The sequence below is a fragment of the Salmo trutta genome, chromosome 23 (assembly GCF_901001165.1).
Source record: "Salmo trutta chromosome 23, fSalTru1.1, whole genome shotgun sequence".
Classification (NCBI taxonomy): domain Eukaryota; kingdom Metazoa; phylum Chordata; class Actinopteri; order Salmoniformes; family Salmonidae; genus Salmo; species Salmo trutta.
Genome location: NC_042979.1, coordinates 21,987,427 through 22,051,078, shown reverse-complemented (window position 1 = coordinate 22,051,078; position 63,652 = coordinate 21,987,427). Strand labels below are relative to the sequence as shown.

The 63,652-nt window shown below is 43.0% G+C and overlaps 3 protein-coding genes across 10 annotated transcripts; 2 read left to right on the top strand and 1 right to left on the bottom strand.

Annotated features, from left to right (window-relative positions):
* Positions 1-4,383: 4,383 nt before the first annotated feature.
* Positions 4,384-27,505, top strand: sapcd2 (suppressor APC domain containing 2). 2 transcript variants are annotated; one of them, XM_029709449.1, is made up of 6 exons: positions 4,384-5,420; positions 22,143-22,273; positions 25,318-25,464; positions 26,151-26,255; positions 26,554-26,670; positions 26,946-27,505. In XM_029709449.1, exons 1-6 carry the CDS (start codon positions 4,610-4,612, stop codon positions 27,072-27,074), a joined length of 1,440 nt encoding a protein of 479 aa, XP_029565309.1. In that variant the 5' UTR covers positions 4,384-4,609; the 3' UTR covers positions 27,075-27,505. The 2 variants fall into 2 exon arrangements, with proteins under 2 accessions (XP_029565309.1, XP_029565308.1); XM_029709448.1 differs by having other exon boundaries at positions 26,551-26,670.
* Positions 27,506-35,023: 7,518 nt separating this feature from the next.
* Positions 35,024-38,569, bottom strand: LOC115159577 (zinc finger protein 664). 3 transcript variants are annotated; one of them, XM_029709446.1, is made up of 2 exons: positions 38,310-38,569; positions 35,024-37,267 (listed from the first exon to the last, which is right to left on the bottom strand). In XM_029709446.1, exons 1-2 carry the CDS (start codon positions 38,428-38,430, stop codon positions 35,682-35,684), a joined length of 1,707 nt encoding a protein of 568 aa, XP_029565306.1. In that variant the 5' UTR covers positions 38,431-38,569; the 3' UTR covers positions 35,024-35,681. The 3 variants fall into 3 exon arrangements, with proteins under 3 accessions (XP_029565306.1, XP_029565305.1, XP_029565307.1); XM_029709445.1 differs by lacking the exon at positions 38,310-38,569 and adding an exon at positions 37,523-37,846; XM_029709447.1 differs by lacking the exon at positions 38,310-38,569 and adding an exon at positions 37,783-37,830.
* A 135-nt stretch (positions 38,570-38,704) lies between these two features.
* Positions 38,705-60,459, top strand: LOC115159576 (PH and SEC7 domain-containing protein 4). Of its 5 annotated transcripts, none has more exons than XM_029709441.1 (16): positions 38,705-38,798; positions 38,891-39,038; positions 40,046-40,140; positions 42,131-42,688; positions 43,008-43,086; positions 53,737-55,513; positions 55,692-55,772; positions 55,902-56,073; positions 56,206-56,295; positions 56,413-56,456; positions 56,683-56,855; positions 57,054-57,124; positions 57,260-57,405; positions 57,664-57,808; positions 58,086-58,232; positions 58,341-60,459. In XM_029709441.1, exons 4-16 carry the CDS (start codon positions 42,152-42,154, stop codon positions 58,623-58,625), a joined length of 3,747 nt encoding a protein of 1,248 aa, XP_029565301.1. In that variant the 5' UTR covers positions 38,705-38,798; positions 38,891-39,038; positions 40,046-40,140; positions 42,131-42,151; the 3' UTR covers positions 58,626-60,459. The 5 variants fall into 5 exon arrangements, with proteins under 5 accessions (XP_029565301.1, XP_029565300.1, XP_029565304.1 ...); XM_029709440.1 differs by having other exon boundaries at positions 41,997-42,688; XM_029709444.1 differs by having other exon boundaries at positions 38,706-38,798; positions 41,997-42,688; positions 43,026-43,086.
* The last annotated feature ends 3,193 nt before the right edge of the window (positions 60,460-63,652 follow it).

The window sequence follows — 63,652 nt, the reverse complement described above, 5'->3', positions numbered from 1 at the left end:
TTATATTATTTAAAATATATAGGTCCATTATCTTTTCTACATACTTTATATCTGGTTTTAGTCGTTTAAGTTTACACTTAGTTTTATTTATTTTTTACACTGTTTGCACTTAGGTGACCCGAAAAAACGCTTAGGCGTCCCGCCCACTTAGGTGACCCGAAAAAACGCTTAGGCGTCCCGCCCAAGGATTACAATGGCAGAAAAATCCCTGGAGCAGGATATGAGGGCAAATGTTGCATTTTGACAGAGTTCCACAAATTTGTTTTCCCTTTTGGTGGGGGATTCAAATTTTAAGCTCATGATCCTGTATTATTTTTTATGCCTTGGTTGGCATGCTGTACGGCTGAAACGAACCAATAGTTTCCTAAATTGCCACTAGTGGTTAGTATGGATCATTGAGGTTTTGTAGAATTCCTGCGCATTTAACACAGTTTGGGACAGGTTATACTAGCAGCAAAACATACTGTATATCACTAGGTATAATGCTTTGTTTCTCTTTCATTCAGAATTGACTTTATTTAGCAAATCTTCAACTTTACTTTGAGTCAACAGAGGGTATGAGCAGGATGCCTTACAGGATGCGATACTGTTTGACAAAGGTCTTCTAGAATTGCGTTGTAAGGACTGTACCGTCTGTATACATCCACTTGGTGAATGTGTCTCACTTTATGTAGGCTAATACTACATCAATATAGTTTATGATTATAGCTTTTAATCCTTAGTGGATTTTTTTTATTAACACATCTGTGAGTACTTTGCATGATTTGCCTAATTCTGTGCAATATAAAGTCAATGGAATTTGCGTTGATGAGAGATGACAAAGAAGTGATGACCGGAGGGAAGGGAAGTCCACACAGACGAGGGTACGCTAATGTGAAGATGTCTGTAATGATACATGACATAATGTTCAATGAACTGAAGCAGTTTAAAATGAATAGGCTAAAACAGATTAGCACAATGTGTTGATTTCCGGTTAGTGATAAGCGTTAGTGTTAACGACGTACAGGATTTACCTCTGAAACATCCATTAAACAGATCATGTTTGCCTTTGTCACTTACAGTATATATATATATTAAATGCTACGAGTCTGGAGAGGGGGCTTTGGTCACCATTATTTAGACATGCCACCACTAGCTGGCTCACGTATATGTAAAGCCGCTCACATCTCTTGTGCGAATTTGCTCATTTGGTTGAAGAAGAGGCATGAGAGTGTGAAACTGTGACCATTTGACACTTCAAGTCAGTGTATTCTACCTCATGTCCTGTCTCATTGCAGTAACGGCCTATAGTCTTAATCTTCTCATGTCCCAAATGACCATTCTATTGACTCTGAATGACTTTTCAGGACATTCAAGACAATGTGTACGTCCCACACAATGCATTAGCTGATAATCCAAAAACGATAACACCAAGCTGGATCCGGTGTCGTAGTGGCCACGACACCATTTTGCTCCTCCCTTCCTATAGGTATACACTTTTACAAGCACTTTGCTACACCCGCAATAACATCTGCTAAACACGTGTAGGTGACCAATAAAATTGTATTTGATTTGAAGATCGTCAAGGATCTCAGCCAGCCGAGCCACAGCCTGTTCACCCCGCTACCATCTAGAAGGCGGAGACAGTATAGGTGAATCAAAGTTGGGACTGCGAGACAAACATTCTCTATCTCCAGGCCATCAGACTGTTAAATAGTTTCACTAGATGGCCATGGCCCAGTACCCTGCCCTGAACTTTAGTCACTGTTACTAGCCTTCTCTAGAGTAGAGTTTGTAAGGATTCAAAATATACTGATGCTGGGTAAAACATGAAGATGTAGTATGGTTCAAGCTCCTTTTCTCAAGGCCATTAAAAATCATACTTGAACTAGTGCTAACAGGCATATTGGAATTGGTCTGATATTTCTGGCTTCATACATACTAGAGGCACAGTGTGTCATTACTATGTAGTTTGGTATTTGTACTGATTAACAATGCTTCCAAGAACAAGGACACATTCTTCATAAGCCCCCTGTCACATGATGAATTCGATAGATGGCTTAGACTAGAGCAAGACATGCATTACAATCTATAAATACATACTGCATGTATTTATAAGAGTCTGAAGGATTTGGCTAAGATATCAGTCCTTTGCATCATTATAGTTATAAAAAACACAGGATCAGCTTCATGGGTGGTAAAAATCAGTATGTGTGTAAATAGAACACAATGCGATTGTATTGTATCTAAAACCCTACCGTGGCACCATTTGCATAGCTGAACTAGTTTCCTTTTCAAATTTGTGCAAATATGTGTTTTTCTCACTTAATGGAGGCCAGTGAAACAATAGTCTTTTTACACATAACTATCCAGAGAAACTAGGTGACCAAAGTCCATTCCCTTAGGCACCCAGAGAAGTACTTAAATAAACCCTCTTAACAATACTAGGCTCCAGAAACACCAGAAAAGCAGGAACAGAATGAAGGCTTGGAAATGGGGGATACCTAGTCAGTTGTACAACTGAATGTCTTCAACTGAAATGTCTTCCACATTTAACCCAACTCCTCTGAATCAGAGAGGTGCGGGGGGCTGCCTTAATCGACATCCACATCATCGGTGCCCAGGGAACAGTGGGTTGCTTTGCTCAGGGGCAGAACGACAGATTTTTACCTTGTAAGCTCAGGGATTTGATCCAGCAACCTTTCGGGTTACTGGCCCAACGCTCTAACCACTAGGCAATCCTTGTCATAGATGAGGATTGGATTGGTTTCATTATTTGGGAATAGACATTCACAGTCTAATCTGAAGGCTAAATGAGAGAAAGACTTGGCACTATCTGTTCCCTCCTTTAGCCTCCATCGCTTAAATGTACTTCCACTTCCTCTCTGTCTTCCACTGTGACTTAACTTTGAATAAAAGCCTAAGATTTGAAGCACTCCCCGAAAATAATGCGGTGACCCAGCTCTCAAATGGTTTGCCACATGCACAGTGATATTGCTGAAGGGAGAGACAGAGATACAGAGCACAAGTAAAATATATATATAATGTGTGAGCGTGTGAGTTGGCCAGTGGGGTGAGGATAAACCTATGATTCTAATAAGTAAGATAAACAATAGCAGGGTCAGGGATAATTCCCTCAGTGCACTCATGGTTTAGCTTCCACTCATGAACTGTGGGCACTGTAGTGTGTGTGTGCGCGCGCACGCGCAGGCTTATGTGTTTGTGTGACTGTGGCGGTGTATGTGCGTGACGGGGAGAGAGAGACAGAGTGAAAGGAAAAGAAGGAGGGGAGGGAGGCTGGTAGAGAATTGAGGATTAAATTGTCTGACTCTGTGAACCTGCCGATCAGTAAAACACCATTCAGATTGGCAGTGCAGTCTATCTCTCTCTGTCACGTGCACACACACATGAGCATGCACACGCACGCACATACACCATATTTTTCTCTAGATATGCTACTACACAGGAGGGTGCACTAGCTGACCCCCGGTGGAGGAGCCAAAGAGGGTTTACTGTTAGGATAATTCCCTCCATTAATGACCAAAGCCACTGTGTAGGACTTTCTACTCTGTGCAATTGTCAGATCCTTTCCTATGACAATCAATTTGATCTCACCCTCAGGCATTCAGTGATTCTGTTCCCAAAATCAATATGTTATCACTAATGAGTAGTACTGTGTTGGTTGGTTTACAGTGAGAGGCGAGGAGAGAGTAGAAGCAGGGATACATCATAAATGTAGCCTATATAAGTTACAGCATTCCCTGTGACAGGGTGAAACTTAAATTACATCAAATTAAAAGTTGTCCTCAAGGGATGAGAGAAGAATTCAAGTCTGAGCAAGCGAGGCTTGAGGATGAAATGGAAGTGACTGCTCTTCTCTAATGATGTATCTACATGGAGGAAAAGAGGAGATTGCTGTGACTTGTGTTAGTTATAAGAACTTTTTTTCTAAAGATATTTTATGATATGTTTGGTCATATAAAGCTTACAAAGCCCTATATGTTAAACTTCTGAAATATAAGTTGCTTAGTCAGTTAAAACACTTTCATTTATGGAATATAGCTGTGATACAATGTTCTAATCTACAATGTATCATAAGCCTATTACTATGTATAAACATTATTGTAAACATCTTCGATAAAGACTGCCTCTCTTTTTTTAAACAATTAGACCCACATGTAGGGTAAACACACATATTTCCTCACTCATAAAGTGGGTAGGGTATGAATCCTTGGGCTAATAACGTCCGGCTCTATGAATAACAAAAGCACAACTCAAACTTCTGCCTTCCACAAGCTCCTACCAATAAGCGCACGGCAATTCTGACGATGACCAATGGCTGCGTCCCTAGACAAATCTGCGCAGACGTTTGAAGGACTGTCCTGTTGAAAGAAAGTATCCTGGAGCTGCACATCCGGAGAGGGAAAGCAGTGTTTCGTCAATGGAAGGCATAAAGACAAGTTGGTAGAATTTCTAATCAATTTTGAAAAATATAGTAGGCTAGGCTACTTATTACAAACGAATAGTTGTTGTATCACGCGCAAATGAATAAGACGTTATAACCACGTTATAAGATATATCTTGGTGAGGTTTGAGTTGGCCATTATTCAGTTCAACGATTGATAAATGAATGGCTCTGACAGTGACTGATCGGAGCTGCAAATTGAACGGGTCATCGACAATTTACGGTAGGATTGGCACAAGAAGAGAAGGCAAGACAAGCAAAACCGGTAAAATGCAGCCTAAAGACACGGAATATTCAACAGATGGGTTACCCAAAGCATTTTTACACAGTTTGAGGACACTCTTTGACATCCTTGATGACGGGAAGCGAGGGTATGTGCACATATCGGAGATTGAGAGTCGATGGCAAGGGGCAGATACTCATGATTTGCCCGGCGGGGTGCTGGAGTGCCTGAGGCGGGTGGCCCCACCGCATGGTTGCCTGACATTTGAGCGCTTCGTGGCGGGGTTGCGATACTCCATGCTGAACCCGGACAACAACAACCAAATGAAGGGCCAGTCTGCCGTGCACCCGGAACACCCGCACTCTAAACAGCACCATCTGCCAGCGCAAAAACCAGCCCCGCTCTCTGCCTGCTCTGTCGGAACTCGGATTGAAAACAAAGTTATTCCACTGGATCCGAGCAACGGGACCAACCATATACATCACAACCGCGCATCCTCACTTCAGAGTCGGTCCAGACATGAGGAGGGGAACACTGGATACCCAGTCACCTCTGCCGCAGGTGGCCCCATGCGGTACACCAATGCGGGTTATGAGAGATCAGGCAGAAGTTTGGAACGGATTCCCATTGTGCTCGATAGCGGTTCGTATCGAGCAGATTCGGTTCGAATGGTGAAGCAAGCGCATCCACAGCAGAGTCGGGTGAGGTCCATAGAGTCCCTTGCGCTCGAGTCACCAAACCTCCAAAAACCAAGTAAGTTTGAATGTCACTCTTGATTGATTTCACATTGTGATAAATTAAATAAATATCTGAATGAGTATTGAGTGGGTCTGCAGGAGAGATGAATGATCTAAATCAGGACCAGTCACTCTCTCGCTGTCTCTCTCCATGGGTGTATTTTGTTTCTCACTAGCGTAAGCGATCAGGAAAGACTCAATGATGTAATGCTCATTGATCGTCTCTCAGTAATAAGATAAAGTGGGTTGTAAACCGGCCAGGACTATTCTGCTGCCTCAGTCTCATTGACCCAGCTGTGGACATAGAGGAGTATGAAACACACACACGAGCACTTATCATCGCCATACCAGACACACAGACATCCTCTCACTAAACCTCTGCAGCACAACAGGTTAAGTTCTAGGTTACAAAATGTTTAGCATCAAACTAAATCAGTGGTGTAAAGTACTTAAGTTAAAATATATTAAAGTATCTACTTAAGTAGTTTTTTAGAGGTATCTGTACTTTACGATTTATATTTTTGACTACTTTTACTTAACTACATTTCTTAAGAAAATAATGTATTTTTTACTCCATACATTTTCCCTGACACCAAAAGTAGTCATTACATTTTGAATGCTTAGCAAGACAGGAAAATGGCCCAAATCACACAATTATCAAGAGAACATCCCTGGTCATCCCTACTGCCTCTGATCCTCTGGGCACACTAAACACACATGCTTCGTTTGTAAATTATGTCTGTGTGTTGGAGTGTGCCCCTGGCTATCTATACATTTTAAAAACACTAAAATGGTGCCTTCTGGTTTGCTTAATATAAGGAATTTGAAATTATTTATACTTTTACTTTTAATTTTGATACTTAAGAATATTTTAGCAAATACATTTACTTTTGATAGTTAAGTATTTTTAAAACCAAATACTTTTAGACTTTTATTCATGTAGTATTTTACTGGGTGACTTTCACTTTTACTTGAGTCATTTTATATTAATGTATCTTTACTTTTACAGAAGTAGGACAATTGGGTACTTTTTCCACCACTGGACGAAGTGTCAGCAGCCCTCTGAGCTCTTGATGCATGCAGTCTCGCAGGTTGACGTTTATTGTCATGAATCTTGCCCTGGAGGCAGAACTGAGCGATTTCCTCTAGATGGGCCAGCTGAAAAGTCAATATTGGTTATGTGTGATCCACCGCCTCCATTCGGTCTTATGTAGACTAGTAACATTTGAAATTGCTTTTGTTTTTTTTACATTGGATAAAAGTAGTGATTCAGAGCTACAAAATGGTATATCATACACTGCAGTTGAGTAATTCTGCTTTGAAGTTGATAAACTTGTAAACTCACTTTTGAGAAAATGTCCCTTGAATGTTTTGGTACACCTACTGGAGAGCTCGTCTTTGTCTACACCTATTCAGCATCGTTCACACACCCTTAAGCCTTAGCCCCACCTATCTCTTTACAAAACTCCAAGTAAAAATACACTTCATCTAGTTCTTGGCCTATATCCTAATCTGACTTTGAAAGTGTCCAGATAAAAATATTTAATTTATATTTTATAATTAGCCTATTAGATGATGCTTACCCAGACACTAGTCTAAATTGATGGGTTTGATCCAGCAACCTTTCGGTTACTGGCGCAATGCTCTAACCACTAGGCTACCTGCCGCCCCAAATAAGCTTTGATTATTGAAACGAGTCACATATTGTAACAATTCATGAAAACAAACATTTTGTTTTTGGTCGTAATTTAAGGTGGTTAGGCATAAGGTTAGCAGTGTGGTTAAGGTTAGGGTTAAGGTTAGTGTTAGGTTTAAGTCAGATTTTATGACTTTGTGGCTGTGCCAGCTAGTGACCACTATGCAGAGCTGCCTCCAAGGCAAGATTCATGACAATAAATGCCAACCTGCTGCAGTCTCATTCCTACCTTAGTCATCCATATAAGTTCCAGGCAGTTTGTGGTTGTACAGTTTGTTTTTGATTTGTTGATCTCGTCAGGCTGATTAGGGATTACATGTCCTTACTTAAATATATATAAGAAACAACTTTTCGGTTATAGTCACAATTCTCTTAACCGTTAGGTTACCTGCCACATCAGCTCCATACCAATTCCATCATGCATTGCACAGTGGAGTGAACACACTATAAAAAGTGATTTGAATTTAAAAGGAATTGCGTCAACTGGTTACAATTACATGAGTTAGGTTTTCTCAATTGAAAAAAACTACATTTGTTGAAACCAAATATATGACTCAATGTGAATGTGCATGACGTGTTGAAAACAATTTAGAATCTTTCATTCAATAAAAAAAATCACATTGATCTGTCAAAGTCGTTATTTGATTTCAGACTAATTGAATAGAATAGGTTGAACGAACCAAAGCGTAATTTTGGATCATACCAATCAGAAAAAGCACTTCAGATGAAGAACTGTGCCGTCCTACTTTTTACAGTGCATGACAAGTACTGTGCAATAGGCACCATTTTGAGTCAGCTAATTGATTCCCAGCAACAGATCTTTTGATCACATCCTTTCTTTTAGTGTGAAGGTGCCTACTCTGAGCTTGTCATCACAGCCTTGTAACTTCTAATTTGACCTCACCAACACACATGCTAACACCAAACCTAACGCTACACTACACACATACTGCTAGTGTCAGTGTTTATGGACAGCTCTCTTCAATCATTTAGCTGTTTGTTCTCTCCCTCTATGTGAAGATGATAAGACCAGCCACACCGCTGCTGTACATTTTCTAGCCCTGGAACCACTGGAACCACTGCCAAATTGCCACATTAGAACAGAGAACCAGAGCCCACAGCTAGGGGCCACAGCTAGGGGTCAATCCTTCCACACTCGCTGGTATTTTACTAATGGGTGAGCTCAGCTAACTAACCACCATTATTTCAAAGCCCTGGTATGCCTTTTAAATCTCTCCGCTCCAGTGAAGAGTGTGTAACTGGCCTCCAGCTTGTCCAGCGTGAGTCACAGATCATGTCTCAAATTCCTCAGGATGCTTAGCCAGAGTTTTGAATGGGGTCTGGACTGCTGCTAACGGGATCATCAGCCCTACATTTCCTGGTCCTTTCCTGGTCATTTCCTGGTCCTTTCCTGGTCATTTTCTGGTCCTTTCCTGGTCATTTCCTGGTCATTTTCTGGTCCTTTCCTGGTCCTTTCCTGGTGCCCTCATTAGACTGGCCTGTGTTCACCGAGGTTGGGAAAGCCATGGAGAATATCCTGCTTTGTCACATGCATCACGCAAGCAAGCAAGCACACACACACACACACACACACACACACACACACACACACACACACACACACACACACACACACACACACACACACACACACACACACACACACACACACACACACACACACACACATGCTTTCTCACACTCTCTCTCTCTCTCTCTCTCTCTCTCTCTCTCTAATGGCCTTGCTAAATCCAAGCCTGTCTGTATAACTGGGAATGTCTGAAGCTATAACTGTGACATGTCCGTGAAGAAGCAGCCTGGAGGCCCTGGCTAGCTACCTACGTCAGTGCCACAGAGCCACTCTACAGGAGCCTGTACATGGGATTGGAAAGTGTGGTGAATGGTGATGTTAACTCCCCCAGCAAACCCGCTGGATTAGCGCAGATTACCACACGCAGGGTAATTGAGGCACGGCAGCTGTGAAATCCTGCCCACCCCTGAAGAAGCGGCCATTACCCTGCACTCCCTCTCTCTCTGGCACCCTATTCTCTACATAGTGCACTATATAGGGAATAGAGTGACATTTAGGATGCAGTCTCTTCTTGGGGGATGTCCAGAACCATGGATAGAGGTCACGGCTGCCCCTGTGGTACTCAGTGAAGAGGCTGATGTGGTATTGGAGCAGGGTAATGGGCCAGCAGCTGGTGCTGGATTGTGGGCTATGGTTTACAGAGCTACTGACCCCAATGCTTTAGTGTCCTGCCAAGGTTATGCTGAATTAAAGGCATAATAACAATTATCACTCCTCTGGAGCACTGGATAATAATTCCCACGCTTTTAAAGGCAGCTTCTGGACAGCATCACTGTGTGGGTGAAATTACATCCATGCTATACGATGCTCTAAACATTAGGAAAGATTTAACATTTTTCATGGCTGCAGTTCCTGCTGTTCTATCTCTGTGTAGCTGAGCAGTGAGCTGTAGGCAGTCAGACAGGCGGAGGAGGCTGTGTGGGAGAGGTTGGACAGAGAGAGAGAGAGAGATAGAGAGAGAGAGAGCCTGTCAGAGCTTGCCTTCCTGACCTGTCTGACTGCAGATTAGCTGTGAGGAACAACTCACCTCAGGACAAACTGGCTCTGGAGCCAGACAGAGATACACACACACACACACACACACACACACACACACACACACACACAAAACAGGGGAGGCGCAGAGTACAGGAGGGACATTCTTTGTCAGCCGTTACTGCTCAAGACAACATGACATCACCTGTGGATGGATGGAGCAATAGAAACTGCTATGAAGACGTCCCTCAACTTCCTGGAATGTTATTCATTCACAGCACAACAGAGTTAGGAATGTAGCACAGGCATAGTCAGTGCCGTATGTGATCATGTCAATATTTCCATCAACACTGAGGTTATAATAGACAATGCTACAGTAAATGTAAAACTATTGTTAGCCTTCTATCCAAGTGTTAAAGAGACTCTATAATGAGGGCAAATAAAATGACCTGAGTCTAGATCGGTTGAGTGTGATAGAATAAGCCTACAGGTTCCCCTGTGGGTCACCATCTTATCTTCAGCTGAGCAGCATTCATGCTCTGTAGGGCAGATTCTGACCCTGATATGATGATTTCAATACTAACTAACTATCTTTCTTACTGTCTCTCTCACTGTCTCGCTCTTTCTCTTCTCTATGCTCTCTCTCACTGACTGGCTCTTTCTCACATGCTCCCTCAACCTAACCTCTCCTCTGCTGTACAATCAAAACAGTTTTTCATCACAATTTCTTGCTGCTGGAATGGAAAAACAATACATGTACTGACACATGTTGTGTTTATGTGTTTAGACCAAATGGGAAATGGCACATCGACAGGTGAAACCATTGCAATTAGCAATGCTGTTATAAGATGTGCAAATGAGGCTTACATACACCGGTAAACAATATCCTCTTTGGGTGGCAGAGTCCAACTTGAAGACTATCTAGAAACACTAAACTAGGGGCCTTTCATATTTGGCCACTCTGAACCCCACATACTTCTGCCCTCAAGGAATTATATCCAGTTACCGATTAACAGGATTTCTGGGAGTCATGATACAACATGGAAGAGTATCATGTTTGTTCTGCTCTGTTATCTACTATCACCTGAACTTGCATTTTCTTCTCATCTCCCCCCTCAGAATTGTAATTTGTCCACATTCAATACAACCAGAGAGAAACCTCTTGTCTCTCAGTTGATATTGGTTAGCAGGGAGGCTGGCTTCCTCGTGTGGCCACCATAGGCACTGCAGGATGTCTCTCACACAAAATCAAATCAAATTGTATTTGTCACATGTGCTGAATACAATAGGTGTAGACCTTACAGTGAAATGCTTATTTACAAGCCCTTAACCAACAATGCAGTTTTCAATGTGTGGGGGCACAGGTTAATCAAGGTAATTGAGGTAATATGTACATGTAGGTAGAGGTAAAGTAACTATGCATAGATATTAAACAGAGAGTAGCAGCAGCATAATGCAAATATGGGACGACAATGCAAATAGTCCAGGTAGCCATTTGATTAGCTGTTCAGAAGTCTTATGGCTTGGGGGTAGAAGCTGTTAAGAAGCTTTTTGGACCTAGACTTGGCGATCCGGTACCGCTTGCTGGAGACTTTGGCAAATTTTATGGGGTTCCTCTAACACCGCCTGGTATAGAGTTCCTGGATGACAGGAAGCTTGGCCACAGTGATGTACTGGGCCGTATGCACTACCCTCTGTAGTGCCTTGCGGTCGGAGGCCGAGCAGTTGCCATACCAGTTGGTGATGCAACCAGTCAGGATGCTCTTGATGGTGCAGCTGTATAACTTTTTGAGGATCTGAGGACCCATACAAATCTCTTCAGTCTCCTGAGGGGGAATAGGACATGTCGTGCCCTCTTCACGACTGTCTTGGTGTGTTTGGACCATGATAGTTCATTGGTGATGTGGACACCAAGGAACTTGAAGCTCTCAACCTGCTCCACTACAGGCCCGTCGATGAGAATTGTGGCGTGCTTGGTCCTCCTTTACCTGTAGTCCACATTCTTCTCCTTTGTCTTGATTACGTTGAGGGAGAGGTTGTTATCCTGGCACCACCTAGCCAGGTCTCTGACCTCCTCCCTATAGGCTGTCTCATCGTTGTCAGTGAGACACACACACACAAGATTTGGGGTGGGTTTGTGGTGATAATGTGTTAGTCTGATGTTATCTCTGGTGATTCTAGGCTGGGAGACACAGTTCAGTTCTATCATACAGTGGCAAGAAAAAGTATGTGAACCCTTTGGAAATACCTGGATTTCTACATAAATTGGTCATCAAATTTGATCTGATCTTCATCTAAGTCACAACAATAGACAGACATAGTGTGCTTAAACTAATAACACACAAATTATTGTATTTTTGTTGTCTATATTGAATACATAATTTAAACATTCACAGTGTAGGTTGGAAAAAGTATGTGAACCCCTAGGCTAATGACTTCTCCAAAAGCTAATTGGAGTCAGGGGTCAGCTAACCTGGAGTCCAATCAATGAGACGAGATTGGAGATGTTGGTTAGAGCTGCCTTGCCCAATAAAAAACACTCACAATATTTGAGTTTGCTATTCAAACTATTCAAATTTGCCTGATGTGAACCATGCTTCAAACAAAAGAGATCTCAGAATACCTAAGATTAAGAATGGTTGACTTGCATAAAGCTGGAAAGGGTTACAAAAGTATCTTTAAAAGCCTTGATGTTCATCAGTCTACGGTAAGACAAATTGTCTATAAATGGAGAAAGTTCAGCACTGTTGCTACTCTCCCTAGGAGTGGCCGTCCTGCAAAGATGACTGCAAGAGCACAGCACAGAATGCTCAGTGAGGTTTAGAAGAATTCTTGAGTGTCAGCTAAAGACTTACAGAAGTCTCTGGAACATGCTAACATCTCTGTTGGCGAGTCTACGATACGTAAAACACTAAACAAGAATGGTGTTCATGGGAGGACACCACAGAAGAAACCAATGCTGTCCAAAAAAAAAAACATTGCTGCACGTCTGAAGTTTGCAATAGTCACCTGGATGTTCCACAGCACTACGGGCAGAATATTTTGTGGACAGATGAAACTACAGTTGAGTTGTTTGGAAGGAACACAACACTATGTGTGGAGAAAAAAAGGCACAGCACACCAACATCAAAACCTCAACCCAACTGTAAAGTATGGTGGAGGGAGCATCATGGTTTGGGGCTGCTTTGCTGCCTTAGGGCCTGGACAGCTTGCTATCATTGACGGAAAAATGAATTCCCAAGTTTATCAAGACATTTTCTAATAAAATAAAATAAAATTGTATTTGTCACATGCGGCGAATACAACAGTAAAATGTAAAACCTTACAGTAAAATGCTTACTCACAAGCCCTTAACCAACAATGCAGTTTTAAGAAGTAAAAAATTATGAAAAAGCAGCAGTAAAATAACAATAGTGAGGCTATATACAGGGGGCACCAGTATAGAGTCAATGTGCGGGGGCACCGGTTAGTCAAGGTAATTGACGTAATATATACACGTGCGTAGAGTTATTAAAGTGACTTATGCATAGATAATAACAGAGAGTAGCAGCAGCATAAAAGAGGAGGGGGGGGGGGAATGCAAATAGTCTGGGTAGCCATTTGATTGGATGTTCAGGAGTCTTATGGCTTGGGGGTAGAAGCTGTTTAAAAGCCTCTTGGTCCTAGACTTGGCACTCCGGTACCGCATGTCGTGTGGTAGCAGAGAGAACAGTCTATGGCTAGGGTGGCTGGAGTCTTTGACAATTTTTTGGTCCTTCCTCTGACATCACCTAATATAGAGGTCCTGGATGGCAGGAAGCTTGACCCCAGTGATGTACTGGGCCGTACGCACTACCCTCTTGCGGTTGGAGGCCAAGCAGTTGCCATACCAGGCAGTGATGCAACCAGTCAGGATGCTCTCGATGGTGCAGCTGTAGAACCTTTTGAGGATCTGAGGACCCATGCCAAATCTTTAGTCTCCTGAGGGGGAATACGTTTTGTCGTGCCCTCTTCACGCCTGTCTTGGTGTGCTTGGGCCATGTTAGTTTGTTGGTGATGTGGACACCAAGGAACTTGAAGCTCTCTACCTGCTCCATTACAGCCCCGTCGATGACTCCTTTTCCTGTAGTCTACAATCATCTCCTTATTCTTGATCACTGAGGGAGAGGTTGTTTTCCTGGCACCACACTGCCAGGTCTCTGACCTCCTCCATATAGGCTGTGTCGTCGTTGTTGGTGATCAGGCCAACCACTGTTATGTCATCGGCAAACTTAATGATGGTGTTGGAGTTGTCCCTGGCCGTGCCGTCATGAGTGAAAGTCCAGGATCCAGTTGCAGAGGGAGGTGTTTAGTCCCAGGGTCCTTAGCTTAGTGATGAGCTTTGAGGGCACTATGGTGTTGAACGCTGAGCTGTAGTCAATGAATAGCATTCTCACATAGATGTTCCTTTTATCCTGGTGTGAAAGGGCAGTGTGGAGTGCAATAGAGATTACATCATCTGTGGATCGGTTGAGGCGGTATGCAAATTGGAGTGGGTCTAGGGTTTCTGGGATAATGGTGTTGATCTGAGCCATGACCAGCCTTTCAAAGCACTTCATGACTACAGATGTGTGTGCTACGGGTCAGTAGTCATTTAGGCAGGCTACCTTAGTGTTCTTGGACACAGGGACTATGGTGGTCTGCTTGAAACATGTTGGTATTACAGACTCAGACAGGGAGAGGTTGAAAATGTCAGTGAAGACACTTGCCAGTTGGTCATCGCATGCTCAGAGTACACGTCCTGGTAATCCGTCTGGCCCTGCGGCTTTGTGAATGTTGACCTGTTTAAAGGTCTTACTCAAATCGGCTGCGGAGAGCGTGATCACACAGTCGTCCAGAACAGCTGATGGTCTCATGCATGTTTCAATGTTACTTGCCTCGAAGCGAGCATAGAAGTTATTTAGCTCGTCTGGTAGGCTCGTGTCACTGGGCAGCTCTCAGCTGTGCTTCCCTTTGTAGTCTGTAATAGTTTGCAAGCCCTGTCACATCCGATGAGTGTCGGAGCCGGTGTAGTATGATTCGATCTTAGTCCTGTGTTGAAGCTTTGCCTGTTTGATGATTCGTCAGAGGGCATAGCAGGATTTCTTATAAGCTCCCGGGTTAGAGTCCCGCTCCTTGAAAGCGGCAGCTCTATCCATTAGCTCAGTGCGAATGTTGCCTGTAATCCATGGCTTCTGGTTGGGGTATGTACGGTCACTGTAGGGACGACGTCATCGATGCACTTATAGATGAAACCAGTGACCGATGTGGTGTACTCCTCAATGCCATCGGAATAATCCCGGAACATTTTCCAGTCTGTGCTAGGAAAACAGTCCTGTAGCTTAGCATCTGCTTCATCTGACCACTTTTGTATTGTCCGAGTCACTGATGCTTCCTGCTTTAATTTTTGCTTGTAAGCAGGAATTAGGAGGATAGAATTATGGTCAGATTTGCCAAATGGAGGGCGAGGGAGAGCTTTGTACACGTCTATGTGTGTGGATGTGGTAAATGTGGTTTAGAGTTTTTTTCCCCTCTGGTTGCACATTTAACATGCTGATAGAAATGAGGTAAAACAGATTTAAGATTCCCTGTATTAAAGTCTCCGGCCGCTAGGAGCGCCGCCTCTGGATGAGCATTTTCCTGTTTGGTTATGGCGGCATACAGCTCGTTGTGCGGTTTTAGTGCCAGCATCGGTCTGTGGTGGTATGTAGACAGCTATGAAAAATACAGATGAAAACTTTCTAGGTAGATAGTGTGGTCTACAGCTTATCATGAGATACTCTACCTCAGGCGAGCAAAACCTTGAGACTTGCTTAGATATGGTGCACCAGCTTTTGTTTACAAATATGCATTGTCTTACCAGAGCCTGCTGTTCTATCCTGCCGATGCAGTGTGTAACCCGCCATCTGTATGTTAATCATGTTGTTGTTCAGCCACAACTCGGTGAAACATAAGATATTACAGTTTTTAATGTCCCGTTGGTAGGATATACGTGCATTTAGCTCGTCCAATTTATTTTCCAGCGATTGTGCGTTGGTCAGTAGTATGGATGGCAAGGACAGATTAGCCACTCGTCGGCGGATCCTCACAAAGCAGCCTGATCTCTTTCCGCGATATCTTTTCCGTCTCTTTCTCCTGTGAATGACGGGGATGATGGCCTGTTCGGGTGTCTGGAGTAAATCCCTCTCGTCCGACTCATTAAAGAGAAATTCATCATCCATTTCAAGGTGAGTAATCGCTCTTCTGATTTCCAGAGGCTCTTTTCGGTCATAAGAGACGGTAGCAGCAACATTATGTACAAAATAAGTTACAAAAAAATTGAAAAAAACAAACAAAATAGCATGGTTGGTAAAGAGCCTATGAAACGGTAGCCATCCTTTCTGGCGCTATTACATTTTGCAGGAGAATGTTAGGCTATCTGTCCCCCAATTGAAGCTCAACAGAAGTTGGGAGATGCAACAGGACAACGACCCAAAACACAGACGTAACAACAAAATGGCTTCAACAGAATAAAATACGCCTTCTGGAGTGGCCCAGTCAGAGTCCTGACCTCAACCCGATTGAGATGCTGTGGCATGACCTCAGAGAGCAGTTCACACCAGACATCCCAAGAATATTGCTGAACTGAAACAGTTTTGTAAAGAGGAATGGTCCAATTCCTTCTGACCGTTGTGCAGGTCTGATCCAAAACTACAGAAAACATTTGGTTGAGGTTATTGCTGCCAAAGGAGGATCAACCAGTTATTAAATACAAGGGTTCACATACTTTTTCCACCCTGCACTGTGAAGGTTTACACGGTGTGTTCAATAAAGACATGAAAACGTATAATTGTTTGTGTGATATTAGTTTAAGCAGACTGTGTTTGTCTATTGTTGTGACCTAGATGAAGATCAGATCAAATTGTATGACCAATTTATGCAGAAATCCAGGTATTTCCAAAGGGTTCACATACTTTTTCTTGTCACTGTAGATAAAAACCTTCATCCACTGAACACAACAGAGTGAGTCAGAACTTCTCTCGTCTCTGGCTTTCATGTCCACCAAGCTCTATGTATTTGATACTAACATTATACAAGAGCAAAGATACCCAAACACTAACATGTACCTAATGTTTACGTTATTCCTTACAGCAAATGGATATGTTTTTATTTGATGTGTTAGGTGATGGGTACCCAGAAGCATATACAGAGTTCCAACAGTATTGGGACAGTGACACATTTTTCTTATTGTTTTGGCTCTGTACTCCAGCACTTTGGGTTTGAAATGATACAATGACTATGAGGTTAAAGTGCAGACTGTCAGCTGTTATTTGAATGAATCGTGAATATTGACGAGTGAGAAAGTTACAGATGCACAAGTATCATACCCCCAAGACATGCTAAGCTCTCACCATTACAATAACAGGGAGGTTAGAATTATTTGAAGGGGTATGACATTTGTGCATCTGTAACTTTCTCACTCATCATTATTCATGATTCATTCAGGATTATCCGTAATCATGGTAGCATCCACATGAATGTAGAAGTGTTTAGAAACATATTCTATTCTTATTTACAATAAAAGTGATTCCAAAATGGCACAATACATTATTTACCATGAATTTCTATTTGGCACAAAATAATCTCAAACACAAACAAAACAAGCAACATTTCCATAGACATATGGAAATATCTGCTCTATCCAAAATTACAACCAACTAGTTGCAGCATTACCACAACAAATGGAGGAGGCAGGTAGAAGGGGGAAAAAGTAAGGATCTTGTCTGTCGGCCCTGCATTAAAGACCAAAATTGGTTAAAGAAAACTGTGATAAATAAAAATATATACCAGTTTCATTTAAGGACCAAAAAATTGACAGCTGTGCCATATAAATTGCAAAATAGTTGGGAACAGATTTTCCATGTACCGATTCCATGGCACATGGTTTATGAATTGACATGCAAAATGATGCCGGATTCAAAACTTAGAATTTTTCTATTTAAATGATTATACAAAATTCGCGCAACCAATAGAATGTTATATACAGTGGGGAGAACAAGTATTTGATACACTGACGATTTTGCAGGTTTTCCTACTTACAAAGCATGTAGAGGTCTGTAATTTTTTATCATAGGTACACTTCAACTGTGAGAGACGGAATCTAAAACAAAAATCCTGAAAATCACATTGTATGATCTTTAAGTAATTCATTTGCATTTTATTGCATGACATAAGTATTTGATCACCTACCAACCAGTAAGAATTCCGGCTCTCACAGACCTGTTAGTTTATCTTTAAGAAGCCCTCCTGTTCTCCACTCATCACCTGTATTAACTGCACCTGTTTGAACTCGTTACCTGTATAAAAGACACCTGTCCACACACTCAATCAAACAGACTCCAACCTCTCCACAATGGCCAAGACCAGAGAGCTGTGTAAGGACATCAGGGATAAAATTGTAGACCTGCACAAGGCTGGGATGGGCTACAGGACAATAGGCATATACACAGGACAATGTGTATATACAGTTGAAGTCGGAAGTTTACATGCACCTTAGCCAAATACACATAAACTCAGTTTTTCACAATTCCTGCCATCTAATCCTAGTAAAAATTCCCTGTCTTAGGTCAGTTAGGATCACCACTTTATTTTAAAAATGTGAAATGTCAGAATAATAGTTGAGAGAATGATTTATTTCAGCTTTTATTTCTTTCATCACATTCCCAGTGGGTCAGAAGTTTACATGCACTCAATTAGTATTTGGTAGCATTGCCTTTAAAATATTTAACTTGGGTCAAACGTTTCGGGTAGCATTCCACAAGCTTCCTACAATAAGTTGGGTGAATTTTGTCCCATTCCTCCTGACAGAGCCGATGTAACTGAGTCAGGTTTGTAGGCCTCCTTGCTCGCACATGTTTTTTTCAGTTCTGCCCACAAATATTCTATAGAATTGAGGTCAGGGCTTTATGATGGTAACACCAATACCTTGACTTTGTTGTCCTTAAGCCATTTTGTCACAACTTTGAAAGTATGCTTGGGGTCATTGTCCATTTGGAAGACCCATTTGCGACCAAGCTTTAACTTCCTGACTGATGTCTTGAGATGTTGCTTCAATATATCCACATCAATTTCCTTCCTGATGATGCTATCTATTTTGTGAAGTGCACCAGTCCCTCCTGCAGCAAAGCACCCCCAAAACAGGATGCTGCTACCAGCGTGCTTCACGGTTGGGATGTTGTTCTTCGGCTTGCAAGCCTCTCCATTTTTCCTCCAAACATATGATGGTCATTATGGCCAAACAGTTCTATTTTTTTTCATCAGACCAGAGGACATTTCTCCAAAAAGCACGATCTTTGTCCCCATGTGCAGTTGCAAACCGTAGTCTGGCTTTTTTATGGTGGTTTTGGAGCAGTGGCTTCTTCCTTGCTGAGTGGCCTTTCAGGTAATGTTTATATAGGACTCGTTTTACTGTGGCTATAGATATTTTTGTACCTGTTTCCTCCAGCAGCTTCACAAGGTCCTTTGCTGTTGTTCTGGGATTGATTTGCGCTTTTCGCACCAAAGTACATTCATCTCTAGGAGACAGAACGCGTCTCCTACCTGAGCGGCATGATGGTCTGCATGGTCCCATGGTGTTTATACTTGCGTACTATTGTTTGTACAGATGGATGCGGTACCTTCAGGCGTTTGGAAATTGCTCCCAGTGATGAACCAGACTTGTGGAGGTCTACAATTTATTGGAGGTCTTGGCTGATTTATTTTGATTTTCCCATGATGTCAAACAAAGAGGCACTGAGTTTGAAGGTAGGCCTTGAAATACATCCACAGGTACACCTCCAATTGACTCAAATGATGTCAATTAGCCTATCAGAAGCTTCTAAAGCCATTAAATAATTTTCTGGAATTTTCCAAGCTGTTTAAAGGCACAGTCAACTTAGTTTATGTAAACATCTGACCCTCTGTCTTTAAACAATTGTAGGAAAAAATACTTGTGTCATGCACAAAGTATATGTCCTAACTGACATGCCAAAACTATAGTTTGTTAACAAGAAATTTGTGGTGTGGGTGAAAAACGAGTTTTAATTTGACTCCAACCTAAGTGTATGTAAACATCTGACTTCAACTGTATATATACATGTCTTCCCTGTGGCTCAGTTGGTAGAGCATGGTGTTTGCAACGCCAGCATGGTGTGTGCAACGCCAGGCTTGTGGGTTCGATTCCCACGGGGGGCCAGTACAATTTTTTTTTTTTTTTAAATGCATGAAATGAAATGTATGCGTTCACTACTGTAAGTTGCTCTGGATAAGAGTGTTTGCTAAGTGACTAAAATGTATGTATATATATATGTATGAATGCTTATATATAGATACATATATATGTGGGTATGTACTGTGTGTGTGTATATATATATACACTGCTCAAAAAAATAAAGGGAACACTAAAATAACACATCCTAGATCTGAATGATTGAAAGAATCTTATTAAATACTTTTTTCTTTACATAGTTGAATGTGCTGACAACAAAATCACACAAAAATAATCAATGGAAATCCAATTTATCAACCCATGGAAGTCTGGATTTGGAGTCACACTCAAAATTAAAGTGGAAAACCACACTACAGGCTTATCCAACTTTGATGTAATGTCCTTAAAACAAGTCAAAATGAGGCTCAGTAGTGTGTGTGGCCTCCACGTGCCTGTATGACCTCCCTACAACACCTGGGCATGCTCCTGATGAGGTGGCGGATGGTCTCCTGAGGGATCTCCTCCCAGACCTGGACAAAAGCATCCGCCAACTCCTGGACAGTCTGTGGTGCAACGTGGCGTTGGTGGATGGAGCGAGACATGATGTCCCAGATGTGCTCAATTGGATTCAGGTCTGGGGAACGGGCGGGCCAGTCCATAGCATCAATGACTTCCTCTTGCAGGAACTGCTGACACACTCCAGCCACATGAGGTCTAGCATTGTCTTGCATTAGGAGGAACCCAGGGCCAACCGCACCAGCATATGGTCTCACAAGGGGTCTGAGGATCTCATCTCGGTACCTAATGGCAGTCAGGCTACCTCTGGCGAGCACATGGAGGGCTGTGCGGCCCCCCAAAGAAATGCCACCCCACACCATGACTGACCCACCGCCAAACCGGTCATGCTGGAGGATGTTGTAGGCAGCAGAACGTTCTCCACGCGTCTCCAGACGTTGTCACGCCTGTCACATGTGCTCAGTGTGAACCTGCTTTCATCTGTGAAGAGCACAGGGCACCAGTGGCGAATTTGCCAATCTTGGTGTTCTCTGGCAAATGCCAAACGTCCTGCACGGTGTTGGGCTGTAAGCACAACCCCCACCTGTGGACGCCGGGCCCTCATACCACCCTCATGGAGTCTGTTTCTGACCGTTTGAGCAGACACATGCAGGATTTGTGGCCTGCTGGAGGTCATTTTGCAGGGCTCTGGCAGTGCTCCTGCTCCTCCTTGCACAAAGGCGGAGGTAGTGGTCTTGCTGCTGGGTTGTTGCCCTCCTACGGCCTCCTCCACGTCTCCTGATGTTCTGGCCTGTCTCCTGGTAGCGCCTCCATGCTCTGGACACTACGCTGACAGACACAGCAAACCTTCTTGCCACAGCTCGCATTAATGTGCCTACCTGGATGAGCTGCACTACCTGAGCCACTTGTGTGGGTTGTAGACTCCGTCTCATGCTACCACTAGAGTGAAAGCACCGCCAGCATTCAAAAGTGACCAAAACATCAGCCAGGAAGCATAGGAACTGAGAAGTGGTCTGTGGTCACCACCTGCAGAACCACTCCTTTATTGGGGGTGTCTTGCTAATTGCCTATAAGTTCCACCTGTTGTCTATTCCATTTGCACAACAGCATGTGAAATGTATTGTCAATCAGTGTTGCTTCCTAAGTGGACAGTTTGATTTCACAGAAGTGTGATTGACTTGGAGTTACATTGTGTTGTTTAAGTGTTCCCTTTATTTTTTTGAGCAGTGTATATATATCAAAAATATATTTGGGAGATTGGAAATGATGCAGACAATTACATTGATGGAAGCAACAATCTATCTGCAATATTAAAGCTGATCCACTTCCCCCCCAAAAATGAGTCGAGTCACAAGCTTGATGTAGTCATTGTGTGCTATGAATATGAAACTAAATGCTTAACTTTTTACTACTTTAATACACATATAAGTGAATTTGTCTCAATTCTTTTGGTCCCCTAAAATGGGGGGACTATGTACAAAAAGTGTTGTAATTTCTTAACATTTCACCCAATATGGATGAAAATACCATCAAATTAAAGCTGACAGTCTGCACTTTAACCTCATAGTCATTGTATCCAAAGTGCTGGAGTACAGAGCCAAAACAACAGAATTTTCACTGTCCCAATAGTTTTGGAGCTCACTGTACAATGTACTAACCAGACAGCTGATACCTGTGTTCCAGACAAGATCTGGAAGTCAGTTGGTGACCACCCCTTCCTGCCCTCTCTCTGGTCCAGGTATTGTGGAGTCTGGTTTGCCGAGGTCCCAGAGTGAATCAGCCACGGGATTTACTGCCTCCAGACGCCATGGGCGGAGCCGGGATGAGCAGAGACGCCACACCATCACCAACGGAGTGGGTTACGGAATGGTACGTACATGTGTGTACACACACACACACACACACACACACACACACACACACACACACACACACACACACACACACACACACACTGTTGCATATGCACAGATTTAAGAGGGGCAGTCAAACAACCATGTTCTCACCGCTAGTGATGTTCAGTGATGGTGTTCATGTTAGGGGTCATTTTATCTAGAGGGTGGAGCTGAGAACAGTTCCATGGATAAACAGGCCTTTCTGCTCTGTGCAGACTTCTACTGTTCTCTGGCACTTTGTTTCTGTTGGCCAACACCCACCATTCACTCCCTCATTCCACCCCTCTCCTACTTCCCTCCCCCTTTTTTCTCAGTCCAACCCCTCTTCCTCTGTTGACTCCCAATCTCCTGCCCCCCTTCCATGCCTCCTCTCTCTCCCTTCCATGCCTCCTCTCTCTCTCTCTCTCTCTCTCTCTTCCTCTCTCTCTTTTTCTCTATCCCCCTGCCTCTCATTTCTCTGAGGCCTACTCTCTCTCTCCCTCTCTCTCTGTCTTTTCCTCTCTCCTTCCACTCTTTCTCTGTGTTGAGTTGTAGAGGGAGCTGCTCCCCCTCCCCCTCCCTCCTCCCCCCTCTGATTGCCTGTCCACATGGTAATGAGCCGGGTCGGACCCAGGGGCCTGGAAGCAGGGGACTCGCTTGGTCCACCCGGCCCAGCCTGGACAACCGTTTGGGCAGCCTACACCACTGTCTTCATCCCTCTCAGCAGCAGTCTGTACAGCAGCAAGGCACTGCACTTTTTCCTTTGGGTGAGTGAGAACAATTACAGGAGAGAGGAAGAGAAGGAAGGATATTTAGACTGGAGGAAAGTCTTGTTTCGCCATTGAGGAGTTTCCATATATATACATGTCTACTACCCGCAGCAGATGCGTGTCGAGCTGTGTCAATATTTAACTATGGAGTTATGAGCAGAGTCAGAGAGAGATAACAAGTTGTCAAGTAGCTGAATGTTTGACAGTTCTGTTGTGTGTCTGTGGTTAATGAGTTGTTGAAGCTAGTGAACAGTGCAAGTGTGGGTTTGTATCAGGTTGTGTCTTTTTGATAACCTGTAAACTAGTTGGCATGTTGGCATGTTGTTGCTGTAGCAGTCGTATGGTAGTTTGTACTGTTTGGAGCTGCTGTGTAGACTAGCCCTATGCACATTATATAGAAATAAATCATGCCTCAGTATTGAAAATAGGAGATTGTTCAAACAAAGCTTGTCCCTGTATTGGATTTTGGTGATATTGTTTACATGCATGTGGCTACTCCCGCAATCCGTTTTATCACAGGGGACAATTTTAGGACTCATCATTGTAGTCTGTATAAAAATGTGGGATGGACCTCTGTCTGTAAGAAGAGAGCTGCATACTTGCTTATTTATTTACAAAGCGATCTTACAGAAACTCCCTTCATATGTAACTTCATTAATTAAGTTTAGAATCATAAGTTACCAAACCCATTCTCAGGAATGGATAACACTAGAGAGACTTTCAGTCTCCACAGATTTTTGTGGAACAATCTGCTGAGTTTTATTTGTTTAACCTTTATTTAAACAGGGAGTCACATTGCGATTAAAAATATATTTTCCAAGAGAGCCCTGTGTACATTACAATAAAAACAGAATAATAAAACATCATATATATATATATATATATATATATGTGTATGAAACAATATATTTCAGCACACAATAAGAAATAAACATATTTAATAAAAGCAATCACATTCAACTACATAGAGGTCCTCAATCAATCATTTAAACAGCCTGAGTGACACCAGAACATATAACTGCAGTGAACTCTGGGGCGGCAGGTAGCCTAGTGGTTAGAGTGTTGGGCCAGTAACCAAAAGGTTGCTGGATTGAATCCCCGAACTGACAAGGTAAAAATGTGTCGTTCTGTCCCTGAACAAGGCAGTTAACCCACTGTTCCCTGGTAGGCCGTCATTGTAAATAAGAATTTGTTCTTAACTGACTTGCCTAGTTAAATGAAGGTTAAATAAAACATTCTAAATGAACATGATATTGTACTTTGTGATTTTAGATAAGACAACATCATCAGTGTCATGCCGTGGTTGGTGTTGTATGCTTTGTCATTTTAACACTGGTGATGTTAGCCAGCTGGGACATGTACCCCCCTCTCCCCTCTCTAACTTTTCTATCATTCCCCATGCACCCCCCCTTCTCTACAGAGCTGCCCTGCCTGTGGCCCACCACACAAACACACAGCCTGACACTGGGTCACGCTTAATTCCAGCCACAAAACCCCCCACCCCTCTCCGTCTTTCTCTGCTCTCTCTCTCTTTCATCTCTCTTTCTCCTCTCCTCTGTCCTCTGTTTGCAGGTCCCATTCAACCCAGCAGGGCCAGAGCTGAAAGGGGAAATGTGTTTAGTATGCAGTGATGGCACAAGAGGTTTATCCTGGCTGGTTATAGTCCAGATCAGATAACAACAACAGTATCAGCACACTTTGACAATGCTGCTTGGTTTATGTCATTGGGAAATAGGCCTTTGTACAGATGGTTTTCCCAACAGTGATAGTGTATAGAGAGAGTGGATGACACATCAGGTGGCTGGATGCCAGGAATGGGGCCTGTGCTGTGGTACTGGAGGATAAGATGGTCAGCAGAACTCGATGCTGTCTGCCTGCCACTGGGACAGGACGGCCTGTTGGAGTGGCTACTGTTTACCCATTCTTAGGTCTCTGCACGGTTGCCATGGCGCCGGGCTGATTGCTCCTATGAATATTGCTCTTCCTTTTGAGGTCGGGGAACAATTCTGGCACAATTGGCCCTGGGCCATTGTCTCAGGACAACATGTAGAGATGTAGCTTTTTGACCATCATAAATGTGACATGCAAGCCTAGCTAATACACAACTTTTACCCTGAGATGATTGTAAATTAGGGACCCCTTTTTTGGGGCTCAGGATGAGTATAAGTTTGAGGAGCAAGCAGCAAGCATACAGTCGCCAAATGACTTCAGGTTAGTGACCAGAATTGCCGATCATAGTGAGATAGATGTTGACTCCCTCTTGCTCCAGCTGAAGCAGATGAAGGAGTTGGAACAGGAGAAGGACTCTCTGCTGGCTGGTCTGGACGTGGTGGAGCGGGCTAGAGAGTGGTACCAGACCCAGATCCACAATGTCACAGAGAGACAGAGACACGTGGGCCAGAGCAACCACTGCACGGTAAGGACTGTTCATTAGGCAGCAAACAGAAGAAAACAAACTGAAACAGGGAGGGACTACCTCCTGGACTTGTCCATTTTCATTTTAAAAATGAATATGTCCCGAGGGCCTCCAAAGTGGCACAGCGGTCTGATGCACTTCATCACAGTGCTAGAGGCGTCACTACAGACCCGGGTTCCATCCCAGGTTGTATCACAACCGGCCGTGATTGGGAGTCCCATAGGACGACGCACAATTGGCCCAGCGTTGTCCGGGTGAGGGGAGGGTTTGGCCGGGGGGGCTTTACTTGGCTCATAGCACTCTAGCGACTTCTTGTGGGAGGCCGGGCGCCTGCAGGCTGACCTCGGTCGTCAGTTGGACAGTGTTTCCTCCGACACATTGGGGTGGCCGGCTTCTGGGTTAAGCGGGCGGGTGTTAAGAATCGTGGTTTAGCGGATCAAGTTTCAGAGGACTCATGCCTCCGCCTTTGCCTCCCGAGCCCATTGGGGAGTTGCAGCGATGAGACAAGATCTAAATTGTGGGGGGAAAAGGGAGTAAAAAAAAATAATATATTTTTTAAATGACAAGAAAAAAAATATGAATATGTCCTAATGAACATGTTACAGTATAATGCAGTACAATAGGTATGGATAATATATAAATTATCTGAAACTCTTCTTACTGTCTCTCTTTCTCTCTCCCACCAGGATTTCTTCACAGAATCCCAGAATCAAAGTCGCATGGATGTTCTGCTTCCTAAGCTGCAGGAAGCCAACCACTGCCTTAATGACCTCATTTCCTGCTCTGGAATGGTGAATATTGATGATTCACCTTGAAATAAGACATATTACCTGACTGTGTGTAACTCAGCCTCCTCACTGCCCTATGAGGAATGGTTGTCTCATATAATTGTGCAATTTCTAAGTTCTAAGTTCAAGTTCCAGTAAGAGTTTTCCTCTTACTGGAATCCTCTCAGTGGCAATTATATGTTGAAAGTTCGTTCTATGTTTTAGACAGAGAGTATAGTCAACCCTAAACACTGGAGTCTTTACTGAAACATGGTAAATAATAGTGAATCATCTATTTATTTCTCTCTCTCCCTCTTAGCAGTCTTTCCCATTCTCTGGCACCCAGCCCACAGCGATCTCCTCCAGCTCCCAGCCTCCTGCGCCTGCCCCACCAGAAGCCATTCAGAGACTGAAGGACCAGAACCGCCTTCTCACCCAGGTAAACTGAAGATACTGTTAGATGTCAATTAAATGTACTGTATATACAGTATACTGTATATGTATCATTCACCACTGTCCCTCTATGGTCGTCTAACCTCTACCTATCTCTTCTCTTCTCCCTGCTGCATCGAAGCTCTGTATGTACACTCCTTAAATGCACAATAAAAGCTTGTTTAAACTCTCTTCTCCCCGGTCCATGTCTCCCCTCCTCATTTCCTCCTCCACCACTCCTCCTCTCTCCATCCCTCCATCCCTATCTATGCCCCGGTGCAGGAGGTGACTGATAAGAGTGAGCGCATCACTCAGCTGGAGCAGGAGAAGTCTGCTCTGATCAAACAGCTGTTTGAGGCTCGCGCCCGGAGCACGCACGACAGCAGCACCATGGACTCCACCTTCATCTGAATACAGACAGCATAATCTATCTGACCCCCCACTCACAACAAGACAACTGTATCAGACTCAACTCACCACTCCTGGCATGATGAAAACATCTTGAACTTTGACCCCCCACTTGACCACACCCTCTGGATCTCCCCAACTGACAACTCCACTTAAAATGGCCTGCACACTAATCTGGGCCGACCCCTCCTAGAGTAGAGGGACTCCCGAGTCCACCGTCCTCTGATACCATCAGCCTCACCCGCTTGGCAGAAAGCCTGGAACACCATAGTCTAACCATTCCTAACTGGGAACTGCCCAGGATTCTACTCTCTCTCGAAATACTCCAAGGATCTATTGTGATCCACTAGGATCCTACCTTATTGGACCAGACTTTACGTTCACCCTCCCTTCCATCACAGTATAAGCTATGTGATTGGACATCATGAACAAAATCTAAAACCCTTACATGGAGTTCCTGGGTCCCTGGCAATCACCATGACAACAGCTCCTGTACAAATGCATCAGTTGGAGGGATTCCATTGGACACACACCACACAAAATATACTTATTTTATGAAACATTTATTCCAGATACTTTGATCTCAGTCACACTTTAGTAGATATTTCTTCCCTTGTATTCCAATATATCCACTTGTGTATCTCAAACCTAATTGAAATGGTTGGTATGATGAGAAGCTGGGCTCTCCTGACCTGGAAGAGCTTACTGGTTTGTAGAGAGCTTTTCCCATCCCCGGGCGCCGAAGGCGTGGATGTCGATTAAGGCAGCCCCCACCCGCTCCTCTCTGATTCAGAGGGGTTGGGTTAAATGCGGAAGACACATTTCAGTTGAATACATTCAGTTGGACAACTGACTCGGTATCCCCCCTTTCCCTAAGGAGGACAACATGACTGTATAGTATCTCATTTACTGTTTGTCACTTTTTGTACCCTTTAAGTGAGCCAAATACACATGATGTGAAGCACTAGTATATATAGTCTAATATAAACTGGGTGGTTTGAACCCTGAATGCTGATTGGCTGACAGCTGTGGTATATCAGACCGTATACCAGGGGTATGACAAAACATTTATTTGTACTGCTCTAATTACATTGGGTACCAGTTTATAATAGCAACAAGACACCTCGGGGGTTGGTGGTATATGGCCAATATACCATGTCTAAGGGCTGTGTCCAGGCACTCCGCGTTGCGTCATGCTTAAGAACAGCCCTTAGCCGTGGTATATTGGCCATATACCACACCTCCTCTGGCCTTGTTGCTTAATTACCCATCATCTTAGGAGTAGAACAGAAGAGCAGCATGTAAATGTTGTTTTGTTTCCCTTAATGGGAATGTATTGAGAGCACTAGAAAAGTGACACATGTCCTACAAGCCAAGGAGACCTAGTAGAGGAGAGGGTAGGAGAGAAGTTTGCACGTAGAAGAGACTTGAAGATGAGAAGGATTGGTATTTATTGAATGTGTTTGAGCCCTGGTCCCTGGTGGCAGAGGGACCACTGGAACGGGACAGGGTTCAGAGAAGAGTAATGTTGGATTGGCTAGTGGGAAAAATGACTCCTCCTTGGTCGATAGACTTCTAATGTAATGTAATGTGCTGTAATGATTCATGCGAGACTGGCTTCATAGACACCTTCCTACAGAGGTGTCTCAGAGCCTTTGTGTCAAAAATGAGTAATGCCATGTTAGTACAGGATGAACAGAATGTGCTTTGTGAGACCTGGTTCGCTGAGAGGTTAAAACCAAGCATAGGTACTGCTGCTCTTTCAATGCTGTGCTCATAATGGTCCCACCAAACCAGAATCTAAACCAGTGGCCTCATAAACCACGTAGTCAACTGGGCCCGTTCAATCTTGAATCCTCTTACATTTCTAATTGAGAAGATGTTTTTTAGTGGCAGTAATTGCTATTTAACGCAGCTATGTGATGATTTTGCAATGCAACTCTTATTAGGTACTGTTGTGATGTCTGCATATAAATACTCTCTGCTGTGACTGACTGCCTAGCTGTCTCTCCTGTTTGATTTGATGTCTTTGGCTTCACATTGTATGTTAGTCAATGCCACCCAATCCTTTCCTCTTTCTATTGAAGTATTCCCACTTAACAGTAAAATAAACATGACCATAAGGTGCCAATAAGGTCTTATAATCAGTCCCCTTTTCATTTATCTTGTAGTGTTTCACCTTGGGTTCACTTTGGCTTCGCTCTTCTATTCCTTTGTATTACAGGGTCAATCCAGATGGTGGTCATCAGTAGTAGAGGGTTTTGAAGATTTGATATATTGCCTCTTGTTGCACAACGTTTAGTTGATTTAGAAAGCGGTCACCTCTATTCAGGGGATGTTATAGGATGTCGACTGAAAAACTGTTTGGTGCAGGTGTCTTCAAGTCATGTTTTACATGGCACAGTTGGGAGCTTAGACCTTTCATATTACTCCTAAATGAATATTCCAACCTCTTTTCCAGCACGGCAAACATTTAGAAAATGAAGTAAAATAGAAAGAATACTTACTTTGGTTAAACAAATGTTTATATGGACAGCACACTGAGAAAAGATGACACATTCCTATTAATATTTGATTGAGTTGTCAGAAAACATGAATTCAATTCTAAATCAACCAAACCTTGTTGTTGATTTGTGGTTGGAACCTGGGTTACATTTAGAAATCGGAAACGTCTATCAAAGAGCCATGTCGATGCAATGTTTACATTATGGGAACAATGTAGTCTCAACCCATGTTTGCCAGTGCGGGGTGTCTATGGAAAATCTAGGATCTTAGAACTGCTGGTACACAAATGTCTGGATGAGAATGTATGTCAGTGAGGAAGAGAACAGGTATTCCATGAGATGTAATAGGGCTCGTGTTTCTCCTGCATGGTGGAGAGAATGAGGCCTGGTGTGTAAGGTGTCTAGAGAGAGACTGACTGATGCATCCACATCTGATACACTTTGATCCCCTTCTATTGTATATCTCCTTGTGTCTGTTGTTGCTTGTTAATAGCACCATTAAATAATCACACACATATACACGACCACTGACAGATGATGACTGTTTTTGTTTCCAATTTATTCTCATCAAATATAAAAGTCACTAGTGCCAACATGATGGACAGGTTGAGATGAATAACCTTTGATTGTGTGTTATTGTAACAGGAGGGATGGACAGACACACAGTGTAACTAACCAGAAGATCTACCATGCTTAATGATCTGTCTAGCAATAAGAATATCTATATAGTCAACTCTCAGATAGAGATCTTTGTATCTTCTCTGTTGAGAGATAATACATGTGGCTTCTCTGACAGATCAATGACACCCATTGTAGTTGAGTAGTGGGATCTTGCCTCACAGATAACCATCACATTAGGAAATGCCCTACTACGTTCTCACTGTATGACATAGTTCATCCGATATTCATTTTGTACCCTTGGATTTTATTAGGTCAGATCCAGTGGAGGAGATTTTAATAAGGAATGTAATTCTGTTTGTCCTGGGCATACAATTCTCAGGAAAAACTTGATTGGAATTGGTGTAATGTCTTTCCAACGTTTTAGAAATGGTGAGACAGCGGGGTTTATTCATTAGAGACATTAGTTTAAAATGTATTATATCTGTAATAACTATAAGCAAATTAACAATGCACTTATGACATTCACATTTTTTATTACACTTCATTTCACCAGCTTGAAACACAACAACAACAACCATGAACATTCCTAATTAATTACGATTATCTTAGAGTCCACTGATTCCACTTGAAGCATGAATTCCTACTAATTAAAAGGGCACCCAAAGCAGCAACAACTAAGCATGTTGAGTCAGAGACTCCAAGGGCAGTTTTCCTCTGCTGTTCATCTCTCTCTCAGAGACTAACTAAACAGAATGGCAATGGCATCCCAGGGGCATCATGTCGTCTGCATGACTGACTGCTGCACGGTAGGGGTCGTGACTTTTACACAGCGCACTGTCTGGGATAGGAGAAGCATGGAAACAATGTCTGGCATTATGTGTTCTTCAATTATGTGATTTCAGGTTGTCACTTTTCTCTGAGATACTTGCAAGAGAAGGGGATTTAACTCAACTAAATGGCATCTCTTTTAAACCTATCAGTTTCATTGCTGTCATTTTCATCACAATTGGCAATCTAATGAGGCATTTCCTGAAACTGATAACTGAAATTTCATTAAACAAAATCAGAGTGGAATAATTAAAATGTATATGACATTTGAATGTGGGGACATTTAAATGAACTTTGGTTAGATGTTTTGTCTGCTGATAAAAACAGAACCCGGTCTTGTGGCCGCAGGTGGAGTTCAGAGCCCCGGGCTGAAAGTGACACGTGTCTGGGAGTCTTCCCTTATATGAACAAAAGATGTCCTGTATGAACATAGAACTAATGTAGACACAACCTTGGATTCAGTCACGATGAACAAACCTGGGTTGTCTTTCGACAGATGCTGTGGCGAGTTGTAACCATTTACCACGATAAACACACAAAGTTATAACCATATTCACCCAAACAAATCAGACAGAAACAAATCAGACAGAAACAAATCAGACATACAAATTAGTAAAGGAATCAGGTGAATCCTTCTGGACTGGATCCAGTTGAGTTGATTGACTGTCATTGTATGAAAAGTTTATTCAAATACTTTAAAGATAACCACCAATATGTGGCATCATAGTGAAGTGTCATTTAATTCTAATTTATAATTGAAAAAAGCGTCATACATTGGTGTAGATGTCTTTATTCCTCTAAGTTACGGTTCTTCCATAATCGTATGAAAATGAAGAAAGAACAATCTGTGCTCTGTAATTTGAGAGGTCATCTGAAAGGTCAAATGAACTCTTTATGAGATCAGTTTCTGACATTAAGAGTCGGCTATTAGGAGCTATTCTATACATCTGTACAGATAACAGGCCAAACAGCACATGCAGGCTATGCATCAAGGAGCCTTTTTCGCCAATGAAGCCACACACAAAATCCTCACTGCCAATGTACTGTGTACACCACTGACAGTCATCACGGCTCACGGATCACAAAATAATGCATGTCATGCCCATGTAACAGATTACCCTTTGTTACACTGAATTTCAGAAGTGATCTTCTGGATTGTTACATCAGTTGTTTACCACCAAATTTCCGTCAGGCTCCAATGGCGTATTGCATCATTGCCAATCAGTGTGAATGGCAATGGCTTCTCACGACATATTCTCCAAACCAACCAATGGAACCATTATACCCACACCTCTCTTTAAATGTATTATTATTGCCATATTTATTATACTATAATTGTTTCATAAATGACAAAACTGTACTGTTACATAGTGTTTTAGCCATGCAAATGGCTTAGTGATGTGTGTACAGTGAGTTAACGGCTAAGCGTGCTATGGATGCCAGGGGAAACATTTCCCAGGTTTCCACACCCTTATCTTCATGTGGTGATTGGATCGTCAGGATCCCCGTAGTGTTGGGTCATCGGTGAGGGGGTGTTCTCTACACCTTATTTTGAGGTGAGGGCTCAGTCCATACTCACACACTCACAGATGAACACAGATGAAGAACTAAGGAGGATGAGCAACAGTGCAGACACCACAGTGGAGACACCATACAGTGGAGACACCACAGTGGAGACACCGTTCACTGCAACACAGAGCTGAACCAGCTGAAGACATACTGTTCCTGCAAACCAAAAGCCCTGTAACCTACCGGTAAGTCTGTTTCTTTATTTTGCATAGACTGGGAGGTTCTCTCCATTCAAATGTTTTATTACCAAAAGCCATGTAACATACCAGTAAGTCTGTCTCTTTGTTTTGTATATACTGGGAGTTTCTGTCCATTCAAATGTTTTATTACCAAAAGCCATGTAACATACCAGTAAGTCTGTCTCTTTGTTTTGTATATACTGGGAGTTTCTGTCCATTCAAATATTTTCATTAACCATCAAAAGGCTTCTTATCAGTCGAGCTCCAGCTCAGGTGTCCAGAATGAAGACTATTTTTAGAAATAGGATATCTTGTCCAACAAAAGAAACAAATATTTAAATTATATTGTCAAGCATAGTATATGAGTCTGGGCTTTAGCTACCGTATATAGGAATATCTCCTAGGAAACAGAGTACATACTGCATGGACTCATGGCAAGACTCAGTCTTTATTACGTGCCTAGAAACTAAAACGGGATGTACTCACAGTTTATGTTTAAACAGTGGTACATATTACAAACATGTGGCAAGGGGAATTATTCAATATCAGACAACTACATTCTGGAATTAGGTAACATGATTTCTTTTTTAAGACAGATATTAAGTCATGTTGATGTTCTTCAGTGGGTAAAGAGAAAAATGAAGATGCTACAGGAAAGGTTGTTTTATTACAAAGCATGATCAACGATATGTCAAAGTGTCCAACTAGCTGTTAAAGAAGTTGTGCTAAATCTGACAAGCTTGTATTATTTGTTTGTCCAGATATAGAGTTCTTGTCCGGTGTCCCCTGAGTCTCCCACTAGTCCAGTCATCATGGAGGTGTTCTTCAACTCGTCTTTGCTCTTCATCTCACACAGACCATTAAACTCCAGCATAAGGGACAAGACTGTATATGAGCAGTGTGACGGCATGCCAGCCGTGATTCTCTTCTACCTGGTGCTGCAGTTCATCAACATGTTCTTGGGGATCCCAGCCAACGTCATTGTGCTGTGGCTCCTGCACAAGAACAAGAGTGACTCCACCACCTCGGACATCTTCATCCTTCACCTGGCCATCCTGGACACCTTCTTCTGCCTCATCCCCCCTCTGGAGCTGGCCAACATCGTCTACCTGACCACCAGCAGCACCTGGTACGTGCTGCGCTTCTTCTACGGCGTCAAGGACTCCTCTCCGCTCTTCCTGTCCTGCATCTGCCTGGACCGCTACATGGCCGTGCTCCACCCAATCACCTTCACAGAGCTCAAGGACCGCAGCCACCGGCCCGTGCTTGCCGCCGTCATGTGGATTGTCACGCTGGCCTACTCCACCGCCAAGTGCGTGGGCAACATCGTGAACTTTGACAAGGTCTTCACAGTCATGATCCTGGCAGCATTCACCTTCATGGTATTCTGTAATGTCGCCATCCTATGGGCTCTGAGGCAGTCTGGGCCGGGCCGTGACGAGATGCACCCTGTCAAGAAGAGAGCCTTTAAAATGGTCCTCATCATATTGGCAATCATTGTTTTTAACTACTTCCCTCCCGTGGCTCTGTTCCCCTTCCAGCAATACTTCTCCCCAGATGTATTCCAGTGCTACATCCACTACATTGCCTTTGGCTTCATGGACATTAGCAGCAGTATCCAACCTGTGCTTTACCTGTCAAAAGAGAAAATACTACCACAGAAACCTGGCTGCTGCTGTACCAGAAATACAGCCAACTCAGGATGATCCCTCAACACACATACTGTACTGGTAGAAGTCTGGTTATTATGGTGGGAAGTAGTTTTGGTCCAAAACTGACAATGTAAGGTATTGATGAGGACACAAGATGTAGGTAGACTACCAGTAGACAACTATTCTCAGATTTAAGGTGAAACAAAATTAGCATATGGGCAAAATGTTTTTTTTTACTTCCTTTATATCTTTGTTTTTACTTACTTCATACTGCATATATGGGGATGGAAATGCCTTCGAGAAAGTAAGCCTGTCTAGAAAGTAAATGCAATAAAATGTTGAGCATACTCAGTTCTTTTGACATGTGGGCTAATGTGTTTGTATGCCGATGTTATTTCATATGTTATTTCTGTTGTATTAAAGGTGTGTAATGAATTAGTAACAAAAATATTAACACATACTGCATTATGTCTTAGAGGATTATGCATTTGGTTGTCTGTATACCAACTGATTTGAATGCTGGTGTCAGAATGATAAAAGGTAAAAAAATAAAATTGTAGAAATAAATACAACACTGTAGAAACTGAGGAATAGAGGTATTTGGTTTTGATAAATTATTTTAATTTGGAATAACAGCAGAATATATTCCATATTAAGGATAGATTCTCAGTAACAAGTCAATTTTTTATGTATCATTTACCACAATACATCGGCCTATTAATTACACTTTGAATAATAAATCATTTCGAAAGTTTGGCATCATTCTTATCTAAATAATCCAATATTCTACCGTAACATTCATGTCTTAAAAGTATGGTTTCTAAAACCATTAACTGTGAAAATTAGTGACATGTTCATAGATTAAATAAAATGTTTGTCTCTAGGTAAAAGCCATTGCAACCAATCATTATTTACACCTTGCACAGCCTAAAATGCATGACACTCTTTTAAAGAAAATCAACATTTTGTTGATCGAGAATGTGCCTTAAAAGCTATGTACAGTGTTAGAAAATAACATTATCGCTTTATACATAGACAGTCTAACACGAATGACAATCATTATCATACTTCATTACTGGCAAGAATGGCTCTTAGGCTACATACACTCAAAGCAGATTCCTGTCCTACTACTCGGGGAAATCTAAGCTTGAGTTCTTGTGAAATTCAGCATAGTGTTTCTACAACGTACTGATACATTAACATTAAATCGCCATAAAGAGTACACTGTAACACATACAGTAATATGACATAACAGTCTTAGTCCTCAGTCTTTATTTCCAGGTTATGGGGAACATCAGTCCCACTGGTACTGCTCTGATTCTCCTCAGTCCTCAGCTCCTCAGCTCCATGAGTCTTCTGGTGCTTTTTGAGGGATGACTGGTCAGTGTAGGTCTTCCCACACTGGTCACAGGGGTAGACCTTCTCCTTGGTGTGGACCTGTTCGTGTCTCTTCAGATGGCCAGACCTACTGAAGCTCTTCCCACAGTAAGAGCAGCTGAAGAGTTTCTCCCCTGTATGAGTCCTCAGGTGCAGCTTGAGGCTGCTCGCCACACTGAACCTCTTACCGCACTCTGAGCATGTGTACGGTTTCTCTCCTGTGTGCATCCGCTTGTGTATGGTGAGGTGGCCTGCCTGGCTGAAGGTCTTCTCACACAGGTCACAATGGTACGGCCTCTCCCCTGTATGAATCCTGTAATGTGTTTTCAGGTCCCCCATACCATTGAACCTCTTGCCACACTGTACACAGCAGTAAGGCTTCTCACCAGTGTGGATTCTTTGGTGTATCCTCAGGTTACCTGCGTTGCTGAAGGTTTTGGCGCACACAGTGCAACTGTATGGCCTCTCTCCTGTGTGAGTTCGTAAATGGACTTTAAGCTGGTTGTGTTCACTGAAGCGTTTCCCACAGTGTGGGCAGCAGTACGGTCTCTCTCCCGTATGAACACGCTTGTGTATCCTGAGCTGGCCCGGGTGACCGTAGTTCTTACCACAGAGGTCGCAGCTGAACGGTCTCTCTCCCGTGTGAGTGCGTTTGTGGGACTTGAGCAGGTCTGCTCGGCCAAAGCGTTTGCCGCAGTAGTTGCAGCAGTGGGCCTTCTCGCCACTATGAGTCCTCAGGTGGATGTTGAGGGAGTTCACTCGACTAAATGTCTTCTCACACTGGGTGCAGTTGTAGAAGCCTTGTGCGTTTTTAGAGGGCTCTGCAGAGTTCAAAGTGGGTAAAATGTCCTCCCCACTCGTCCCAGCAGGGTCAGATCCCATGTCAGGGTAGTATGTCAGAAAGGGGTCTTCTTCTGGTTCAGCCTCTCCAGTTACATTATGACACAGCCTTCCCTCTGACTCAACAAAATGGCCGCACTCGTCTCCCATCTCCATGGCCATGTGACTGTCAGACACTATGGTGACTTTGACGTCACTGTCGCTGTCTCTAGAGTCCACATCTGTGTCCAGTGGTGACTGAAGGTGTTCATCATACTCTTCAGGAATGATGTAATTCACCTCAGCACTCTCTGTCTTAATTTGCTTAGAAGCCAGGTTGAGAGGAGACGGGGGCTTTGAGAGGTCTATGGCGTAGTCATCCTCCATATCAGGTTCTGTCTTTATGTTTTTGAACATTAGGGCAGAAACGTTTTGGAGGCATTCTGGTTCCTGCTGAGCTGCTGCATCTGTAAAAGAAACAGATCCTCTGCTCTGAGGCATTTTGTCCTTCTGCTGTCTCCTGGAGCTCCTTCGCTCATCACCCTGTGTTTTGATTGGCTTCTGGGATTGGCCGAAAGCTGAATGGCTGGAACAGGTCTTCCTTGACAAGTCAGGGAGGTGAACAGCATCCTGGTCACTTCCAGGGTCTGTGCAAAACAAAACATGTTTAAGTAAAAAAAAAAAAAAGTAAACTGTTATCCATGGTTTCAGTGGGTACCTGGAAAAGGACATGTAAACATACAACAGAGTGAGGGTCAGCTTGGCTCAGTGCCCATATTGAGGGCGGCTTGTACCTCAAGTTTGGACAACAAAGGACAGCTAGGCCTACCTCGCCATTATGCAACCAGGTGTGCATCGATAGATGCACACATTTTTAAAACAACTGTGCATTATGTACGTACCCTTAACTATCGAATCCTTGTTGTCTTGATCGTGCAACCTTTGTCTAAGATCTTCATTCTCAGTTTCAATTCTTTGTATTTTACCCTTGTACTCAGACAATGTCTGGTCCACTGACTCCAATATGTCACTCACTGTGGCTTTAAAAATCGCATTCAGAGACGACTCCAAGAATACTTTTAAATCTTTTGACTTGGCCATAGTTTACTAATAAATAGGATACAAATAAACGATAAACATATTTTAAAACCTTTTAAACTACCTTACAAGATGGGTGTGTATGATGTTGCTGCCGTGTACGGAACAAAGCAAATCAGTAATCGTCGCGTGAAAGTGACGTACCATTCCTTCGTGTTGTTGTTATCTTTCCGTAGTGCCTTTTTACCGCCTCCGCAGTTTAGGAGTACGCATTGCATGTGTGTTGGCCGTCTATTCAAGCGTAGTAGCATTAACATTAAACGTACCTTTACCTCGCAGGTAAAGGTACGTTTAATGTTCATTAATATGACATACATTTAGTGCATTCTGTCGAGGGGAGCTTGTAGGGGGTTGTTTGGTGATTTGGGGGGTTGTTTGGTGAGGTTGTTTGGTGATTTGACACGTGTTTGTTTGGTGATTTGTTTGGTGATTTGACACGTGTTTACTGTTCAAGTAGCTAGTGTTCAAGAAGCATAGATCCAAGTTATACTACTTGTCACAACAACTAGCACTACATGTAGTGTCCTACTGTATGTAGTGCTACAAAACAACATCATTTATGAAGTCAACACATGTAAAGTGCTTGTTTACCTTTATTGTTATTTTGAGGTTTACATGGAACAATCCTTATGAAAAAACAGAGGGAATGTTGTCTTGGAACAGCTTCTTCTTCCTCTGTAAGACCTGGGGAACAGGGTCCACTGGGACTCATGGCTTACATAATATTTGCTTAGAAGAATGCCTGCTGTGTTCTGAGGCTCTACCAGTTCACTCCCTTGTGTCAGTCTGAGTTTCAGGAATGAAGTTCAGACACTCCCCAAAGCTGTGTGGGTGCCTTTAGGCTGTGGGCAGAGGCCCAATGCTCTCAGGTGTCTTTGTGCGCTTTCTCTGACTGCCAATCACAATGTGCCTTTTCTTCCTTTTTGTTGCCTCATTCAGCTCTCTCATTCCACTCCTCCTTCCCCTTCCCCTGTCTTTCCCAGGCATATCCGTGTTGCAGATGAGCAGAGAGTGGCGGAAGTCTGGGATCTGTTGCCTGGAGATGAGAGGTATCTGTCACAGAGGAGTGGATCAGGACTTGTGAGTTGCATGCGTCCTCTCTCTGAGACACCCCAGGCTAGCACTGTCTGTGAGAGGCTATAAGACTTGTTTGTTGTGGGTCTGTGTTGCAGCACCCAGATTGACAAGTCACTGGAGGGATTACGCTGTGCGCTGTAAGCCGTCTATCTACATGGCAATAAAGAGGTTTTTCCCCCCAGACTGACTTAAAGCCCTACTAGCTAACTGATCATATGATACCCCTTGAGAAAGCTTGAAAGGGTAAGTCGATATCCAAGTTTACTATGAAATTGGCAAGTGTTACTCTATGAGACCTTGGTAGTTTTTAGGGTCATTATTAACTTTGTAGATCTAACTGTGCATTTAATGTATTTGAGTTTTTCATGACCTTAGCCATGTTCTGCTATGTCTATTTTCCAGACAACAGTAGTGCTTATTATCTAGAGTTTTTGCACACATGAATAATATACTGTATTTTAACCATGATAGTCTGTTGGTATATATGGTTTCATTCAAGTTTGTGGTTTAATTTCTGCATATTTGTACGTGTCATGTAGCGGTTTTGGTTGTGTTGTTTAAGAGTCAATGTGGTTACAATCAGTTTGGCATCTCACTCTGACAGCCTGTGGCTCCTTCAACACCTCTAGACTAGAGTTTCATGCAAAGTGTATGCTAATACAACGGTCCACTGGTAGGGGATACCAACAGATCCACATAATTACTGGGACATCCACAAGTTCATGTAATGGTTCATCAGCTGCCCTAAACCTTTGCCATTGTCTTCTTGTCGCTGTTCCTTATACTTTAATTCCCTAATTTGGCTAAATTATGTTGGTAACCTTAAAGGACACAACTTAAATCTCTGTTTTATCAATGTACGTTTATTCCTCAACTTTAAAAATCTGAAAACTTAATCACCAGCATCATTCAAATCTAAGTACACAGATTAGTGTTGTTATTACACCAAACAATAGATAGGCCTATATTGTGCTTGCAAGGGAACAATGTTCCTCTAATTATATTTCAAGTGGAACCCATGACCTCCTGAATAGCTTCAAATCTTATACCTAAGGAAAGTTGATTACTGTAAAGTCTTTTATACAGACTCCAATGTAAGAGTAAAAGAGTTGGTTCAATACGTGTGGGTCTTTATACAATCTCAATGATCTGAAAATCTCAATTGCAAAAATTCAATGAGGAACTATGAGGTGCAGAAAGAAAGTGTCCATTGATCATTCTAACTTTCTTCCGCTCTTTGGTATTGATAGATGGAGCGCCAGCCCAGCAGCCTGACAGGAAATGAGAAATGAGCACTCAAACAGGAAGTGTGGCCAAGCATTGTCCCGGATGTCGGTTATGTGACGTGAGTAGACTATTGAAGAAAGACTGAGAGAGTGACAGAGAGAAATGGAGTGAAAGTTTAAAATGGAGGGAATAGGTGTCCAGTATTTGTACCATTTCCACATGAACCTACTTTTTATGACAGCGCCCTTCTGAAGACTTGAGTGAGGCTTCACATGAATCGTTACCAAAATGCTGTGTTTACATCAGATAGTGTCCTTGGTATGGATCAACAACATACTACTGTATATCTTCACTGATATTTTCAGGGTCTGTCCATGTACAGTGACATACATGTACATACATTTACGTACATGACATGAATGTACATTGCGATAGCTTAGGTTCATGGTTAGCAGTAGACATGAATATTCATGACATCTGTTCACACCCCAACCCTCTGGCTCTCAATTTCTCTCTATCTTTGCTCTCCACCTTTTCTCTCTCTCTCTCTCATTCGGATAGAATACTCTTCTGTGGTCAGGAAGTAAATGCGCCTCTTTAATGTTTCAGCAAAAGTCATTGCAAGGCGCGTCCGCCATGCCACGCCAAAAGAAAGAGAAGTAAACAGGGTTTATAAAATAAATTAACGGTGTTTGGTATACAGAAGTGAATGGTGAGTGTTGGCTTACGTTTTAATATATTTTAGAGGCTCTTGGTTTGTTTGTCACTGAACCATGGCTGTTTGTGTCTGAGAGTGACATGAACTGCCACTGGTCTACATTTAGGGATTTTGTCTTTCTCTCAATTTAAAGAATGTTAATCTCACACCCAGTCCAGTTTTAGAAAATGTATACAATTTACTAATTTAAATGTCTTACTGTAAGAGTCTTAATATATTAGTCAGGTAGACAGTATTGGTGAGTAGATTTTCGACAGCAGGCAGCAGACTGGTATTTTCTCTTGGATATACTGTACCTGTTTAGATCGGCTTTCCTTTCATAGCCGCGCAGAATATATATACAGTACCAGTCAAAAGTTTGGACACACCTACTCATTCAAGGGTTTTTCTTCATTTTTACTATTTTCTACATTGTATAATAATAGTGAAGACATCAAAACTATGAAATAACACATATGGAATCATGTAGTAACCAAAAAAGTGTTTAACAAATCAAAATATATTTTATATTTGAGATATTTCAAAGTAGCCACCCTTTGACTTGATGACAGCTTTGCAAACTCTTGGCATTCTCTCAACCAGATTCAGGAGGAATGCTTTTCCAACAGTCTTGAAGGAGTTCCCACATATGCTGAGCACTTGTTGGCTGCTTTTCTTTCACTCTGTGGTCCAACTCATCCCAAACCATCTCAATTGGGTTGAGGTCGGGTGATTGTGGAGGCCAGGTCATCTGATGCAGCACTCCATCACTCTCCTTCTTGGTCAAATAGCCCTTACCTCTCAACAGTTTTCTTAGTATTAGCCTATCTAGTAATTTCATAATCACCCAAGTTTGGTAGCCTATGCTGTTTGAGGCAACACTTTCTGGCCATGGCCATGGTTGTTCATATGGTGGTCACAATGTATTACTGATCAAATGTTCTCATAAGGTTCTCAAAGATTTTGTTACAGGGACAGACATTTTTACATGCAAATTGGATTGTATACAGCGTTTGATAATTGAAATATCAGCCTCAACTTCTAGAGTTGCTTTTTTCTTTCTGAAGGATCATCTGGGACATTTCTGGGGACAGCTCTAGACAGGGACAGACCACCAAAATCAGGGACTCTCCCTGGAAATTGGGGACATCTGGTCACCCTACTCTACAAACACTACTTTGGGAATTTATGAGCAAGGAGTCAATAGTTACTCTGGGGTTTGAATGAATGTGTGTTGTGTAGTCATTTTATTGTACATTAATGTTCTTGCTTACTAGGGCAGCACCGGAAGCTGTAACCAACCACAGGAGTCTACCATGACGGCATCATTGTGACCTAATTCCGAGATGGATAACCTGCCCTGCACAGAGTAATGAGACTGAACTAAGTTGAACCGAATCTCTCTGCTTAGGACTGAGTGAAGAGAGAGGTTATGGAGGAGGCTATGGTGTGCTCTCCTCTCCCAGACCTCAAGGAGCCAGACAGCCAGACATGGACCTCCATGGAGCTCCTACCACCGAGCAGGCCCCTGGAGGAGGCTACTCGGTGGGGAGAGATGGAGAAGCAGGTGAACAAGGCAGACAGGGAGAAAGAGGACAACTCTCCTCAAACTGGAAGGATCTCTGAGGAGCCAGAGGAGCACTGGGACTCCATGACTTTACCTGTGTACCCCATGACCTGTCCCAGTGTCCTTCTGTCCTTTGCCACAGTGCAGTGGGACATGCCTGACCTTTCCCCTGACACACCCTTCCCCATGACTGACAACAGCTTAGCCGATGAGCTGAATTCCAGTGGAGCATCCAGTCTGGACTGGACTGTGAACCCGCTGTCCCTCCACCACCACCACCACCAGCAGCAACATCAATCCTGTGTGACAGTGATAAACATAGAGCTGTCTGTCCAGGAGAAGACAGAGAAGCACAATAGACCAGAACAGCAGTTGCCTCTGGACAGTGAAGACTCCCATCCGGTACGTCAGCCCGATAGGGAGGGACTGTGGTTATGTGTCTGTTTGAGATGATAGCATTGGGTAAAATGTGTGTGTGTGTGTCTTGGTCTGTCTGCGAGAGTGCAAGAGGAAGATAATATTTAGGGTGATAAATACCAATACTTCTGTGTTCATAGATACCAGTATTTAGGTTTCAGTCATAGGCGGAGAAGAGGTGGATGGAATATATACCGTTATACATATCAGTCATCTGAGACCCAGGTCCCTTTTGTCTGAGTGCTGATCATCCCACGTCTTACTTAATCACAAGTTCTCCCCGCCCGATGTTTATTGTTGACAGCTGCTGTTGCAATTCCAGGCATGTGATACCCCGAGCCCAGATGTGGAGGCTTCAGCACAACAGCTATTTGAGGAACATGGTGAGTGTTAAAAGGTTAAAAGGTAAAAAAAAAATTGATTCTATTAAATGCATGAGTTGGACAACAGATGAGGATGCTCCAAACTTCTAGAATAAAAAAATCATAGCTTATATAACATTGTACTGGCACTGACAAAGAATGAATGACGTTCAGGCATTTTGGTGGGAATTCAGGTATTCAATTTATAGTAGAATTTTACTTTTTTTATGCACTCATATATAGAAAAATGTTCTTATATCAGTTTTTTTTAAAGTGCATTGTGATAAAATAAAGAAAATTATATGTGCCTCATTTGCATATACAGTACATTCGGAAAGTATTCAGACCACTTTACCTTTTTTACATTTTGTTACGTTATAGCCTTATTTAAAAATAGATTTCCCTCATTAATCTACACACTATACCCCATAATGACAAAGCAAAAACTGTTTTTTAGACATTTTTGCAAATGTATAAAAAAACAAAAAAACCTGAAACATCACATTTACATAAGTATTCAGACCCTTTACTCGGTGCTTTGTTGAAGCACCTTTGTCAGCGATTACAGCCTTGAGTCTTCTTGGGTATGACGCTACAAGCTTGGCACACCTGTATTTGGGGAGTTTCTCCTATTCTTCTCTGCACATCCTCGAAGAGCTCTGTCAGGTTGGATGGGGAGCGTCTTGCTGCACCGCTATTTTCAGGTCTCTCCAGACATGTTCGATCGGGTTCAAGTCTGGGCTCTGGCTGGGCCACTCAAGGAAATTCAGAAACTTGTCCCTAAAGCCACTCCTGTGTTGCCTTGGCTGTGTGCTTAGGGTTGTTGTCCTGTTGGAAGGTGAACCTTCTCCACAGTCTGAGGTCCTGAGCTTTCTGGAGCAGGTTTTCATCAAGGATCTCTCTGTACTTGGCTTCGTTCAACTTTCCCTCGATGCTGACTAGGCTCCCAGTCCCTGCCACTGAAAACATCCCCACAGCATGATGCTGCCACCACCATGCTTCACTGTAGGGATGGTATTGGCCAGGTGATAAGCGGTGCTTGGTTTCCTCCAGGCGTGACTTTTGGTATTCAGGCCAAAGAGTTCAATCTTAGTTTCATCAGACCAGATAATCTTATTTCTCATGGTCTGAGAGTCCTTTAGGTGCCTTTTGGCAAACTCCAAGTGAGCTGTCATGTGCCTTTTTCTAAGGAGTGACTTCCGTCTGGCCACTCTACCATAAAGGCCTGATTGGTGAAGTGCTGCAGAGATGGTTGTCCTTTTAGGAGGTTCTCCTATCTTCACAGAGGCACTCTGGAGCTCTGTCAGAGTGACCATTGGGTTCCTGGTCACCTCCCTGACCAAGGCCCTTCTCCCCCAATTGCTCAGTTTGGCCAGGTGGCCAGCTCTAGGAAGAGTCTTGGTGGTTCCAAATTTCTTCCATTTAGAATGATGGAGGCCACTGTGTTCTTGGGGACCTTCAATGCTGCCAACATTTTTTGGTACGCTTCCACAGATATGTGCCTCAACACAATCCTGTCTCGGAGCTCTACGGACAATTCCTTCGACCTCATGGCTTGGTTTTTGCTCTGACATGCATAAAAACCTGTTTTTGCTTCGTCATTATAGGGTATTGTGTGTAGATTGATGAGGGAAAACATGTATTTAATCCATTTTAGAAGAAGGCTTTAATATAACATTGTGCCAGCAGAATACCACCCTGCATCCCACTGCTGGCTTGCTTCTGAAGCTAAGCAGGGTTGGTCCTGGATGGGAGGCCAAAATCTGCTGGAAGTGGTGTTGGAGGGCCAATAGGAGCCACCCTTTCCCCCAATGGTCTGTGTAGGGTGCCGTCTTTCGGATGGGTTATTAAACGGGTGTCCTGACTCTCTGTGGTCACTAAAGATCCCATGGCACTTATCGTAAGAGTAGGGATGTTAACCCTGGTGTCCTGGCTAAATTTCCAATCTGGACCTCAAACCATCACGGTCACCTAATCATCCCCAGGTTACAATTAGCTCACTCACCTCCCCTGTAACTATTCCCCATGTCGTTGCTGTAAATGAGAATGTGTTCTCAGTCAACTTACCTGGTAAATTTAAAAATAACAAGTGTGAAAAAGTGAAGCGGTCTGAATACTTTCCGAATGCACTGTATACACTATTTGCATAAATTACTAAATTAATATAAAGGGGTGGAATAGGGCTGCAACCACTAAATACTTGCCCTGTCACTAGTCTTATACCTGTCACTAGTCTTATACCTGTCACTAGGCTTATACCTGTCACTAGTCTTATACCTGTGGCTAGGCTTATACCTGTCGCTAGTCTTATACCTGTCACTAGTCTTATACCTGTCGCTAGTCTTATACCTGTCACTAGGCTTATACCTGTCACTAGTCTTATACCTGTCACTAGGCTTATACCTGTCACTAGGCTTATACCTGTCACTAGTCTTATACCTGTCACTAGTCTTATACCTGTCACTAGTCTTATACCTGTCACTAGTCTTATACCTGTGGCTAGGCTTATACCTGTCACTAGTCTTATACCAGTCACTAGTCTTATACCTGTCACTAGGCTTATACCTGTGGCTAGGCTTGTACCTGTCACTAGGCTTATACCTGTCACTAGGCTTATACCTGTGGCTAGGCTTATACCTGTCACTAGTCTTATACCAGTCACTAGTCTTATACCTGTCACTAGTCTTATACCTGTCACTAGTCTTATACCTGTCACTAGGCTTATACCTGTCACTAGTCTTATACCTGTCACTAGGCTTATACCTGTCACTAGTCTTATACCTGTCACTAGTCTTATACCTGTCACTAGTCTTATACCTGTCGCTAGGCTTATACCTGTCGCTAGGCTTATACCTGTCGCTAGGCTTATACCTGTGGCTAGGCTTATACCTGTCGCTAGGCTTATACCTGTCACTAGGCTTATACCTGTCACTAGGCTTATACCTGTCACTAGGCTTATACCTGTCACTAGGCTTATACCTGTCACTAGGCTTATACCTGTCACTAGTCTTATACCTGTCACTAGTCTTATACCTGTCACTAGGCTTATACCTGTCACTAGTCTTATACCTGTCACTAGGCTTATACCTGTGGCTAGGCTTATACCTGTCACTAGGCTTATACCTGTCACTAGGCTTATACCTGTCACTAGTCTTATACCTGTCACTAGGCTTATACCTGTCACTAGGCTTATACCTGTCACTAGGCTTATACCTGTCACTAGGCTTATACCTGTGGCTAGGCTTATACCTGTCACTAGTCTTATACCTGTCACTAGTCTTATACCTGTGGCTTATACCTGTCACTAGTCTTATACCTGTGGCTAGGCGTATACCTGTCGCTAGTCTTATACCTGTCACTAGTCTTATACCTGTCACTAGTCTTATACCTGTGGCTAGGCTTATAGCTGTCACTAGTCTTATACCAGTCACCAGTCTTATACCTGTCACTAGGCTTATACCTGTCACTAGGCTTATACCTGTGGCTAGGCTTATACCTGTGGCTAGGCTTATACCTGTCACTAGTCTTATACCTGTCACTAGTCTTATACCTTTGGCTAGGCTTATACCTGTCACTAGGCTTATACCTGTCACTAGTCTTATACCTGTCACTAGTCTTATACCTGTCACTAGTCTTATACCTGTCACTAGTCTTATACCTGTGGCTAGGCTTATACCTGTCACTAGTCTTATACCTGTCACTAGTCTTATACCTGTGGCTAGGCTTATACCTGTCACTAGTCTTATACCTGTCACTAGTCTTATACCTGTGGCTAGGCTTATACCTGTCACTAGTCTTATACCTGTCACTAGTCTTATACCTGTGGCTAGGCTTATACCTGTCACTAGTCTTATACCTGTCACTAGTCTTATACCTGTCACTAGTCTTATACCTGTCACTAGTCTTATACGTGTGGCTTATACCTGTCACTAGTCTTATACCTGTCACTAGTCTTATACCTGTCACTAGTCTTATACCTGTCACTAGGCTTATACCTGTCACTAGTCTTATACCTGTCACTAGTCTTATACCTGTCACTAGGCTTATACCTGTCACTAGTCTTATACCTGTCACTAGGCTTATACCTGTCACTAGTCTTATACCTGTCACTAGTCTTATACCTGTCACTAGTCTTATACCTGTCGCTAGGCTTATACCTGTCACTAGTCTTATACCTGTCACTAGTCTTATACCTGTCACTAGGCTTATACCTGTCACTAGTCTTATACCTGTCACTAGTCTTATACCTGTCACTAGGCTTATACCTGTCACTAGGCTTATACCTGTGGCTAGGCTTGTACCTGTCACTAGGCTTATACCTGTCACTAGGCTTATACCTGTCACTAGGCTTATACCTGTCACTAGGCTTATACCTGTCACTAGGCTTATACCTGTGGCTAGGCTTACACCTGTGGCTAGGCTTGTACCTGTCACTAGGCTTATACCTGAGCAACTGGTTCCCTGTGGCTCAGTTGGTAGAGCATGGTGTTTGCAACGCCAGCATGGTGTGTTTAACGTCAGGGTTGTGGGTTCGATTCCCACGGGGGGCCAGTACAAAAAAAATCCATAATGAAATGTATGCATTCACTACTGTAAGTCGCTCTGGATAAGAACGTTTGGTAAATGTAATACCTGTCACTAGGCTTATACCTGTCACTAGTCTTATACCTGTCACGAGGCTTATACCTGTCACTAGTCTTATACCTGTCACTAGGCTTATACCTGTCACTAGTCTTATACCTGTGGCCAGGCTTATACCTGTCACTAGTCTTATACCTGTCACTAGTCTTATACCTGTGGCTAGGCTTATACCTGTCACTAGGCTTATACCTGTCACTAGTCTTATACCTGTCACTAGTCTTATACCTGTGGCTAGGCTTATATCTGTCACTAGTCTTATACCTGTCACTAGTCTTATACCTGTCACTAGGCTTACACCTGTCATTAGTCTTATACCTGTCACTAGTCTTATACCTGTCACTAGTCTTATACCTGTGGCTAGGCTTATACCTGTCACTAGTCTTATACCTGTCACTAGGCTTATACCTGTCACTAGTCTTATACCTGTCACTAGTCTTATACCTGTGGCTTATACCTGTCACTAGGCTTATACCTGTCACTAGTCTTATACCTGTCGCTAGTCTTATACCTGTGGCTAGGCTTACACCTGTGGCTAGGCTTGTACCTGTCACTAGGCTTATACCTGTCACTAGTCTTATACCTGTGGCTAGGCTTATACCTGTCACTAGGCTTATACCTGTCACTAGTCTTATACCTGTCACTAGTCTTATACCTGTCACTAGTCTTTTACCTGTGGCTAGGCTTATACCTGTCACTAGTCTTATACCTGTCACTAGGCTTACACCTGTCATTAGTCTTATACCTGTCACTAGTCTTATACCTGTCACTAGTCTTATACCTGTGGCTAGGCTTATACCTGTCACTAGTCTTATACCTGTCACTAGGCTTATACCTGTCACTAGTCTTATACCTGTCACTAGTCTTATACCTGTGGCTAGGCTTATACCTGTCACTAGGCTTATACCTGTCACTAGGCTTATACCTGTCACTAGTCTTATACCTGTCGCTAGTCTTATACCTGTGGCTAGGCTTACACCTGTGGCTAGGCTTGTACCTGTCACTAGGCTTATACCTGTCACTAGTCTTATACCTGTCACTAGGCTTATACCTGTCACTAGGCTTATACCTGTCACTAGTCTTATACCTGTCACTAGTCTTATACCTGTCACTAGGCTTATACCTGTCACTAGTCTTATACCTGTCACTAGTCTTATACCTGTCACTAGGCTTATACCTGTCACTAGTCTTATACCTGTCACTAGTCTTATACCTGTCACTAGTCTGATACCTGTCACTAGGCTTATACCTGTGGCTAGGCTTATACCTGTCACTAGTCTTAAACCTGTCACTAGGCTTATACCTGTCACTAGTCTTATACCTGTCGCTAGTCTTATACCTGTGGCTAGGCTTGCACCTGTGGCTAGGCTTACACCTGTGGCTAGGCTTGTACCTGTCACTAGGCTTATACCTGAGCCACTGGTTCCCTGTGGCTCAGTTGGTAGAGCATGGTGTTTGCCACGCCAGCATGGTGTGTTTAACGTCAGGGTTGTGGGTTCGATTCCCACGGGGGGCCTGTACAAAAAAAATCCATAATGAAATGTATGCATTCACTACTGTAAGTCGCTCTGGATAAGAACGTCTGGTAAATGTAATACCTGTCACTAGGCTTATACCTGTCACTAGTCCTATACCTGTCACTAGGCTTATACCTGTCACTAGTCTTATACCTGTCACTAGTCTTATACCTGTGGCTAGGCTTATACCTGTCACTAGTCTTATACCTGTGGCTTATACCTGTCACTAGGCTTATACCTGTCACTAGTCTTATACCTGTCGCTAGTCTTATACCTGTGGCTAGGCTTACACCTGTGGCTAGGCTTGTACCTGTCACTAGGCTTATACCTGTCACTAGTCTTATACCTGTGGCTAGGCTTATACCTGTCACTAGGCTTATACCTGTCACTAGTCTTATACCTGTCACTAGTCTTTTACCTGTGGCTAGGCTTATACCTGTCACTAGTCTTATACCTGTCACTAGGCTTATACCTGTCACTAGGCTTTTACCTGTCGCTAGGCTTATACCTGTCACTAGGCTTATACCTGTCACTAGGCTTATACCTGTCACTAGTCTTATACCTGTCACTAGTCTTATACCTGTCACTAGGCTTATACCTGTCACTAGGCTTATACCTGTCACTAGTCTTATACCTGTCACTAGTCTTATACCTGTCACTAGTCTTATACCTGTCACTAGGCTTATACCTGTCACTAGGCTTATACCTGTCACTAGGCTTATACCTGTCACTAGTCTTATACCTGTCACTAGTCTTATACCTGTCACTCGTCTTATACCTGTCACTAGGCTTATACCTGTGGCTAGGCTTATACCTGTCACTAGTCTTATACCTGTCACTAGTCTTATACCTGTGGCTAGTCTTATACCTGTCACTAGTCTTATACCTGTCAGTAGTCTTATACCTGTCACTAGGCTTATACCTGTGGCTAGTCTTATACCTGTCACTAGTCTTATACCTGTCACTAGTCTTATACCTGTGGCTAGTCTTATACCTGTCACTAGGCTTATACCTGTCACTAGTCTTATACCTGTCACTAGTCTTATACCTGTGGCTAGTCTTATACCTGTCACTAGTCTTATACCTGTCACTAGTCTTATACCTGTCACTAGGCTTATACCTGTCACTAGTCTTATACCTGTCACTAGTCTTATACCTGTCACTAGTCTTATACCTGTCACTAGGCTTATACCTGTCACTAGGCTTATACCTGTCACTAGGCTTATACCTGTCACTAGTCTTATACCTGTCACTAGTCTTATACCTGTCACTCGTCTTATACCTGTCACTAGGCTTATACCTGTGGCTAGGCTTATACCTGTCACTAGTCTTATACCTGTCACTAGTCTTATACCTGTGGCTAGTCTTATACCTGTCACTAGTCTTATACCTGTCAGTAGTCTTATACCTGTCACTAGGCTTATACCTGTGGCTAGTCTTATACCTGTCACTAGTCTTATACCTGTCACTAGTCTTATACCTGTGGCTAGTCTTATACCTGTCACTAGGCTTATACCTGTCACTAGTCTTATACCTGTCACTAGTCTTATACCTGTGGCTAGTCTTATACCTGTCACTAGTCTTATACCTGTCACTAGTCTTATACCTGTCACTATGCTTATACCTGTCACTAGTCTTATACCTTTCACTAGTCTTATACCTGTCACTAGTCTTTTACCTGTGGCTAGGCTTATACCTGTCACTAGTCTTATACCTGTCACTAGGCTTACACCTGTCATTAGTCTTATACCTGTCACTAGTCTTATACCTGTCACTAGTCTTATACCTGTGGCTAGGCTTATACCTGTCACTAGTCTTATACCTGTCACTAGGCTTATACCTGTCACTAGTCTTATACCTGTCACTAGTCTTATACCTGTGGCTAGGCTTATACCTGTCACTAGGCTTATACCTGTCACTAGGCTTATACCTGTCACTAGTCTTATACCTGTCGCTAGTCTTATACCTGTGGCTAGGCTTACACCTGTGGCTAGGCTTGTACCTGTCACTAGGCTTATACCTGTCACTAGTCTTATACCTGTCACTAGGCTTATACCTGTCACTAGGCTTATACCTGTCACTAGTCTTATACCTGTCACTAGGCTTATACCTGTCACTAGGCTTATACCTGTCACTAGTCTTATACCTGTCACTAGTCTTATACCTGTCACTAGGCTTATACCTGTCACTAGTCTTATACCTGTCACTAGTCTTATACCTGTCACTAGTCTGATACCTGTCACTAGGCTTATACCTGTGGCTAGGCTTATACCTGTCACTAGTCTTAAACCTGTCACTAGGCTTATACCTGTCACTAGTCTTATACCTGTCGCTAGTCTTATACCTGTGGCTAGGCTTGCACCTGTGGCTAGGCTTACACCTGTGGCTAGGCTTGTACCTGTCACTAGGCTTATACCTGAGCCACTGGTTCCCTGTGGCTCAGTTGGTAGAGCATGGTGTTTGCCACGCCAGCATGGTGTGTTTAACGTCAGGGTTGTGGGTTCGATTCCCACGGGGGGCCTGTACAAAAAAAATCCATAATGAAATGTATGCATTCACTACTGTAAGTCGCTCTGGATAAGAACGTCTGGTAAATGTAATACCTGTCACTAGGCTTATACCTGTCACTAGTCCTATACCTGTCACTAGGCTTATACCTGTCACTAGTCTTATACCTGTCACTAGTCTTATACCTGTGGCTAGGCTTATACCTGTCACTAGTCTTATACCTGTGGCTTATACCTGTCACTAGGCTTATACCTGTCACTAGTCTTATACCTGTCGCTAGTCTTATACCTGTGGCTAGGCTTACACCTGTGGCTAGGCTTGTACCTGTCACTAGGCTTATACCTGTCACTAGTCTTATACCTGTGGCTAGGCTTATACCTGTCACTAGGCTTATACCTGTCACTAGTCTTATACCTGTCACTAGTCTTTTACCTGTGGCTAGGCTTATACCTGTCACTAGTCTTATACCTGTCACTAGGCTTATACCTGTCACTAGGCTTTTACCTGTCGCTAGGCTTATACCTGTCACTAGGCTTATACCTGTCACTAGGCTTATACCTGTCACTAGTCTTATACCTGTCACTAGTCTTATACCTGTCACTAGGCTTATACCTGTCACTAGGCTTATACCTGTCACTAGTCTTATACCTGTCACTAGTCTTATACCTGTCACTAGTCTTATACCTGTCACTAGGCTTATACCTGTCACTAGGCTTATACCTGTCACTAGGCTTATACCTGTCACTAGTCTTATACCTGTCACTAGTCTTATACCTGTCACTCGTCTTATACCTGTCACTAGGCTTATACCTGTGGCTAGGCTTATACCTGTCACTAGTCTTATACCTGTCACTAGTCTTATACCTGTGGCTAGTCTTATACCTGTCACTAGTCTTATACCTGTCAGTAGTCTTATACCTGTCACTAGGCTTATACCTGTGGCTAGTCTTATACCTGTCACTAGTCTTATACCTGTCACTAGTCTTATACCTGTCACTATGCTTATACCTGTCACTAGTCTTATACCTTTCACTAGTCTTATACCTGTCACTAGGCTTTTACCTGTCACTAGTCTTATACCTGTCACTAGGCTTTTACCTGTCACTAGTCTTATACCTGTCACTAGTCTTATACCTGTCACTAGGCTTATACCTGTCACTAGTCTTATACCTGTCACTAGTCTTATACCTGTCACTAGTCTTATACCTGTGGCTAGACTGCCTCATTAATTATTCATTACTGTTGTTGTCATGTAACCTTGCATAATTTAACAAGTGTGTGAAGAGAAGGATACTATGCAATTTAAAATAAAAAACGCCTGGCTCTAGATTACACCTATCAATACTTTCTTTACATTATTTGCAAAATCAGACACAATTGAATAATCCAAGTGTTCATTTTGGAAATTGCTTTCATTTCAGCTCATCTAATTTGAAAAAATCAACAACCCATCAAAATCAAGTTATTTTTTTCCTGTTTCTTGTGACGTAAGTGTCGAGACGGTGCGTTAAGTCTCAGACGAGGCATTGTTTCAGATACAGCGGAAAGCCAATGTATTCCATTGAGCTCATTTCAGCCATTACCGGAGTGTGCTTGATGCGTAATTACAAAAGTTTCCGCAGTCGTTACGTTAAGAGAAAAAAAAACAATGGCACAAGCAAGAGTGGGAAAGAGTCACCTGAGTAAAATGAAAGCAATCAATCCAGAGAGATGAGTTAAGTGACAAGTGGATTTTGCACCCCCTAAACACAGGAAATATATGGCTGAAAAAGAGAGATCCTTAGGTGGGCGGGGCATGTGCGTTGCCACTTATATTAGCACACAGCTTGCATTTTTCCTAACACTGATCATTCCACCCCAATTTGAATTTTGTACAGTTTATTGAACAATTCTTGACATATTCTGATAGATGCTACCATTTCAAATGCTTTTGACTTCTCGTGCCACTTTTACTTCATAAAGTACCGAGAGACTTGGTCAATGTTAATATGGGTATCTCTGTGTTCAGACTCTCTTTCAGAAAGCTCTCCACGGCCAGACACAGAGAAAGGGATGGGACAGCCTGTGACAGAAGATACTATCCCACCCTCTGACAGAGCTCCTATTCCTGTACAGACAGGAGAGTCAGAGACTGGGCTGAATAGTGAGAGTCTAGACTCTGTACTGGGAGAGGAACAGGAACAGACTAGCAGAGTGCTAACAATACCGATCGATTCAGAGCAAGGATCAAGCTCTACGAACTATGAGGAGAAGGAACAGGCTGTAACTAATTTAGCTTATAATGGAGATTGTGACGAGCAGACAGAACAGACCGAGCAGTCAGAGGGGAGGGAACAGTCAGATAGTGAGGGGGAATCAGAGACTATAGAACTCTTAGAGCACCTGTTTGAGCCAGCTGAACTGAAAGAACAGTCAGAGCTCACAGAGAAGCCTGAACACAGTGGGCAGTCAGAGCCTAACCACACAAAACAGAGTGAATACAAAGACAACACCGAGACAACAGAGCAGCCAGAAGAGTCTGAGCAACTTGTAGAGTCCGACCAGGTAGAGCATTCAAATCAGTTAGGGGAGGAAGAACAGCAAACTGAAGAGACCCATTTACAACATGCAGAACAGTCAGACGAGATAGACCAGTCAGAACAATCAAAAGAATCAGAGCAGACGGAACAGTCAGAGCAGACAGAATGTTTCGAATCAAAACAATTGCAACAGACACAACATTCTCAACAAACAATGCACTCAGAGCAGACAGAATTTTCAGTGCAGACGGAACCACAGACAGAACCATCACGGCAGATGGAACTCTCAGAAGATTCTGAGCAGTCAAAACAATCAGGGGAGACAGAACAGACGGAACAGTCAAGGGATTCTGAGCAGTCAAAACAATCAGGGGAGACGGAACAGTCAGATCAGACGGAACAGTCAGAGCAGACGGAACAGTCAGAGCAGACGGAACAGTCAGATCAGAAGGAACAGTCAGAGCAGACGGAACAGTCAGATCAGAAGGAACAGTCAGAGCAGACGGAACAGTCAGATCAGAAGGAACAGTCAGAGCAGACGGAACAGTCAGAGCAGACGGAACAGTCAGAGCAGACGGAACAGTCAGATCAGACGGAACAGTCAGAGAAGACGGAACAGTCAGAGCAGACGGAACAGTCAGAGCAGACGGAACAGTCAGATCAGAAGGAACAGTCAGAGCAGACGGAACAGTCAGAGCAGACGGAACAGTCAGAGCAGACGGAACAGTCAGATCAGAAGGAACAGTCAGAGCAGACGGAACAGTCAGAGCAGACGGAACAGTCAGATCAGACGGAACAGTCAGAGCAGACGGAACAGTCAGAGCAGACGGAACAGTCAGATCAGAAGGAACAGTCAGAGCAGACGGATAACAAACCAGTACATTCAAAGCAGTTAGATCTATGTTTCCAATGCACAGAGGAACTTGAACAGTCAGACCATACAGAAGAGCAGAAACAGTCAGAGATTGAACAGCCAGCGCAGACTGAACTGACTGAGTTGACAGAAGAGGATGCGCAGACAGAGCATTTCAAGCAGGTAGAAGAATTGGAACCAAAAGAGTATAAAGAGGATTCATGTTTTTCGCCCAGGGAAGGAAGTTTAGAGCAACTGGAGTCTCAGGTACAGCAAACAGAGGCCTCAGGACCAGTGGCGGTCCATATGAATGGTGGAGTTTTGGACAGGGAGAAGGCCTGCAGGCTGGCTGAAAGACTCTACAGGCTGGATGGGATCCACAAGACAGATGTGGTCAAACACCTGGACAAAGAGTAAGAACTAAAGGCTGCAAAACATGGAGTGGCCAAACGTTACATTACATGGTTCTTATGCAGTAGTAACTATCAGGGTAATGATCTAGTAAGTACGTTCAGAGTTTATTTCGCAGAAGGTGTCACCTTGAATCATGAACTTGACCTGTCCTTGTTTCCCTGCTCCTCTCTAATTCAGCAATGGCTTTAGCCAAGCTGTTGGGCAGGAGTACCTCAAGTTCTTTGACTTCACCGGTCAGAGTCTGGACCAAGGCCTGAGGTAAGTCCTTCACACGTCCTAATGAGATTTCTCCTAGTTCACTATAATAGTAACAAATAATGCTCTTAAATGAACATATTCCATTGATAAATCATCTTCTACTTCCTCTATTTTGCCCTCCTCTCTCAGGTCTTTCCTGAGGGTGGTGGTGCTGATTGGTGAGACCCAGGAGAGAGAGCGAGTACTGCAGCATTTCTCCTGTCGCTTCCAGCAGTGCAACCCTCACACCTTCTCCTCTTCAGGAGAAGTACTCACACTCACCTGTGCTGTGATGCTTCTGAACTCTGATCTGCATGGACAGGTGAGTCCCCACTGCAGTGATGAAATACTCTGGCAAACGTGTAGATATTTAGGCCTTTCACTGTAAGGAAATGGTTGTGTGGGTTGTGGGATATGTACACATTTAAACATAATGTTTTGTGTCTGTCCTCAGAATGTGGGTAAAGCCATGTCTGTGTCCAGCTTCGTGTCCAACCTGGATGGGATGAATGAGGGTGAGAACTTCAACAAGGAGCTGTTAAAGGTAAGATTACACTCCTCATTCTACACCTACTCAATATTTCAGTAGAGACTGTTAAGTGTCCTTATGTAAGACTTAAGTGTCCTTTCAGTGTCCTTCTTTCTCTTGTCTCTTTCTCAGGCTCTCTACAACACCATTAAGAACGAGCCTCTGGAATGGGCAGTGTAAGTAGTCTGACTTAAGAACAAGGAAATGGGTAGCATTATTCTATATAGTTTACCACCAGCTGTTCAGTATCACAGTATCCTGTAACTTTCCCCAATATATTTTGATTTTGTTTCACCTCTCACCTCTCACCTTTCATATTTTAATTCCTCTTTTATTTAATCTCCATTGTTTCTTCATTCCTCCCCTCATCTCATCTCTCATCTCTCTATATGCCCTGTGCAGTGATGAGAAGGAACTGAAGAGCTCCATGCTGTTGGTGGAGGACGCTAAAGAGGACGCACCCTTGCGCTCCAAGAGCAACCCGTTCCAAGATGTGCCTCATGACAAGAAGGCCACAGTGTTCAAACAGGGCTTTCTCAAACGCAAGGCCCACGCTGACATCGATGGCAAACGCAGTGAGTTAGATTGTGACACTGTTTGCACAAAAACATAGGAACTAAAATGTCAGGGCAATAAACCGTGTACAAGAGCATCATAGTGTTTTGATGAATCTTTTGATGATTCATCAGTCTGACTAAATGATGTAATGTGTGAGTGTGTTTGAGAAGCATCCTTTGACCTCAGCAGTGATGTAATGTAACTGTGTGTGACAGCTCCTTGGGGGAAGAGAAGCTGGAAGACCTTCTATGGAGTTCTGAAGGGAATGGTCCTCTACTTGCAGAAGGTCTCATCCTCCTCCTCTTTCTTGTCAACTCCTCCTTTTCCATACTTTCCATTGAATGGCCTCTTGATAATGTCCAGGATGCCTTTCACACTAATCCCTCACTGCTAGTTACCTTGTCCCCCCCCCCCCCCCCAGGATGAGTATGGGATGGAGTGGCAGAGTACAGAGGAGGTGGTCAGTGTGCACCATGCCCTGGCAGAGCAGGCAGCAGACTACACCAAGAGACCACATGTCTTCCGTCTGCAGACTGCCGACTGGAGGATCTTCCTCTTCCAGGCCTCGTGAGTCTACTGTGTGTGTATGGTAGTGTCACAGAGAGACAAGAACTATATCTATGTAGTATTGGAATTGTGAATTTACGTTTGTTATACATGAGACTAATGTGTTTGATGGTGTGAAGGAACAAACAAATGAATCAGGATGCAACAGTCCGGTAATCCCATGACTTTGCCTTTAATTCACATGGTATGTTCTTATACAGTATATATGTTAACTAATACAGTATATTCTATGTACATGGACCCATTGTCGTCCTTCAGCTCCACAGCAGAGATGAGTTCATGGATCAGCCGTATTAACCTGGTGTCAGCCCTGCGTTCTTCTCCTCCCTTCCCTGCTGCCGTGGGCTCTCAGAGGAGGTTCTGCAGACCCATCCTGCCTGCCTCCCAGTCTGCTCACACACTGGTACTGTACTCACCACACACTTTCACACTCTTGGTTCATTCCCATCGTCCCTGTCTCTTTTTTTCTAATCTAATGCATTGTTTTCATCTTTGTAAATTGTGATATTTAGGGGTCTAGTAGTACGTTGAGACTGTTATGTACTATAGTTGTGCTGTGGCAAGTAGGGTAATCTGATTCTTGATCTGTGGTTAGGGATCCTAGATCTATGGTTAGGGACACCTTGTACCTAGTGTTGTGAGCCTGTTCACTGAGCCTGGCTCTCTGCTGCCCCCTGCAGGAGAGACAGCTTCAGTCCCATGCTCGCATGCTGCTGTCCTTCCAGGAGGACCTGGCCTACCTACAGCAGAGTCTCCCTGAGAGCCGCAGGGCCAAGGCCAAGGAGCTGGAGGAACACCGAGTCAGAGAGGAGTACCTGCAGCATGAGGTGTGTGACGATGAGTCTGCATGGTGTGGGGGTATGGGTTTGTGTGTGTGAGTATGTTCTTGTTTGGTCTTTAACTCACAGTCCCTCTCACCCCACCTCTCCCTACAGAAATGTCGCTACGAGGCCTACATCCAGATGCTGGAGGCCTGGAAGGGTTTGAACCAGTCAGTCGACACTGAGGTGGGAACCAGCGAGCTCAGCCTGTTTGACAGAGCTGTGTGTAAGGACACAGTGGATGAGGAGGGGGAGGAGGGAACCCTGAAGAAGTCCCACTCCAGCCCCTCCCTGGATCTGGAGATGGCCTCGCCCCACGTGGTCAAAGTCAAACGCAACATCTCGGAAAGACGGACCTATCGCAAGATCGTCATACCTCGACGCAACAGGGACATATGAGAAAAGGTGCCCAAAAGGGATGCAAATATGACTCTTACATGAGTTTTTAAATGGCTCTTTTTAGGACATAGACACAATGTGTTACTTCCAAGCACTGTCCTTTTAGTTTTCATTTTCAGCAAGAAGGCAAAACTCATCAAAACGGAATGAATCAATCTCAGGGAACTTGCTTGTGTACTTTTCTTTGTTACATTTGCTTTACATACAAGTATTTAGTTAATATTTGTGCACTTTCAATTGAACAAAATGAATTAAACCTCAGAAGTCAATGCTCCCTGCTGAGACAGGTCAAGAAGAGTGATAATGTTTGTCTCTGAATGATTTTATTCCCTTTAAAACCCACATGAACATACCTACACCTCTGAATTTGCTGTGATATGTTGAGATTCGTGTTTATTTCTATTAGAAATGTATCTCTGCAGTTACAAAATGTTACTTGTTTGCGCCGTATGGTCTATGTATGCAGTGTGCAATTGTAACCTCAAGAGGGTGCTATACAACAGCATATTACACACGACGACATGTACAGTTTGAAAAATCATCAACATTATGTCAATATGCTCATTTTAGTTCTTGTATGTTTTATGTAATTTTATATAAACATATTTGAATTGCATCTCCATGAAAGACTAACACTACCATAATATTACACTAGAAGCATCACAATTATTTTCTGAGAACAGAGAAGTTTATGATAGTTAATTTATTTCAATCCCAATTAGCCTTTTTGAGTTTAGCTCAATTATCCATCCCAATTCTTGGAGCTGCCAGTCACATATCCCCTTGTGGTAATAGGACTGGCATAAAGGGAATTACTAGCAGACAAAGGCAACTTTTTGATCTCTCTCGGTGGCACATGGAGGAATTCTGGGCCATTTTGTTCTCTTTCAGAGTGACATCTTCAGCCATGGTCAACCTGGAGGGTCTCAATAAAGAACAGGATGTTTCAGAAGACCCCCACATTGCTCCTTAATGTCACTGTTGTGGATGACACACAGGAATGTGATGTGACAATAAGTAACACAGTTAGGGGCACAGACAATACAGATGGGGCTAACCTTGTCTGACTGGGCTGGTCTCTTCAGGATCAAGATTGGTAGCTTTAACAGGAACATACGTACGTTCATAAATAAATTATACATACATCATTTTATTGGGAACCAACTACTAGGGCCCAGAGTTTTTCTTGTTCAGGTCACTTGGTAAGGATAAAGGAGGGGCCGAGACATGGGTTCATCAAATATGTCATTTTACGATATTGCTGATACAGGACCTGGGTTAATGTGATAATTTTTATGTGTATGTATTTTCTGTGAAAATAGTTCCTATTCATTTATTTTAATAACAACAGACTATTAAGATGAAGTCAGATTCTAAAGATGTGGATGATTGATTGCGCAAATGATTGGCAGGAGCATCAGGCCATGGCAATGCTCCAGGTGTGTCTGCCTGATAAACTGAATAGACGCCATCTTGGAAAACCTTCATGTTATTGGTCTGTTGTACATGAATTGTAACAGTAGGAGAAATCCAAAATCCTGCTGTTCTGGGGCAGCGTTAACCTGTTAAACACATGAGACCTCATTTATCAATCATGCATAGGCACAAATCTAGGTGTAAATCATGCATGGGATTATTTCGATGCAAAGTGTGAGATTTATCAATATGACTGGTTGATTGAGAGTGTGTGTAGATTTACACACAGCCATGACCATGCATACGCACAGGGCCAAGTGGTGGAATAAGGGAACTCCTTGTTAAGAATAGAATGGGGAAAATGTATGTTGAAAATGTGTGAAATTGTGAGTAATAATTAAATATATGTTCGATTTCATAGTATTTCCATTGTAAATTCATGCAAAATATCTTGACATGCTGTAGCCCATAATTTGACCTTTTTTTTTTTTTTACTTTATTTAACGAGGCAAGTCAGTTAAGAACAAATTCTTATTTTCAATGACGGCCTAGGAACATATCAGTGCATTTGTTACGATAATCCATATAAAGTACAGTCATTTGTTAAATTAGAGGTATGTGTGAAAGTGAAACTATTGTTGAAATACTATAGAAGACAGATAATGGTAAACCCTATGAGAGATGGGTAATCTGGCTCTGTTTGAAGATTTCGCACATGCTGCATTTCTCAGAGAGCACATTTTTAGAGACAGGTGGGATTTTTTCTGCAGAAAGTACAGATTGGATCATTCGATATCATTTCCCAAAACCAATGTTATAGGATTTTTGCGAGGATTTAAGACCTACTTTAAAAAGAAAAACGCGTGCTATTCCGGTGCACATCCAAGTCTTATCTGCCAAACTAACCCTGATTCAGATGACCACCCTATCCATGCTAGGAGACGTAATTTATAGGTCGGCAGGTAAGGGTGCTCTCGAGCGGCTAGATGTTCTTTACCATTCGGCCATCAGATTTGCCACCAAAGCTCCTTATAGGACACATCACTGCACTCTATACTCCTCTGTAAACTGGTCATCTCTGTATACCCATCGCAAGAGCCACTGGTTGGTGCTTATTTATAAAACCCTCTTAGACCTCACTCCCCCCTATCTGAGATATCTACTGCAGCCCTGATCCTCCACATACAACATCCGTTCTGCCAGTCACATTTTGTTAAAGGTCCCCAAAGCACACACATCCCGGGTCGCTCCTCTTTTCAGTTTGCTGCAGCTAACGACTGGAACGAGCTGCAAAAAACACTCAAACTGGACAGTTTTATCTCCATCTCTTCATTCAAAGACTCAATCATGGACGCTCTTACTGACAGTTGTGGCTGCTTCGCCTGATGTATTGGTGTCTCTACCTTCTTGCCCTTTATGTTGTTGTCTTTGCCCAATAATGTTTGTACTATGTTTTGCGCTGCTACCATGTTGTGCCGCTGTCATGTCGTGTTGCTACCATGTTGTTGTCATGTTGTGTTGATACAATGCTGTGTTGTCATGTATTGCTGCCATGCTATGTTGTTGTCTTAGGTCTCTCTTTATGTAGTGTTGTAGTGTCTCTCTTGTCGTGATGTGTGTTTTGTCCTATATTTTTATTTTAATCCCAGCCCCCGTCCCTGCACGAGGCCTTTTGCCTTTTGGTAGGCCATCATTGTAAATAAGAATTTGTTCTTAACTGACTTGACTAGTTAAATAAAGGTTAAAGAAATAAAATCCACCCTCTGGTTTTTGGCAAGAGCTTTCAGCGAGAGCTTACCGATCAGCATCTCACGGCCCTCGAGACAATGTTTTGGATGCAGTCATCAGCAAAACTAACAGTAACACATACAATTTCCATACACAATCACACAACATGTTGAAGTCAAGATGGGTTTCTTTGCCATGATGCCATCAATGGGTTCCCAAAAACAAACAGAGTAAAAGACGGCACTCACATCGCCATCAAATCACCATCCCAAAACAAGTTCAACTATGTGAAAAGAAAAGGCTTCCACTCTTTATGTGCAAGTGATAGAAATATTTGATGCGGAAAAGCTGCTGCTGACTGTGGTGGCCAGGTGGAACGCACGACTCGTTCATTCTGCAGAACAGCAATGTTGGCCAATACACCTACAGCTGCAACCAGGTCTTAGAGCATTTCATATGATTCTGTACATAAATCCAAGACCCTCCATTTAGTATATGTTACGTTTCATATGGTATGTATTAATTTGTGGATGTCGATCACCCATTTCATATAATATGTTACGAATTACTATTAGTATAATGTTACGAATTTGCAAAATGTGCTATATGTTAAGAATTCTAGCTAGGTGGGTAACGTTAGGTAGCTGGCTAGCGTTAACTAGGCTAGGGGTTAAGGTTAGAGTTAAGGTTAAGGTTAAGTTTTGGAATTAGGCTAAAGGGGTAAGTTTAGGGTTAAGGTTAGCTAAAATAGTTAGGGTTATGGGAAGGGTTAGTTAAAAGGGTTAAGGTTAGGGGAAGGGTTAGCTAACATGCTAAGTAGTTGCAAAGTAGCTAAAGAGTTGCTAATTAGCTACAATTCTAAAGTTGTACGTGATGAGATTTGAGTTGCTAGACGTTTGTGTTATATGCCCACCCAACCACCACACTTTAGTTTTTGCCTTAAGTAACAATCTGTTTCATGTAACCCTACCAAACATAACATATCATACTAATTTGAGTGTCCCGGATTTACATTTACTATGTTACGTCTAGTGTATGAGACCAGGCTGGCCTAAAGGAGGGGGCTGTTGAGGATGGATGGCTGTGGAGTGTTGCCTACTTATTTGTCTATACATTTTTCCTGATGGTCCTCTCTTTGTAGGTACGTTTTTATTTTTACTGGTCAAGCCACAACTGAGTGAGCCAAATAACACCTTTTGGTTATACTCAATCTCGGACACTTGCACCTCTATTTCAGGCCCCCCCCAAAAAATGTTAGTTTTTTTTGGTTGTGCCATTGTATTTCATGGTACAGCATTGTATATACCCTACAGGCTTTAAAGGGATGATTTTGGCCATATATGGTTAATTAGGGGGGTTTCGAAATACAAACATCCAAGGTACTGCAAGAGCACTGAGGCTGAGAACAAATTGGAATGTATCAATAGTTATCTCCTACTGGTGTGAATATGACGCTTGTAGGATTGTTTGATAAATCACACTTTTTAGGCATATGACCATTCTAAATTCAGTTCTAAGTAGTAGTTTCTATGCAATATTGATAAATGAGGCCCATGGACTTTAATACATTCACATATGGTTTCTTCTTAATGCATGCAGGGAAGAAATTGCAGTGCATACTTTGGCTTTCATCAATGGATGGGTCTTGACCCAGGCTTTATGCATGGCCTCTGGACCATGACAGCAGCAGTGGTGCTGGGTTGGAGTGCCATCTTGCTCCACTCCACACAAAGAGTGGCCATGGCAGTGAGGCAGGCAGGACTCAGGCTTGCATTAGCAGAGGTTAGGGCCATACTTCAGATGGAAAGGTCCTGTTTTTGTTCCGCCTTCTACTCCCCATTCTGTGGACTGGAGAGCTTTGTGGCGCTCTGTCAGGGCTGGTT

Bases quoted from the DNA above. Each gene is read 5' to 3' on its own strand.
- sapcd2 (XM_029709448.1), top strand. From the start codon at position 4,610: ATGGCTCTGACAGTGACTGATCGGAGCTGCAAATTGAACGGGTCATCG. The intron at 5,421-22,142 runs GTAAGTTTGAAT...TCTCTGGTCCAG, and splicing joins ACCAAACCTCCAAAAACCAA to GTATTGTGGAGTCTGGTTTG. The intron at 22,274-25,317 runs GTACGTACATGT...CTCTTGCTCCAG, and splicing joins ACGGAGTGGGTTACGGAATG to CTGAAGCAGATGAAGGAGTT.
- LOC115159577 (XM_029709445.1), bottom strand. From the start codon at position 37,721: ATGGCCAAGTCAAAAGATTTAAAAGTATTCTTGGAGTCGTCTCTGAAT. The intron at 37,268-37,522 runs GTACGTACATAA...TGTTTTGCACAG, and splicing joins CAAGGATTCGATAGTTAAGG to ACCCTGGAAGTGACCAGGAT.
- LOC115159576 (XM_029709441.1), top strand. From the start codon at position 42,152: ATGGAGGAGGCTATGGTGTGCTCTCCTCTCCCAGACCTCAAGGAGCCA. The intron at 55,514-55,691 runs GTAAGAACTAAA...TCTCTAATTCAG, and splicing joins GTCAAACACCTGGACAAAGA to CAATGGCTTTAGCCAAGCTG. The intron at 57,406-57,663 runs GTGAGTCTACTG...GTCGTCCTTCAG, and splicing joins ATCTTCCTCTTCCAGGCCTC to CTCCACAGCAGAGATGAGTT.